This window comes from Callorhinchus milii, unplaced genomic scaffold (genome assembly GCF_018977255.1).
Source record: "Callorhinchus milii isolate IMCB2004 unplaced genomic scaffold, IMCB_Cmil_1.0 Scaffold15, whole genome shotgun sequence".
Taxonomy (NCBI): Eukaryota; Metazoa; Chordata; class Chondrichthyes; order Chimaeriformes; family Callorhinchidae; genus Callorhinchus; species Callorhinchus milii.
The window spans coordinates 8,927,177-8,999,265 of NW_024704756.1; the positions used below are offsets into that span (position 1 = coordinate 8,927,177).

At 37.7% G+C, this 72,089-nt stretch overlaps 1 protein-coding gene and 1 long non-coding RNA gene across 2 annotated transcripts; one reads left to right on the top strand and one right to left on the bottom strand.

Annotated features, from left to right (window-relative positions):
* Positions 1 to 4,605: 4,605 nt before the first annotated feature.
* On the bottom strand, positions 4,606 to 5,970 carry LOC103177757. Its single transcript, XR_487755.2, has 2 exons — positions 5,795 to 5,970; positions 4,606 to 5,532 (listed from the first exon to the last, which is right to left on the bottom strand). It is a non-coding gene; the product is annotated as an uncharacterized LOC103177757 (long non-coding RNA).
* A 423-nt stretch (positions 5,971 to 6,393) lies between these two features.
* Positions 6,394 to 42,573, top strand: brwd3 (bromodomain and WD repeat domain containing 3). Its single transcript, XM_042340660.1, has 40 exons — positions 6,394 to 6,560; positions 6,702 to 6,760; positions 6,915 to 6,944; positions 7,179 to 7,238; positions 10,581 to 10,731; positions 11,513 to 11,611; positions 12,464 to 12,624; positions 13,823 to 14,044; positions 14,466 to 14,566; positions 15,147 to 15,217; positions 15,914 to 16,014; positions 16,386 to 16,426; positions 17,040 to 17,144; positions 17,475 to 17,628; positions 18,161 to 18,295; positions 19,448 to 19,576; positions 20,809 to 21,034; positions 21,902 to 22,087; positions 23,249 to 23,432; positions 24,850 to 24,943; positions 25,450 to 25,587; positions 26,005 to 26,081; positions 26,497 to 26,668; positions 26,935 to 27,051; positions 27,539 to 27,646; positions 28,832 to 28,956; positions 29,662 to 29,744; positions 30,628 to 30,739; positions 31,489 to 31,550; positions 31,896 to 32,051; positions 32,225 to 32,345; positions 32,446 to 32,571; positions 32,698 to 32,776; positions 33,257 to 33,310; positions 33,842 to 33,991; positions 34,697 to 34,876; positions 35,260 to 35,537; positions 37,323 to 37,417; positions 37,573 to 37,731; positions 39,342 to 42,573. The coding sequence occupies exons 1-40, from the start codon at positions 6,512 to 6,514 to the stop codon at positions 39,935 to 39,937; spliced, it is 5,346 nt and encodes a 1,781-aa protein (XP_042196594.1). The 5' UTR covers positions 6,394 to 6,511; the 3' UTR covers positions 39,938 to 42,573.
* Positions 42,574 to 72,089: the final 29,516 nt, after the last annotated feature.

A 72,089-nucleotide genomic window follows, 5' to 3' on the forward strand; every position in this document is an offset into this window, starting at 1 on the left:
CTGGCTGAATCACAACCAGATAGCAATATGATACACATATGGTGCTTTGTAGTTTCATTATTTAGGAGAATTTTCTGAATACTGTTTGTACCAATTTGTTTATGCAAAAATGTATCAGTTCCAGCAGCTTGTTTACTTGAATTAGCATTGAGCACAATACAGTAAAAATATTTATTTAGCCTTTTTGGAGCTACTGCATTTCTCAATACATGGCAAAGCTCAATTTAGTGGAACATTCTGGTGCTTTTATGCCTCCTGCAGGAGGTTGTGTTCATCACATGCTGTAATTTGTTACTCTTCAGTCACTGCATAGGTAAATGCATCAGGATGCATTGTCACTCATTTTTAAAAAATGAGAAACATTAAGATGATTAGCCAACAAAAACACACATCATTTAATGACTTTTAAATCCAGTTAAGGGCATCACTGACCAAGTTGGGAACACAAGGAGGGGACAACTTACGTTGCCTTTTGGGGCATTTGATATGTTAGGTGGAGAGAAGGAATGTTGCTTTTTTTTAAAGTCATTGGGATTTAGCTACTGAGCATAATTGGTGCTCTGAAGATTGGATCAGATTTGTAACACAATAGGTTGTGTGATATGGAACAGTTAATGTTTGTGAACTTGCTGGCCTATCTTTGTGATACCTTTCTTGTACCAAATAACATAAATGATTCTTGGTACTCTATCCTCATCTATCAATGGCAGAACCTTCAGCGATTATACCCCTAACCTCTGTATTTAAATTGCGCGTCACCTATAAATTGCTTCAGACCCTAGCACCTCCATATCTTTGTTATCGTGTCGAACCCCACTCTTCTATTTGTTTCTCCGCTCAGCCAATTCAGGCCCGCTGCACATATTCCTCATCTATCAATGGCCGAACCTTCAGTTATATCCCTAACCTCTGGATTTAAATTCCACCTAGAAAAACTACTTGTTTAACTGCACCCCCTTCTCCATTTCTTGGCACACAACCCTATCCTTGTGAAGCACTCAGAGATGTTATTCTATTTGAAGAAACTATATAAAGGCAAGTTGTTATTGTCTCACAGTCCTTCACAAAGACTGAGCAGGAGCCTGAGTTGGGAGGGAGAAGACTACACTAAATAGGAAAGAAAGTGCTGATTTTAAAATCACTCAGAGCAGGATTTGCACTGCACCAGCCCCCATTCATACTGCAGGTTCTCTGTCAAACATCCAGGTTAAATCAGAATGAATCTTGAATCACATTTAAAACACAACATTTTGAGTTGATTGGTATCATTGGATTGCACTGCAAGAGAAAAGGCAATTTGGGCACCATATTGGTTCCTTAACATACTTTACCCATCCATTTAATCTTTGCAAGATCTCCTGTCCTCCAAAGAAAAAATAAATTTCTGAGCTAATTACATGAACATGGATTTCACATTATGCTTCTGGAGCAGCAGCTCCTTGGCATTCCATTTCCATAGCCTCAGTCATTATGTCCCACAACATTCAAATAGATCAACTCTTAAGGCCCTCAATCCATCCCTAACCAACATATTGAAAAGAGCTCGTTCTCTGAACATGTTGATCAACACAAGGTGAACGGCATTGTGTTGGATCCATTCCAAACATTCACAACTTTTCTATTGGTTTGTTTGTTTCCGAACTATTTTCAAGTTGCTGGTAACTCTCTCTACATCTGCTGTCCTTCATCTATTCTAAGTAATTTAAATCAACTAACTCATGCCATCTTTGCTCCGGGGCAATAACTTTCTCTTTGGAAAAATATCCAGGTTCAATTGCAACCCAGTTTTTCTCCGAACTTGGAATAATCTGAACTCTGACAGGAAGCAGGCATTAAATAAACTAGTGTTTGTGAAATTCACTGGGAAGACTGAATTATACAATAAATCTATGATTATGAAGATTCAGAAATGTAAATAGACCCAGGATTTTTATAAATTAGGAAATTTGAGAACAACTCAACATATTTAGGCACATACTCTCCTATTCTGCCGCCTAATGGTTTGTTGACCATTTTACCTCACAAAGGTCAAAATGTAATCATTATGCATTTTTTAAAAAATACATAATTAATTCTGGTCCTCGCCTTTGTCCACTTCACAGATATAGGTAAGATGGAGGATGTCATGTATTTGTCAATACCTGATCGGTTCAGAAAAAAGTCCATTCTGGGGAATGACTTGTCCTGGCAAATGTGACCTAGGTCAGCAGAGTTCATGCATAGGATTAGTTACCTGCTCAAGGTGCCTTATATTACCTGCAACTGTGTGTCACCATATCCAGTTTTATTCCTCTAACAGCCATATGCTTGCATTCTGGTGGCTTTAAAGACTGTTATTGTGCGCTCTCTAATGGACCTATCCAAAAGGTACATTGGAAGACTAAAATGGCATTGAAAACTCTTATTAACGATTCTGAATTCAATGGTATTCTGCACCATTTTTGCTAACCTGCTGTTTGCAAGTTCTCCCAGAACCTTGTCCATTTACATATATGCATAACCAGTGATTGTAAGCATAGATATAATTTTTGCAGAATTATTTTGTCTATTTTGACCTATTGCATGTTACCAAGTTCTAGTTAATTAACTGCCTGGGCTCTCACTTTTCATTTCTGAACATTATAACCTCTGAATAGCACGTTCCCATTGATATAACCTCAAAGTGAACAGTGATTTTACTGTACTGCGAGCATGTCACCTTTAATGTTTATCTGAGGAAGATCCTAGGCAAGGGCTTACTCTCAACATGTATGCCTCCCAATTGCTCATTCTTGAGTCAGAGGTATGTTTTCTTATGGTTTTATACAGTTAAAGATGCGATAACTCTTGTAAAATCATATATTCTTTTTTCTTAATCTTCTTATTAAGGTCAGCTTTTCATTACGCTCAGTAACATCAGTCTGATCCTCCAGGAGCTAATTTTGCAAAAAACGGCAGAAATGGACTTAAATTAGTTCCTGATCAAGGAATGAATTGTGATCCATCCTTGGTTATCCAGCTTAAAATGGAACATCCTTGCTAAATATCTACAGGGTCTTCTCACATTGATATGGCAAAATGCTAGTTTTCTGCAATGGTATTTGTAGGCAAACATAGCAGACAAATTGCAACATTATAGCCAGATGATGAATGACTAATTTACCTATAAGGTTGTTGGCCAGAAGATTATTGGCCAATTTCCTTCTCTTTTCAAACAAGTGAAATTAAAATTGAGTAAAGATTTAGAACATTCTGAAAACAAATAATTATGATCAAATTGTTTCTGTAGACCAGGGTGTATAGGATATTGCTTGAAGTAAATGGCAATTAAGAAAGAGGCAATCAGATGAAGAGTTGTATAAAAGGATATTGGAAGTAGGATCAAAGGACTGGGAGATTATGGTTGGAGAATTGTGAGCTGAGAATGAAGGATTTACTAATACAAGATGTGGCTAGAAAAACAGTGTCAGAAGTAAAAAAAAATCAAACTTGGATTGGAACAGCTATGAAATTAAGCACAGATAGACTAAATGAGTTTGGGAGCACAGAAATGGATGTGTAAATACTGCGACCATTGAAGTTAATAGGCAATTTAAGTCATAACTGGCAACAGTTCAAGCGAGATTTTTAAATATTTGCGATAGCCTCAACTTTGATGCAACAACCACAAATACAGCAGTCAGCTGTTTCTGAATGTAGCAGGTGAGGAAGCAAGAGTACTTTGCAACTTTGGAAAAGGATTTGAACATACCATTGGATGAGATAGTGATTATTATGCAGAAAAGATGCTCTGGACAAAACATCACCACAGACAGAAGTTTGGAACAAGAAAGCAAAGACCTACAGAATTGTTTCAATACTTTGTGATATTAAGATCAATAAGTAAAATATGTAATTGCAGAGCTGAACTGGCAGCAAGGTGATATTCTTGGCAATGGAATGTCATAATTGAGCCATCCCTCTGTGGTGGTCTCTGTAATGCGGTTCCTGAGGCGGGCGAGTCCACGATATTCCAGGGCACTGCTGATGACACCATAGCCAGCCCAGCTGATTGGCAGGACTCGGAAGGCACAGCAGTTACTGAGGTCAGGTATCCTTCCACTCAGCTCCTGTTAACCCTGCAAACTAAAGCTCTGACAAGTAGGGTAATCATAGCAGGACAAGCATCAGGAAAACTTACCACAATGCTATCAAGGGCGAGCTATGCTGTTTTAATTAGTTAAGACTCCTGCAGTACCCCAATGCACAGTCTGGGATCCCCAAGCCTTGGCTCTTGCCAACATGCACCTAATAGTTTCTGGAATTAAACAAAAAGGATGCATCTCTCCAGGGAGAGTGAGCACATGCCATTCTTACAATCTACTTCATATGTAGGTGAGATGCATGGAACTGTTTGGTTTCAATACTCTTAAGCACTCTGGTGGGTTTTCACATATGTCGGGTGCCTGGCTGATGCCAAAAAAAATCAGGACTGAATACCAGCAAGGAAGACCAACAAAAAAATCTTTGCTGCTTAGACCTTTAGTTATGCATATAATGTGCCAAAGGGTGCAAAATGGAAGAGAGAAGACAAAGGACCCACAGCCCCTATAAACAGTGAAAGAGAAAGAATGTTATAGGAATAACTGACTGTATAGCAAAATTCTTTAATAAAGCATACTGTACAATTTCAGGATAAATAAGACCACACAATACCTTTGGATTAAACTGAAAATGCAGCAGTATAATAAAGCAAAATTCCAGAACTAAAGAACAATCTATATTTATGGTCTGGATTGTACAAAAAGTTCAATGGCTTTCTCTGTAACCTATGTATACCGATAAGCAGAGTTGCACGATAGCAGGGAAGCAAAACAGAGGACTATGATAAACTCTGCAGAGGAACTTAAAATTATGACTTGAATTGCAAATGCTTATTCATAATCAAACTTATGCCACTTTTTTTTAAAAAAACGCTGGTTTCTTGCACATAACAGATTTCTGATCGTCTCACTGGCTCGAGTTGCATCTCAAACCCTTCTAATAAGACACTAAAATATGTTCTTTTCCCGACATCTACATCTTCAGATCCAGCTCCATATGCTTGGTGTGACACCGATCCTGGGATACCCAGTTCTGAAGAGAGTTTACGGATTGACATCTCAGGGGCAACTCTGAATGGACTCAGCAACCGTAGCACACCGTTCATGTCTTGTAGGTGGTCTGCCTGTCCGATCACCATCTCTCACACCTCCTGTAGAGTTTTTTTCTTCCACCTTAACAGAGGAATTTTTTTTTTTTGGGGGGGGGGGGGGGAAGAGTGTGCCAATTTTTTGGAACCGTTCCTTAAAATCACGACGCGCATTTTCCATCGCCTTTCCCGTCCGCGGTCGGTCGTTCGTGGAGACCCACGTACTCACCGCGACGACGCCGACGACAACAAAATTACACGTATAGAGAGCGCCTTTGCCCTTTCGCGTCGGGAGGACGTCCCAAGACGCTGAAGGAGGAACCACGGTTCCTCGACGACGGGTGTAGTGACTGGCGCCTGACGTCGTTATACACTCGACTGGTCTGCAACAGAAATGGGGGGGGGAGAGAGAAAAAAAAGTCAGAGAGAGAAAAAAAATCAGGGACGCCCTGTCACATACCGGGGCTTGACAAGAGTGGAATAAACTCCTGTCTGCACAGGGTGCTTTTTAAGGCCTCAAACACGGCAGCTGGAGGACGTTGAGGCCGGACAGCGATGGCCATTGACCCGAGGAACAGCTGCCAACACAACACCGAAAGCCCTTCTGTCTGAGCACCGACCCCAACACAGCGCACTCGTTCCTACCCCAACCTCGTGTAAGGAACGAGAGCCCTAACCCGCCCGGCTACGGGACGAGCGCCTCATTTCTCAGTCAAGCAAAGCGGGAAGACGTTTGGTGGCGGATATCGATCGGGAGAGACACGGGGACAATGCCGCGGCTCCAGTCGCTCTCGGGCCGCCATTACTCCGCGCTTCCCTGCCGCCGCACAACCTAACGTTAAAGAGCACGAGTCCCGCCCACCCTCTGCTCACCCATTGGCCCGAGTGCACCGGTCGACCCGTTTAAAACCCGCTGCTCCGCTCCCGATTGGCCAAGCGGCGCGTCAATCAAGCCCAGCTCCTCCACCAGCACGTTTGGTAGACTCCGGTAGAGAAGAAAGGCTGAAAACGAACGTATCCCTCCGCCAGCCCGGCGAATCGTAACAACGGGGCCGAATCCCCGACACCTATTTGGGCCTTTTAATCCCCTCGCGTGGGAGTTGAACACCGGCGGGGCGGGCGGTCAGAGCAGCGGGCGACCCCGCCAGAGCCGACCCAGAGCCGGGTGGCGGGGGATTACTTGGAGCCGGCGGAAGGACCCGGCGCCTGGTTGGCGTGGGGGCGGGGGAGGCCGTGCTGGCCTGGGCTGGGCCGGGCGGTGATGCGGCTGCTTCGCCCTGAATGGCGATTGATTGAAGCGCGTTGTGTGCGGCCCGGAGACAGACAGCAAACCGCCCCTCACCGCCGCTGACGACGAAGAACATGTCGGATAAGAGCGGAGACTCAGGGAAAGTCTCTCAACTCGAGTGCGGTGAGTAGCTTTTTTTTAAATATATAATTTTTTTTTAACCCTCCTACTCCCCCCCCCCGTCACCTCCAGTTCCTGACAGACAATCTTCCTCATTAATTTAAAGCCTTTACCAAACTGACTCCTCTCTCTCTCTCTGTTCAGAGCTGTACTACTTGATCGCTCGCTTTCTCCTATCCGGACCCTGTCAAAAGTCGGCGCAGGTGAGTCAATATATATATATATTATATATATATATGTGTGTGTGAATACCACCGCCGTTACCGTCACCGCCGCCTTTATTGAACCTCTCAACTCACTCGGTTAATATTTATACCTGTTTTCTTTTTGTTGTTGTTGTTGTTCATTGTCCTCCAGGTCCTGATCCAAGAGCTGGAGGAGCACCAGGTACTGACCACTCGACCCTATCCCCCCACCCCCTCACGTCTCTTGTTTCTCTCTCTCTCTCTCTCTTTCTCTCGAGAAAACGGGTTAATTTATCTGCGAAATGATTTCTGATGATCTACTTACGACCCCAAAAATATTATATGTATATATATATATATATGTGTGTGTGTATGTATATATTGTTCATCTCTTCCCCCTCCCTCCCTCCCTCCCACACCCACCCCATCGTTTCAGCTGATTCCGAAGCGGTTGGACTGGGAAGGGAAAGACCATCGCCGGAGCTTCGCTAACCTGGTGAGTTGGTATTATTTTTGTACACGTACATGTGTGTGTATTAGACACATATATACACATATTTATGTCTCGACGAGTCTTCCTCGAACTTTCTTTTCAGACGAATTGAATCTCCCGCAAAAATCGAGCCAAATTGCGGTCGCTTCTTTTCTTTTTGGAGAGAGAGAGAGGGGTGGATGGGTGGTGGGGGGGGGGAGGGAAGCCTTTGGTGTAAATCGCTCTTACTCGACCGTAGTCACAACAACACACAGAAAAATACATACGTACATACGTACAAACAGCTGCTTGTGGGTTACACAACCCGTGGCCTGAAAAGATTTGAGAGAAAATCGTTGCAGGGTGTGGGGGCTGTTTTGGAGAATTTTTTTTAAAGATAAAAGCTTTGCTGTGACAGTCACGGTCGGGGTGGGGGGGGGGTGGTTGGTGGTGATGGGGTGGGGGTGGGGGAGGGCAAGGTTACGTCGCAAAGGCAAGCGATGGCTCGCCTGGGCCGTCGGTCCTCCAATAGGAAGTCGCCTTCCACCTGCTGCCAGGCTGGAGAGCGATGTAACGTGTCACCGCATTGGCTGCCGGGGCGGCCAGCTGATGCAGGAAGCTGCCGTCTTGCACGTCTGCCCGTTCATTAGCATTGGCATCTCCTGCCGCACATAATGGGCAGCTGGAGAGGGGGAGAGAGAGGGAGAGGGAGGGAGAGACCGCTCGCTCTATTGTTTGTAGCTTTCAGGTGTTACTTTGCAATCTACATGTGAAAACAGTTGCTTTTGTCTGACCTTGCGCCTATTTTTTTTTTGCGCTGCTGCTTGTTGTCGCGCAGTTTTCCGAGCTATTGAGAACCTCCTGTTGTTTCAGTGGTTGAAAGAAAACTTAACCACCTCTCAATGCAGCGTTCCCCCCCCCCCCCCCCCCCCCCCCCAGTGGTCTCCCCAGTCGCAATCTGTTCGAATTGGCATTGTGTTCGGCGTTTTAGCCTTCTATTGCTATTTTGGACGTGAAATTAAAAATTTGTAAGCCACGGTGTTCATGAAAGTGTGCCCCCCCCACTGTAGCTCAGTGGTTAGAGCGCTCGCCTGGCAAGCGAGACACCCGGGTTCCATTCCCGTGGGGTGAAATCATGGGCAAGTTTCCCTGCTCCACACGCCTGATGATAATCCCTCAAGACAAAAAGCAATAATAAATTGGTCACTTTGATCCACGGCTGTTTGTGGCTGCCGCATTTCGCCCACAAATATACAGTCAATTCACTTTACAGTCTTTCTGTGAAGCGCTTTGAGACGTCTAGAAGACGTGAAAATCGCCAAATCAAATGCAAGGATTATTATTATACTTGACCAGCAATAGCTGTTTCTGAAACGATAACTTTGTGTGATCGCGAGTGAAATTGACGATTTCGCAAACATTGATTTTGTTTTAGATTTACAAGGCATCTATGTCTTACGTTTAACTAGCACACATCTTAACATCTGATCAACAAAATAAATAATATTTTAGCAAACTAAAGTCAGTTGTTTAATATTTCAAAAAATCAACATTGGTATTTTGAAAAAGTATAGTATAGTAATTGGGAATTAGGCTGCTATGGTGATAGTTTTGAAAAATTATACTTTCATAGGGTGGTAGGCGAGAGATGAATTCGTGAACATCTTAAATTTAATTCATTTTAATTGAGTCCTTTTTTAAGGAAAATTTACTTGGCTCAGAGGCAACATCATATGGCGAAATAGTCGAGAATGACTTGTACTTTCTAACAAATGTCAACAAATTTCCTAAAAAAAATTTTTAAGCTTCAGTCAAAATCTCCCAAGCAACGGTAAAGTGATAATGTTAGAAACATATGTTGGTAGTCTTTTATGAAATACAGTGGAGGATAGTTTTGTCAGGAAAATATACAATTTAAAGATTGATCTATTATTGCAGATAGATCCACCTTCTCCCAGGAATATGAGTTGGAATTTGAAGTTGGTAGCATCCGGTTGCATTTTCTTAATGTAACTGTAATAGGTGCTGTTTTAAGGGACTGGTTTTCTTACGTAAATCTGAAACAGGCTATCCTGGTACCTTTATTTGTTATTGTTCCTGTTAATATATTGTTTTTATTTGCTCTGGACCCTGTGCTTTTTGTTTTGTTAACAAAGCAATATGCGTAAGTGTAAGGGTTCTTCAAGTTAATTTTTAAGTTAGTAGTGTATAAGATCCAAACTGGTTGTGCGTTGGTCCACTGGGTTTGTATTGAGAAATCATGACCACTAAATGTGAGCAACAGTTATAAATTATATTACTTAAGAACAAAAGATGACCTACCTAATCACCAATAAGGATTTTGCACCTCATCATAGAATTATGTGGTTGATGAATACAATTACTCTCTGACATTGGAGATCATAACATATCTAGATCCTGCTGATTTAACACGTGGATTAAAATTTCTGTTACCCATTCAACCCTGATTAGGTTGTGAATGACTGCTATAGTTATAATTCTATGCTTAGTATATGATGAGGCCATGGGTTTACTCTGCTGCTGGGTCTGTGTTCCAGCTTGCTAATATACAACATGATTTTGAAAGAAATTGTTCAATTGTTTTTTATTTAAAAACATATTATTTTCCAGGTTTGGCATTTCCTATCTGATTTTTGTACATTTTAGCTGACACAAAATAAATTTGACCTTATTCCCATTCAGTTTGATATGTGCAATATTAATGGGAGGCACTTTTTAGCACAAGATTTTAGCACCATAATGAGATATAATCTGGTGTAGCACAAGACACTGGCATTATAAAACATTTCTGACATTATAAAGCAATCTGAAGGATTGTAAACATGATAACAATTAGAATATGGTATTAAGATACCTTGGGTAAGATACTTGAGAGAATCAGTATGTGTTTAATGAAAGCTTTGTATAATAATAATAATAATCCTTGCATTTGATATAGCGCTTTTCACATCGGGAGGACGTCCCAAAGCGCTTCACAGAACACACTGTAAAGTGAATTGACTGCATATTTGTGGGCGAACGCGGCAGCCAATTGCGCATAGCAATGTCCCACAAACAGTCGTAGATTGAAAATGACCAATTTATTATTGTTTTTGATTTTGGAGGGATTATTATTAGGCGTGTGGAGTAAGGAAACTTGCCCAAGGTTTCGCCCTGTGCCTGGAATTGAACTCGGGTCTCTCGCTTGCAAAGCGAGTGCTCTAACCACTGAGCTACAGGACTCCACTATGGTTTGAATCTAGCTGGATTCAATTGAAATGACTAAATGTTGCATTAAACTGAATTTTAAAAAATCTGCTTGCAGATACTTGCAAACTGACAACATAATTAATTTATTTTGTTTAGGTTTTAGCCAATAAACATGTGTCTTCAGATCACTTGCTGCGCGTCTGTCAGCGAATTGGGCCCCTTTTGGATAAAGAACTCCCACCAAGTGTTCCTGGAGTACAGACGTTGTTGGGAGTCGCACGACAGTCATTGTTACGAACAGCAAAAGGTAATTAAAGCACTGGCATTTTATGGAAATTCTTTACACTGAGAGATTGTGTACAGCCTAGTTTCTTTTCTGCAATTGTAAAGCATTCAAAACATGGTTTTCCTTATTGCTATTTTTTAGAAGAGACTTTGAAGCTGCACTAATACATTTATCAGATTATAAAGGATTTACAAAAAAAAATCTTAGAGAAGCTGAGTTATTGTAAATTGTCCTTCTTGTGCTTGGGATAAACCGGTATCTGTGCTATTTGTTGACCAATGTTTTTTTTTAGTGCTCTGGATTTTTAAAAAAATTAAATAAGGTTACATGGAGGTGGGAGTTTCTCCCAGAGTCCTGACCAACAATCCCTCAGGTACATTCATTTCATGGGACATTGCTGTGTAATTTATCTGATTTGGCCTTCAAAATATAGTCACTGTACTTTGCAGTAAATCCTGTGAAGCGTTTTGAGACGTCCTTGCAAGTACCTTGCAATGTGCTAGAACTAGACAGTTCAACAGCACCAATTTCCAGACATTTTTGTGAGCTATACATTATTTTGTCTGTCATCTTTTAAGCCACTTCTGTGCAGCGTGTTTGTCTTGGTTCTCAACGGCATGATTGTTTCAGTCTTCGTTTCACAGGTTTGTCAAACTGAAAGTATTAGTAGGCTTCTGACTTGATTCACCCTCTTTGTAGCTAAATAAAAACAATCCTGTATTTACAAACTTTTACTCTACCATTTTTCAGCAGATTTATAGCGCATGTTTAAATGCTTCACTATTAACTTTGCTCGTTGCAGATTGCAAGTATGTTGTGTGGAAAGGCTCTGCTTTTGCTGCCCTTCATCGAGGAAGACCACCAGAACCACCTATAAACTATGGGAAACCTCCAAATGTTGGTAAGTTGAATGCAGTGAAGTCACATTAATTTTAACAATATATTCTGTAGGCGCTTGGAGACGTCTCAAAGAAGTGATAAGGCGCTATATCGAATGCAAGAATTATTAACTGGACTTCTGAAAAAATCTGAAATTATGGCACCTGAATTAAGTCGTCAGTCTAATAAGGGTTGTAGTGTTGCAAAGTTCCTGTTGGTGGTGTTGCTGAGAATAGTCACTATCTGCACAGTGGTGCCACTAGTAGAGAAGGAAGTGAAACTTGTAAATTGTAGTTGTAAATTTCAGTTTCAAAATCTAAAAATAGGAAGAATTAAAGTACCTATGGTAATTTAAAGTATTCATCGAAGGAAACAGTTTGTGGTTATCCAATAAAGGGGAGGGAAGAGGAAATAGTACTACTTTTAAATGTGAAGCAAAGTTAGGGCTTCAATTTACATTTACAGATCAATTGTAATAGGATCTAATTCAGATGAGGAAAAATGATAGGTTAGTTTTACCCAATTTGGTTAATGTACCCTTGCAGTCAATCTTGAAACTAATTTTATTAACGACTGCAGTGTATGCCCGAGTCAGAAACAAATTTGTCATTTTTGCTTTGTTTTTGATTTCATGATAAGTCCCAAGCATGATAAAGAATCAGCTAAAACAGATTCAAAACACAAGCAAATTACCCAAATTTGACTGATTCTTTTTGAAGAATGACTCATTTTGTTGCTCTATTGCAGATTTTAGATAGCTCTTAATTGGAAATAAAATAACATAGTTGCAATGTGTTGCTTTTATTCAGGAAGATCAATATTTCCAAACACTGTTTAATGCATCATTGCAATTTGTAATTACCTGCTGTTTTAGTGAACATTACTGGTGCCAGGCAGCTGATGGGATGTGGACGGCTCAACCATGTTTTTCCTGTTGTCACATACCAGCACGTGAAAATGTACAGAAGAATACTTGGACATCTTTCCTCTGTGTACTGTATAGCTTTTGACCGTGCAGGGAGAAGAATTTTTACGGTGAGAAGAACATTTGTTGCGTGAGAAATAGATTAAAAGCGAACAAATATATATTTTATAGGTGTGAATGATATTTCATTGATCATTAATCTTTTGGTTCACTATAGTGATTTAACCTGTTCCAAAATCTAGTTTTAAAAAAGGGTCACTATGGAATGAATCACGAATATCTATATGCATTTATTCAGAGTAGATGCTAGTATATTGAAGTTGTTCCAATAGATGATTAAAACTCCAGTTGATAAACGGAAATGTGATTGGGAAGTTAGCTTATTTCCATTTGGTGTGTGACTTACCAGTTAACTTTCATTCCTGACTCTTAAAAAAATGAAAGCATAACTTTTCTCCATTTGCAAGTTTTTCATATTCTTTGAAGAATTACACATTACCTTTCCATTGTGTAGTGCGGCATTAACTTTTAAAATTCTTTCTTTTTTTGTTTATGCATGTAAATCAGAAGATATATTGCAACCTGACCCTTTACCTTTATTTAGTCCTATTAGTGCAGTATTTTAGTTTGGATGTTCTTTTGACCTATTGCTGTGACTGGTTATGGTTATAATGTAATAATGCTAAATATTGATTGAAGTATTCTGTCATGTCTTTTAAAACAACAACAAGATTACACTTGTATAGCGTCTTTCACGTCGGGAGGATGTCCCAAGGCGTTGGACAGTGTACAGCATTTCAGACCCGAGTAGGGGTCGGGGAGGAGAAGGGGGGTGGCTGATGGCATGGTCGAAGAGGAGGGTCTTGAGGCGGGGCTTGAAGAGGGCTAAGGAGGGGGCGAGGCGGAGTTATTAGGGGATGGAATTCCAAAGGTTGGGGGCAGAGTGGCTGAAGGCTTTCCCACCAATGGTGGGGCAGGTGGGTCGAAGTTGCCAGGTTACAAACTCTTTCCATAATTTAAGGTGTAAAGTGATGGCCCGTGGCTGAACTTCAGATTTGTATCTTGTGATCATCAAAGTATAGATTTGTGCGATTACAAACTGCTTTTGGTTGTGTGCAACCATTGTTGAATTTTATTAGTAGCCTCTATTCAAATAGACATTGTTGGTGAATAGGCAAATGGTTAATAGTTTATCATAACTATGCCTGTAAAATACTTGAATCGTTTGCTTCAAGTTAATCAATTACAAAACCATATTCTACTACTTTAAATATCTGTATCATTTGTACTGAATTTGCATGTTTCTAGGGTTCTGATGATTGCTTGGTGAAGATCTGGGCCACAGATGATGGTCGACTACTCTCTACTCTGCGTGGGCATTCAGCTGAAATTTCCGATATGGCTGTGAACTATGAGAACACACTGATTGCTGCAGGGAGTTGTGATAAAGTGATCCGTGTTTGGTGCTTACGGACATGTGCTCCTGTCGCTGTATTGCAAGGACATACAGGGTCTATAACTTCTTTATTGGTAATGGCTGATAATTTGAAATGTCATATCTTATATCTAGTGAATATTGCACTTCTAAATTTTTACTAAAAAGTAAAGAGTTTTAAATAGTCTTAAGTAATTGTTGTCTTCAAAGCTAGCAGCAACTTTATCATTGTTTGGCCAATTGCTTTAAAAATGGGATTTAGGATATGCAAGCAACTGAAGCAAAACCCACATTGGATCAACTTAGCTGGAAATAAATAAAACCTGAACTTTGTAACAAGAATTTGTGTGTTGGGAGCAATTTCCAAAATTGGTAACTTCAGGCCATGCCCAAGGATCTGTTGGTTCCTGATTGGGTCAACGTTTTGGAACTAAATTCACCAGTTTATTTGCATAAACGTTATTGCGAATGATGGTAGTTTTAGTGTCTTATACTATTCCATTTTATATAATTTAGTTCTGCCCAGGGACCAGAGGAACAACACGACATTTGACATCCACAGGAGCTGATGGGACAATCTGCTTTTGGCAATGGAGGACAGACACAACAAAATTTAAGTAGGTTTCTTCAGATAAATATCAAATTCAATTTTTTAAAATTTTCTGCTTATCTTACTGTGTTCATGCATACAATCAAAGCTAGCGCGCATAAAAATAATACTGGAAGTACTGTATTAAAACAAGAATGGTAGAGATTCCTGTCATTTGACATGGGAACTGGACTGGCATCAGTTCCCAATAGGCTGGCACCACAGAGGAATTTGGATGGGCTTCTTACTACTTTGTTTATGATGATGGCATCAGGAAGACAAAAGCATGATCAGATTCAAGTGCACCCAATTGTGTCACTAGGTTATGCCAGCTGGGGACTTGGCAATGAAAAAGTTGATTCTTGAACAGTGAAATAAAGCTTATAATTGCATATGTGGCACAGAATTAATTGAGGAAACATTTGTGTGCCCATTTCACAAAGCTGCTGCCATCCATTAGGGTGGGAAAGAATAGATAAGAGAACTCGATAAAGTTCTTCCTAAAGTTCAAACCTGCGCTATAGTACAACTGCAATACTATTCTATTTTGTATTGTAATGTTTTGATTGTTCTGTAATGATGGATCAAAATTGTTTCTTATTTTTTAGTGAGTGCCCAGTGAAATTTACAGAGCGATCTAGACCAGGCAGTCAGATTTCGTGTTGCTCTTTCAGTTCTGGTATGTTTGTCTAGAGATTTTTTTTCCCTTTACCCCTCCCACTGCAGTGAAGTAAATTTGTTACAATTTGCCTTTGTGCTTTTATCCAAGTAGTATTCTTTGAATGTTCTACCGTATTTTATAAAGTAGCATAAATAATCTTTGAAATTTTGGGGATATTTTGGTGCACTGTGACATGTGTAGGGAGATCAAAGTTTAAATTCCGGGCTCCTAGATTTGATACAGATGGCAAGGTGTCTCCCTGTTGATAGTTAGGTGAAGTACTGAATAGAGAATAAATCCTGTGAAGTGCTTTGGGACGTCCTACCAACATGAAAGGCGTTTTACCAAATGCAAGGATTATTATTATAGAGACCAGATTCTGCACCAAACAGACAAGAGAACTTCCCTTGTGTGCTTAAATCCCCAAATTAACTTGTCTTGGGTATCAATGAGGAAAGCATCCTCATTATCTGGTACTTCAGCACTATTCTATTTTGTATTTTAATGTTTTGATTGTTCTGTCATGATGGATCAAAATTGTTTCTTATTTTTTAGTGAGTGCCTTGTGATCCTCATTATGCCAGTCGTTTTTCGGAAGTGTGTCCCAATCCACCACCCTTTGAAAGTTCACCATATTCATTATAAACTAAAATGACTAGATCCTCCTTGCTTAATGAATTGCGCTTTGTTGAAACTTTTGAATTGAAATTGTAGGCGGAATGTTACTGGCAACTGGTAGCACGGATCACGTGATCAGGGTTTATTACTTGGGCTCTGGTTCCCCAGAGAAGATTTCTGAGCTGGAGTCGCACACGGTAAGATGTGAAACATTCTAATACATGTGTATCTCACCAGAAATTGCATTAGGAGCGCATTTAAATGAATCTTTTGCAATTTGTGAACCATTGGCAATGTTTTATCAAATTATTAAAGACTAATTTTTAATATTTGAAAGTAATTCCTGAGTATCTATGGGAAGTGTTCATTATATTTAAAAACAGCATTCTAGTTCCTGAGATGTACATGTCACAAAATAATGTATCTAACTGAATCTTTCAAAATAACAGGATATCTGTTCCTGATTAATCTGTGCATATCTAAAAATTGAATAAGATGAATGTGGCTAAAATATATCAGTTATGTATATTAAGTGGGAAAATAACTGATTTTGTTTTCTTCCTTTCAGGATAAAGTGGTTGCTATTCAGTTCTGCAACAACAATCATAGGTATCTTTGTTTTCCCTCAGTTATAAGGCTTTCTTAAACTACGTGACGGTAGATCATCTGTAGTTTGCCTTTGAGTGCTGCATAGACATTGCAGAACTCTCCTCTGGAGATTAAACAATATGTTCCATGAAGTTCAATAGCCTGTCATTATTTGCTGCATCGGTTTGAATTTCCCTGAGCGCTTACTTTGTTTCTAATTGTTCTAATTCAGTAAAGTGCTTTGAGAGATTTTTCTTTTATGTAAAGGGTGCTTTGTAAAAGTAAGTTATTGAATTTTGTTTGATCTAATTCCTGAGGTGTGGGAAATAGCTTGAAGTATCAAGGTTACTGTAAGTTACTGTTTTGAGTAAGGAAGTAAAGCTTTAGGATGCATATTAGAATCTATACTGATCACTAAAATAAAAAAATCTCATCATAAAGACATACTGAAAGTATTAATACTGCATTTTAGCAATCAGGCGAAGTTAACACCTATTATCTTGTATCTTGTTTGGTCGTGTTGTATACAGTTGTTTGCAATGGATTAACTGCCCTTCTGGATGTTGAGTCATTTCATTTGCTGATTTAAACAAAATCCTTTATCCCTTTCTTCCCCTGCCCCGGTCCTGGCTAGTTTAAGGTTCGTTAGTGGTAGTAGAGATGGGACGGCTAGAATCTGGCAGTACCAGCAGCAGGAATGGAAGAGCATTGTTCTTGATATGTTTACTAAATTACCGGGGTAAGTGCCAGCTGATCATATCAACTCTTATGAGTGCTCAGAATTCTTACGTCAACTTTTTAGGGAAAGTTATATTAAACAAAAACCTCCAAATACTTGTTTGAAACTTGCAAAAAAAAATCTAAAATTTAGAAATTTATCTAAATTACAATATTGTGTCTAATCAATAAGCTTAGATGACCACATAGTGGTTTCTCATTTCACTTCCACATCAGAGATAACTATAAGAAGGCAGGTCTTGCTGACTTATTCCCAGGGAGTAATGTAATGTGACCAGTTTATCTTCTACAGATAGTCCTTTGGTGACATGTGTAATTTTTCTTCTTGTAGGAACAACCCAGCTTCAGTGGAAGACAAAGTCACTAAGTTGAAAGTAACTATGGTAGCATGGGATCGATGTGACAGTGTAGTCATCACAGCAGTTAATAATTTTCACTTGAAAGTATGGAATTCCTGCACTGGACAGCTTCTTCATATCCTACCAGTAGGTGTCAATAACACTATGGTCACTACTTTTCTGAACTGAATATGCTAACTGCCAATCATTAGCAATTTGTTTGATCGAATCAGACTTTTTGGTCAACGGGGTGTTTGACATGTAGAAATCCATAACTTAAAATTATCCAAACAAGACTGAGAGTTCCACATGTCTATGTATGCTACATACACATGGAAATTTTACTGTGTCTGGAATGGAAAATGCACATGCTCTCCCTGGATGGATGTAGGTTGCCTACCTAATTCCAGAGAGTATTAATCACAGGTTGACAAGAGCCAAAGTTTGATAACTCACAGTATGTGGTGGGGTACTACTGAAGTTGTTTCTGTGGTCAGATATACCAACATGATCAGAGAATGTTTGTTTGAGTAGCAAGGATAAGGGTACCTTCTGTCAACCCACTGGGTCTCTGCTATATTTGACACAGTTAGATGTGCCTTGGGAGATACCGTGAGTTTATACCAATCATTGTACCTTGTATATGAATGTGTTGGCTTTTTCTCCTGTTCTCCCACAGGGTCATGATGATGAAGTGTTTGTTCTGGAAGCTCATCCGTTTGACTCCAGGATTATGTTGTCCGCGGGACATGATGGCAACATATTCATTTGGGACCTTTCAAAAGGTACCAAGATTCGCAACTATTTCAACATGGTAAGCTGTATTCTTTAGTTGTATATTTTTTTTCTGCTCTGTTAAAGAAACTGTATGCTGTTTTGTGTACAGTAATTGAAGACATTGCATAAAGTGGCTCCCAAACAATATTTTTGCTACAAAATTAGAATGATTGTTCATAGTAATAAAAAAAGTAGCAGTTAATGCAATGTGCCATTTCCCCAGTTTAACTGTATGACGATTCAGAGGAATTCTGAGGAGGGCGATTCTGGGACTTAGGCTCCAATTTGCATGGAGGCTTGTAAAATAGAACTCGTTTGCGGGCATATTGTAAATTTAAAAATATACATTACTGAGTAGTGGATTAAATATATGATAAGTTATTTAACTTCGACTGAGAATAGGATGAGGGGATGCAATTGGGAAATAAAATCTGGAGGGAGAGATTGTATCAAAGGAAGAATCCTTTGTTAATGATAAATTATACTTACTTGTAGGCATCGACCCTCCACACTTTAGCAATTGCTATTTCTCCTTTAACAAACTCAAATTTTGTTTGAGGCTTCTAACAATTTATTTTCCTCAAAGGAGTAGTTGCACCAAATGTACCCTCGACAAATGAGTGAATGCTATTTAACGAATGTCTTTAAAATATGAATAAATAGTTGGAACTAGGTTTGAGAGTTCTAATGATGAAAATCATGAAAAGCTCTATCAAACATGATTGTTCCTGAGTTTCTTGAGCTGTGAACTATGGCAAGCAAAGCACTGGCCAAGGATGAATTATAAAGTTACATAGTCTGGAGCTTTGCTTGATTTATCTTTGGGAGCAATATGAAGCTTTGCAGATTCTTTTGTTGTTAGATTAAACTGGTTTGGTTCGTTTTCCATTTCTCACATCATCTACTCCTGTGGTCTCAGAATGCCCATTCTAGCTGTGGTTTGTTTCTGTGCTGTTGCCTCAGGCCCACTAGAAACCAGGTTGAATCTGCACATTTCACTTGGTTTGTGTATAGTAAACTGATAGAGGAGTCTTTATTTTAATGTAACCATTTCACACAGTGACATCTTCTATTAGGATAACAATTTTGAGTAATTGGGCTGAGAATTATTAGTTATATTTTGTATTAAAAATGTAAAATTGCATCCAATCACCAAAGTCATTCAGAGATTTTTCTTTAATATCTACAGATTGAAGGTCAGGGTCATGGTGCTGTGTTTGATTGTAAGTTCTCTCCAGATGGACAGCATTTTGCATGCACCGACTCTCATGGACATCTACTTATATTCGGGTTTGGTTGCAATAAGCCATATGAAAAGGTAGGGTGTTATAAGGTGCATTGGACTCACCCCACTCTATCTCTGACCTCCTAACCCCCTACTAAACCGCCCGCAACGTCCGCTCATATGGCTCTGGCCTGCTCCACGTCCTCCGCACCACCATTGGTGGGAGAGCCTTCAGCCACTCTGCCCCCAACCTCTGAAATTCCATCCCCCAATCACTCCGCCTCGCTGCTTCCTTAGCCTCCATCAAGTCTCGACTCAAAATCATTCTCTTCGACCATGGCACCGTTCACCCCACCTCCCCTCCCTTCTTTTCTCCTCCCCCCCCCACTGAATCCACTGAATGTTGTACACTGTCCAGCACCTTGGGACGTCCTCCCGACGTGAAAGGCGCTATACAAATATAATCTTGTTATTTGCACACATTCTACAAAAGTTGCTCACTTTTTGAGCAACAAATCTGTTATTTTGAGTATTATCTTCTTTTATAATAAACAATTGACATTGATTCTGTATCATATTTACGGACTGATAAAATAGTTAGGTAAAGGCAGGATAGGTTTCCATTAATTATCTGGTTTAGTTTCTTAGCAACTAGCAAGATATTTCTAACTAGTAATATTAATCCTTGCAATCACGTCATTGAGATGTCTCAAAGCACTTCACAAGACATACTGTAAAATGAATAGACTTATTATTTTGTGGGCGAAAATAGCTGACTTTGACCTTTAAAGTAGGTTGAAAGTTGGGAGGAAATTAGGATTGTAGTGAATCCTTAGCCTATTGAAACCTGTATTGTCTTACAGTTGAATTTTAAAATTGTGTAAAATGATGTACGGTCATTTTGTCGTCTTGATGGTTCATCCAGTTTCTTCCGAAAAAGCTGATTTGTGCAGATGTGTAGATTTCGCATTTGATTCTCACGCTCTTGAGGTGCTGATCTCAGCATAATATGCAGCGACCATCCAGTAAAAGGAAAAGATGTATGCAACACTTTCAGGAGAGATGAAATGGAAAAAAAATTGGTGGGGAGAGGGAAAATTGATTTTATTGGCTTGGATCTGAATTTTATGCCACAAATGACTAACTGAAAATGGACTATAAAATATTGGCCTGGAAATTTAAATCCATTTTACTACTGGATGTGATTAACTTATTTATTGTACTAGTTTTTGTTTTAAGAATTAAAATGGGAACGTGTGCAAAGACGATGTAGAATTAAGACCTGCTGTAAACTTAGGTGCAAATAAAATAATTTTGTCTACCAGATTCCAGACCAAATGTTTTTCCACACCGATTACCGTCCTCTTATCCGTGATGTCAACAATTATGTGCTGGATGAGCAGACTCAGCAGGCGCCACATCTCATGCCTCCTCCATTTCTTGTTGATGTGGACGGAAACCCCCATCCAACGCGATACCAACGACTGGTGCCTGGTCGCGAAAATTGCATGGATGAGCAGCTCGTTCCACAATTGGGTTACATGGCAAATGGTGAGTTGTACCTGCCAGAAGGTTTTGAGAAAATTATATTGAAGTACTGAACAAGTGTGAGACATCCTGTAGTGATTTGTTTCTACATAGAAGTGTAACTATAAAGTTTTACACAACAACTTGCATTTATATAGCGCCCTTCACTCCAGACGGTGTCTCGGAGCGCTTGGAACACAGGAAGAATAGCAGTGTACTGTGGTATGTTGCTGATAAATGTAAACTTTTTTTGAGTCCTTTTGAAATTTAGACCGCTTGGGATTAAAGTTGCTACCTCAACATTTTGTATCTTTCAGTTATCAAAAGTAATGGACAATAGAATTAATTTTCTTAATGAAATGGGCTTGCAATATTTGCAATACACTTTTTCATTTCAATCTAGTGTAAGACATCCATTAATGGAGCTGTATTTCACTTCAACATTCGTACTTACAAAGCCAACATCTGTATTATAGCATTAATTCCTTAATTGCTTCGCATTTAATAATAATAATCCTTGCATTTGATATAACGCTTTTCACGTCGGGAGGACGTCCCAAAGCGCTTCACAGAACACACTGTAAAGTGAATTGACTGTATATTTGTGGGCGAATGCGGCAGCCAATTGCGCACAGCAATGTCCCACAAACAGTCGAGATTGAAAATGACCAATTTTTTATTATTGTTTTTGGTTTTGGAGGGATTATTATTAGGCGTGTGGAGTAAGGAAACTTGCCCAAGGTTTTGCCCTGCCTGGAATTGAACTCAGGTCTCTCGCTTGCAAAGCGAGTGCTCTAACCACTGAGCTACAGGACTCCACTTGGATGATGAGGGGATAGGATTTCTGAAATGGAACTGTCTGTCATTAAGTCAATTTGTGTCTTTTCCTAGGGGATGGTGAAGTTGTGGAACAAGTCATTAGCCAACAGACGGATGATCAGTACGAGAACGGACAGGAACCCAGTGTTCTTGATGACGTCATTAGGGAGCTCCAGCGAGAACATGACCTGAGGCAGGGAAATGACAGAGCGGCTCAACAGAATGCTCCATACAGCAGATCAAATTCAGGGAACAGTGGTGGGTAATTTTGTAGCCGCAAAAGTGGGGTGGGGGGGTGGGGGAGAGAATCAGCGCTCCTATTTTTAGCCAGTTTTTGGTGTAGTCAATGACCTTGTCTCAACGGTGCAGTTATACTGGTCCTTTCACAGAAAGGGAAGTTAATAAACCCATGTTTATAAAAAGTTAGTAAACTCATAATCTTGGATTGAGGACAGAAATAATGGTCTGTATTGATCTGCTTCAAAGATCTAAGAGAAGATTGTCTAATGCCTGATTTTGAAAACAGTTGTTTGAACTCGAATGCTTTCAAGATTGTAATGTTGCTGCATAATGGAGGCAGTACATCAGGAGAATGCCTAACCATAGACCTCGTGTATGACGCTGCAGGATATGAAAACCCACAGGAATTACTTAAGATTCAATGCTGAGGGTATCGAGCTCAGGATTAGTGTTAGCATCCTGTTTGCTTGAAAATGCTTGATTCTTTGTGTTTATTGTGAAGACTTTTTTTGGTAATCAAAAAATCAGAACATAACGCAATGCAGGAACTGCTTTCCACAGCTAATCAGTTCCAGATAACTGGACCTAACCTGTCAACTATAAATGCCTTGCATGACCATACACCTCAAAAGGTTAGATTTACATTCAAGCTCAACAATGCAAGAATGTCCCAGGTATTCATCCAGTGGTCTGGGTAGATGTGACTTAAATGAGACTGTTACTACAATAACAACAACTTGGACTTATACAGCGCCCTCCACACCAGATAGCATCTCAGAGTGCTTCAAAGTAACAGATCCTGGGGCCAAGACGGGGAGGGGGAGGAAGGTGACCAAAGGCGTGGTCGAAGAGAAAGGTCTTAAGCAGAGACCTGAAAATTGGAAGAGAGGGGGCAAGGTGAAGGGAGTGAGGAAGGGAATTTCAGATACAACCACATTTTCCTGCACAGCAAACCTTGTGTTGCCTTGGGTGCTTTCAGAACCGATGCTTTTGGTTAAAAGATCAGAGGAGTTATAATATCTTGAGGTATTTTAAATCCCCCCCCCCAAGATATTTTGCTTGATGATTAAATGTGAATTTTTGGCTGCTTCATTGTGATTTGCTTCTGTAGCTATATGTAGCTGATTTTGGTATAGTTTCTGAAACTATATTTAAAATAGAACTGTTCTACTTCTTTAGCCTTGCGGAATCCAAACTTAGATGTGCTTTCTCCACCAAATGTTGGGCTTCGACGGAGTGGACAGATTGAAGGTGTTCGACAAATGCATAATAATGCCCCTAGGAGTCAGATGGCTACAGAAAGGGATTTGATGGCTTGGAGCAGAAGGGTTGTGGTCATGGAACTTCCCTTAAGAATTAGCAGGTACGAATTGCTTATCAAGATTCATATAAGAGCATAAATAGCTTTCCGTTTAATTTTGTTTAGTGCAATTTATCAATGTGGTCTTGAACATCATTGCCATTGTACATTTTAGAAGTGATGTGCCCAACAAATGGACTAACCTTAAGTAGCAGTGATAATATAATAATACTTACATTTTATAGCGTCTTTTCACGTCGGGCGGAAGTCTTAAAGCGCCTCACAGGATATATTGTGTATTTTGTAGGCCAATTTAATTGCCAATTTGCGCATAGCAATGTCCCACAACAGCCATGAAGTGAATGACCAATTTTATTTGGGAGAATTGTTGGCCACGACACTGGGAGAAACTCCCTTCTCTTTTTGAATAGTGCCATGGGATCTTTAACATCCACCTGAACAGGCAGACGGGACCTCGGTTTAACGTCTCATCCGAAGGACGGCACGTCCAACGATGCAACAAACCCCCAGCACTGCACTGGAGTGTCAGCCTGAATTATGAATTCACAGTCCCAACATGGGGCTTGAACCCACAACCTTCTGACTCAGAGGCAAGAGTGCTATCAACTGAGCCAGGCTGACACCCAAAGTATGTGTACTTCAGTTTGGTTTAAGGCCTTTAGTTGCACACGTATTCTTTGTGGCAGTATGTGGTTTGCTTTTCAGTAAAGAGTTGTAAATGCCCAGAAAAGATTGTACACAGCTCCAAGAGGGAGAAATGGGACTGTTACAATAACATTCAAAATACCTGTCAATCAAGTAATTCTCCCCAAGTGTATCTTTCCGGTGTATTAACTGGGAAATAACTTCCCTATTTTGGAAGAAGATCCTAATAGGTGTATACAGTAGAATTCCAGGTGTATACTCTTATCATGTACTTCATTAGAATGTTTGTGGAAGTTAAATGTTTGTAGCAGTTGACCCCAACATTTACCTACCATAAAATCCGAAGTGTGTAGAAAGCTGGTTAGCTTACCTCAAAACACCAGCTGGCTTTTAGCACACTGTAATACATCTTGGTCATCAGGTCACTGCGGTGGAGATGATGTTGGAGGGTTTTGAAGATATTGGATGAAGGTAATTTCATTCTAGAATAATAATTTTGTAGGAATAGTTGTATTCAAATAAAAGCTTTATTCTCCTTTTCTCCATAATAAAGCTCATTCTTGTACAAATTGTAGATATTAAAGTATTCCTGAATAAAGATTTGATTATATGTTACCTGTTGCAATGATCCTAAACAGATGATGCATTAAAAAGTTCAAGAAGAGTATAATGTTTCTTTCAAATAAACATAAATTTCCTTAAAGAACTAGTTGAATAGTCTTTCCTTATCTCTTTGATCATTGTAGAAACAAATATGATTTGTAAATTCAACCTGCATAGTGCATAATAGTGACTAATAAAATTTTCCTCTCAGATTTCAGGAAGAGCTGCGATTTTCTAAAGGCGAGTCAGAAATTAATCTGTATACAACAGAAAAGAAACGCAAACCACAGCAACCAACACAGAAGGTAAAGAGAGGCTTGTGGTCAGCGGTGGCGTAAAAACTTGTTTTCTTCAAAGTTCTGACAACTTCAATGTCCACATGTCTCCGGCATCCTATGTTGCTTGTCTGGAGATATGAGGTTGGCTGAGTTTCTAGCTTTAAATGTTGATCTTTCTGAAATGGTCATAACAAAAGTTGTAATGTAATCCCAGTGCTGATAAATTGACTTACACTTTTACAAAAGAAAAAAAACGCAAATCTTTGTGGTCTTCTGTCAACCTGTTTTTATTCTTAATCTTCACTGTTGCTAAAGCACAGATCATGGGCAGTATGATTATTCTAGGATTTGTGCATTATAGTATTTTGATAGGAAACAAATGTGTATGTGACATTAAGATGATCAGATAATTGGGAATGACCAGACAAGGTAGCTGTGTTTGAGAACAGGCATGTATAGAACATAAGGAGTGTATCATTTATTTATATTGTTAGCAGGAGAAAATATAACCTTGAATATTGTCTCCTTTGCAGATCGATGGCCAGGATTATTTTCAACGCTCAGGGAGGCGGGCTCAACGCCGAAACCAACATTCGTACCAAACCAGATCAACTGTAGTACGGCGTCTTCGAATTACCCGGCGACTGGAAGAAACTAATAATTCTTCAGAGGTCAGTAGAATGAAGATTTTAACGTGACTGGTAAATTCTTTTATCCGATTTACATGTCTTACTGAGTATGATTCACCGCCAATTGTTTGCCGTTTCCTTACGTTTTAGCTCTAGTATCTGTAGTTTCACAAAAGTTCTTTGTAATACCAGTCTGATTCAGCCAGACTTAATGAGCTTCTGGGCATTTTTAAATTCCATTTTTCAGATGTGAATCACTTGGCAGCTCATCTGTTTTACGCAATGTTAAGGAAAGAAATCTGTTTAATTACAACAACTTGAAAAGACAAGTTGCTGCTTCAAATCAACATTTCTTTTTTATACTGTCACGTCATTTGTGCTTTTGTTTAAAACAAAACTAAACCTCAAACTATGGGCCAGTTTTGAAAATCAGAAGGTCTTTTGTTTTTATGCAAACAGGAAATTGAGACAGTAGATGGAAGTGATGGGTCCTCTGATGAGGCTGAAGAAGAGTGGCAGAGTGAAAGCACTTCAAGGTAAATATAACTTCAATAAGTAAAAATCTGAAATGTAACCATTTAGTTACATTTTATTTGTCATTTTTATTTACGCAAAGCCTAACTGACCTACACAGTTTTCTGGCTACGGTGTAGATTTGGGTTTAATTTTTTTTAATATAGAAATGTTCCCTACTCTTCTGAAATAAGATTGTTTTAAATATGGTTCATCAGAATTTGTTAACATTGGTTGGTTAAAATCCCAAAGTAGCTACTAAACGTAATCTGTTTCGTTCAAATAAAAACTATTTTAGTTTTGATAGGACATTTGGTGATCCAATACAAACATAATTTGCAAGGTATTGGATAACTAATTGCAAACTTCTGTTGGTTTTCTAAATGTTGATAGAATGTTTTAAACTAAAAATATTCCTTTTTTTTTGTTTACATACAGTGACTCTTCAAGTGAGTACTCGGATTGGACAACTGATGCTGGTATTAACCTCCAACCACCCAAGCGATTAGTGAGGCGAGCCGTACGGCACATCAGCAGCAGCTCGGAGGATGAGAAAATGGAAGGAAGATTACCTGTAAAACGCAAGAAGCCCAAACAATCAAAACAAAAGGTAAATAAAGATACTACTTGCATAAGTTTGGAGGAGTTCACTGATATACTTTTTGGTCATCAGATCTTTGTTTTTCCATGATTGACAGTGACTTGTCCATCTCAATTAAGCAGCTTGTGTTGAACATTTAATAGGAGCTTAAATTTTCTGTTTTGTACTGGAAATATTTAGATATATAGAAATGCATAACATTTCAAACAAAGACTAGCAGCTCAGCAACTAAGATATTACAGGTAAAATTTGATGTGAATTATGATCATCTGCAGAAGCCAAGTGAGCTCCGTGCAGTGGAGGGTGAGCCAGCTGAGGAGTGGATACCCCCAGCTTGGATCCGAGATGCAGTACCCCGTAGGTCTCCGTTTGTCCCTCAGATGGGGGATGAGGTGAGTTTTTCTTTTGAGGCACATAATTCCAGATGTTTGCTTTTAGAATTGAGAGTTCTTGCAGGAGTTTCCTGAAATACTATTCTTCAGAATTGTCCCATCAGAAGAAATGTTTTCTTCTATGCAACCAAATTACTGTGTTGACTTGCTGAGTCAAGCTCTGCAGGCACTTACCATTAGGACTTTAGCAATTTTATTTGAATCCAGACGATTATGGAGAGTCTTTGGGTGCAGTCCTGTGCCTACTTCTATTTTTTATTATTATTATTGATCTATTATTTTGCCCCAAAATTTAGCTGAGACCTTTGGGTTTATATAGCTCAATGGAGTAGTTTTTTTTTTAATCAACTGAACCATTGAGGGAAGCTAAACACATATCTGAGTTTTCACCACAGTTCACAACAAAATGTTTTTGATCAATATGACAGTTGGATAGAAAATGGCTTCCTTTACAAGACATTAACTGAAAATTATCTATTGTTTGTAGGCTGTGTATTTTCGTCAAGGGCATGAAGCATATATTAAAGCAGTTAAAAAAGCAAAAATTTACAGTGTACACCTTCAGAAGCAACCATGGAACAAAATGGAACTCAGGGTATGTATGGTTGTTTATAGGGCAAGCCCATTCTTCTACATGTTCCTTGGTCCTACATATATTGTATATTGGTGACTCCTTTACATCTTGTTACTCTGCTTTATGTCTTAGAACAGTTGGTAAGAGGTCACGTCAGACCAGATATTTTATGTTCAACTTCTCCAGTTGCAACCATTGACATCAATAGGAATGTTGGTAATGGGTAGAATTCTTTTTTTTTAGAGCTTTAAAACTGAACCGTGTATGGCTAACAAAATAGAACTGTTCTACTTCTTTAGCCTTGCGGAATCCAAACATAATGTTTAAAATTATGGGTTAGTTTGCTTGATTTTTAGAAGTTTAGGGTTAGGTAGAAGTGTATTTTTCGTGCTAAGAAAAGTACATTTCACAACAAATATCTATCACAATTTTTGCCAAACCAATCCTTGACTCCGTTTCATGAAAATAATGCACTTAAACTTTAAAGTGCAGAGCACTATTACTTATCAAATGTTTTGGGTGAAAGTGTAGCGTTTTGAGTAAATTATTAAATTATCATCTACACATACAAAATGAAATTTAAGTATTCATATATTCCAGATACCATTACCTACATGTTTCACCTTCCCAACCACCTTCTCTTATGCCAACACAACTTGTTCGTTGGCAGGAATGTGGGAAATCTATCGTTTCTGATTGACTGAGTGGAGCACACATGCCAGTTTTGATATGGGCTTCAAATGTTAGTATAAGTTTGACTCTAAAGGTTGCAGTAACTACTCATTTAAAAAGAAGTATTTGGGAAGTTTTGATTGATTGTTGTGGTAAGTTATTTTAGGAGAGTATTCCATTTAATTCCCACCAAACTAGTAATCTAGCGCTCCACAGTCGTATATAGTACAGAACTTATGTTGAGCAAGTTACAATTATAGGTGTAATATACCAACTCTCAGGCAGCAGAAAGCAGTACATTGTGTCAAACGTACAGCCTGTGATATTTGGATTCAAGTTCCCTGAACTATTGAATACTAAAATACAACAGAAAGCTTAAAATAAATTAGAAGTTTTGATAATATAACGACCACATTACAATTTCTGCCATGTTTTACGTTGAAAATTATAAACCTTGTATCCATTTTTAATGCTGCAATCAAATGTTACATTTTCACGTCTGAATACTTTTTTACTTTCTATTCCTAAAAATAGGAGCAGGAATTTGTGAAAGTTATTGGAATCAAGTATGAAATTGGGCCACCTACATTATGCTGTCTGAAGCTTTCTCTTTTAGACCCCATCACTGGCAAAATGAGTGGAGAATCTTTCTCTATTAAGTAAGTAATTTTCTAATAATTTCACCATAGCTCAAAAGTGCACATTTGTCCTGGTGAAGTGAGAATGCTAAACTTCAATTGTTTACTTGTAAACAGAACCTTTAGCTTTGTTTATTTTAGCAGCATACCTGGTTCAGAAGTAAAGAGTTTGTGGAATTATCATTTTATGTAAATTGGTATCCATAATTGTTTTTGAGAGAGAAGCTGGAGGGGCGGGCCAGAGAAGGTTCAATAGCATTGAGTCACAGAGTGAAACGTTCATACTCTTATGTTCCTAATCTCAAACATGGGGATATATTGATTGGAGGTAGAAATAAGGTACAAAAAAAAGGCTGTTTCAACACGATAAAGCGGCATACAACCAGCCACTGAAGAGTTTGTTTGGAAGTAATCGCATGCAACTCAGAATTTAAACTTCTTTTAATAGGATAGCTAATTTGTTTTTGACTAAATAATCTAAAACACATTATTACATGTGTTTTATTTAGTACTCTTGCAGAATTATACATTTGTTTAGCACTTGTTGCATAAAATTGCTGTTCTGGTACAGGTGTTTCAACTTGTTTCCCCAGAGACCCAACTTAAAACTTAGTTTGATTTTTAATCTTTAAAACTTCTTTTTTAAACTGAATATGTGAATGCTCAAACCTTGTAATGGTGATACTTGCCAGTGCCACTGTACCTAATATTTTCTTCATTTCTCAGGTATCATGATATGCCAGATGTCATCGATTTCTTAGTGTTGCGTCAGTTTTACGATGAAGCAAAAAACAGAAATTGGCAAGTTGGTGAGTTTTGCTTGGTACCTATGTTTTTCTTAATTTAAGATTGTATGGCTATCTATACGAGGATCCATGTGTGGATTGGGTTATTGCTGTTGTCACTGAATTTGCCAGCCAAAAATAGCTGAAATGTCATGTTTTGCTATATAACCTTTATCACCTGTCTCAAACGTGCTAGTAGCTGCAGGAATCTTTTTGGTTTTTAAGATTTCAGTTTACTCAGATTGTTGTCGTTACATTTTGATGAATTTTCTTCTTAATATTTCTTTTTAGGAGGAGAATTATATTACTTAAGATCAAACCTTAGTTTCTAATGGGAATAATTAAACTTAGTATAATGGGATCTGAGACAAATGTTCACTTTGAGTTTCAAACACTTTGCACATAATCTGTCTCCCAATATCATAGTTAAAGCTCTGCTACAGAGTGGTGAAATTGAAACAAAAGAACTATACATAAGGCAGTAACCAAGCTTCAAACTTGGAAAATTGCTGAACATTCATGGGAAACATAAGCCTAATTTTTATTATTGCTTCTTAATTTTTGCTGAACTATTTTGAATTCCTTATTGTGATCATCTCAAATGCAAGGATTCTTATCTTCTGCTTTTCCTGCATGCAAATAAACCTGCGCTGCTTCATTTTGTTCCCCTCAGAATGATTGTAAATCAAGTAATGCATTCACTACAGACTTGTCTCGATACATAAGTATAATTCTGTCTGAGCACGGCACCAGTTTGTTAGATTCTTACTAAATCTTTTGAGTTCTCCTTGACAAAGAACTTCTTTGTCCTATCACAGAGATGCGCATTCAGGTGAACATTAGATTGCAATCATTATTAAGTATTCCTTAGGAGTAGAATATTTCAACTTGACTGTTACCTTACCAGGGGACAGATTCCGCAGTATAATAGACGATGCCTGGTGGTTTGGTTCAGTGGAGACCCAGCATCCCTTTCAGCCCGAATATCCTGACAGTTTATTCCAGTGTTACAATGTCTGGTAAGACACTTATTTTCTTTCTGTTATCTATAATACCACTATTAAGAATTCTTTGATTTAAACAGAGTACGGAATGTGGTGAAATGAGATGGGTTCAGAACATTCACACCATAAACCAAGGAATCATTTTAATTCGACGTCCACTCAGTACTGCAGAGAAAGAAAAATGCAGTTTTCTCTTGGTCTAAAAGACACTGGATTCTCTCTCTCGTCTCTATATGTGTTAGTTTCTGAGATAAATGATTGTGATTCAGAGCAACTGTATCTATTGGAACTCATGGTCTCAGCAGTGGGCAGGTGATATGATGCTAGGCAATTAAAAGGGGATCTGGAAGAAATATATACACAATAGTAATAATGTAGCATTATTTTTGTCCTTTGTTCTTGAAGAGTATGGATGTACAGTGAACCTGTGGTGTACCAGAGGTGTGGTTGACTTATGTGCCTTCATACCAGAAGCTCTTGGTGTGCCAGCAACTGTTTTTAAGTAGCAATGGAGTCCCTCTTGTTTCATTTACTAAAAGTGGGAGAAAGCATCAGGTGAAGATTTGGGAACACCATACTTGAAAAATGCATTGGACACATTTAGAGTTTGATTTAAAATGAATACTTGCTTGCCTGATAATAGACTGCTATTTGGAGTGCCTTTAGCCAATAACTGCAAATTTCACTCTTTGTGTCTTATGCTTTTTGACAGATCTTTGTATCTCTTATCCTTTTTAAAGCTAAATTTGATATGTTCTTTCTAGCTGGGACAATAGTGAGTTGGAAAAGATGAGTCCCTGGGACATGGAACCAATTCCTGACAATGGTAAGATGGCTTTAATTTTTTTAAAACTCGTCAGTAATTTCCAATAGTTCAGTATTAGAAATAGTAATTCCTCTGCATACATTTAGTATCCCTATACATACAATAACTAAATTGTTCAAAGATTACTGTGTGACATCAATCAATACAAATTTGTTCAAATGTTAATGGAGAGACCCATGGTTGTGGAAGTTTGCTAATAAGTACAACCTTGCTTTAGAGGTGGCAGTGTTTCTTAACCTGATTTTTAATTGATTTGTCTTTTGCTTTTTTTTAAAACGAAGTATGTGCTTAGTACAACATTTAGTACAGGTTCTCTGATTCAACTTGGTGTGTGGTCATTTGCAGCTACCTACCCTGATGAAGTTGGTTCTAGTGTTCCGGTTGATCCAGAGGAAGTTAAAAACTTGTTATATAAACCTCAGGATGGTGAATGGGGTTCCTGCAGTATGGATGAAGAATGTGAACGTATTATTCAGGGAGTCAATCAACTACTTACACTTGGTATGATCCAGCGCCTTCAGAGTTGCTTTAGAACATTGCAGCTTTTCTTTAGTTTGAAAAAGATCAAATATACTGTTTCTGCGATTGTTTACTTCAAATATTTTATAAATAGTACCATTCTTGGTTTATGCAATAATGTATGCATTATTAGGCACCATTGATTTGTTTTACAGAAATAGCTGCACCATTTTCTGCACCAGTGGATCTTTGTGCCTACCCATTGTATTGCACTGTGGTTTCATATATGACTGATTTCAACACCATCCTCAAGAAATTAGAAAACCGTTTTTATAGGTGGGCATCGTATTGCTTAAAATCTGTTGGCACTTCAGTGATGATAAACATTGTGTTAGATTTGAATGAAGTATGAATTTAACTTTTATCTGAATTCTAGGAGAATCTCTGCACTGATATGGGAAGTGAGATACATTGAACACAATGCTAGGACTTTCAATGAGGTTGGCAGTCCTATTGTGAAGTCAGCCAAGATGTGTACTGATGTGTTACTTCTGTTTATTGGGTGAGTTGGTGATCTCACTATGCCAAATAATTGCAACAAACATTGACACTCACAATGTATTCATACTGTAGTTGGTTTAATTTTTCTAATTTATACTGCGGTTGGTTTAACCTTTTTCCTGTTTAGTGACCAAAGCTGCACTAATATACTGGAGCTGTATGATAAAATTAAGACTGAGGAACATAGCAGTGATGAAGATGATGAGGTAAAATATATTCCCAAGAGTTTGGATAATTAACTTCTTTGCATTATTTGTCAAATTATGTCATTTTGTATTCTTTAATCCATGCTGTCATTTCAGCCAAGGAACTTGTTCTGAAAGTTTGTGTGGTGGGCTGGACTTGAGTTTTAAGACCTTAAATTGAAAATGAAAGTTGTAACTGCAAGAAAAGGGGAAAATAACTTGCTGCCTCGTATGTAAAATAGAATATATCTGCAATCTGCATTTAATTATTAGCTAAATGTCTTATTGTACTAAGAAACTAATTGAATGCTTAACATGAACCCAAAGCCATACACGTTCAATGAGGTCAGCAGCATTTTTTGTGGTATACATAGAATTTCGAAACTGAAATATGCATTAACATACAGAAAATGTGTGTAAATGTTATTTGTCAACAAAGATGCATTTCTTAAAAGATCACATGGGTGTAAATGATGTTTATAATTAACTATTTTTAATTAGGAAGCTGGAACAGATTTGGATTCTGATGCTCCTGGAACTTCTTCAGACAGAATGGTGAGAATATAAATGCTTCTTATAAAATTCCTTCCAAGTATTTGTCATTTTTTTAAAAAAAGGAGGGTTAGCTAAGATATTGGGGATGTTTTGTTAAACTTCTGAACTAGTAAAAGCATTGCAGTAATCACAGATTGGTTATTACAAATCTGTTAGACATTTGCTGATCCAGATACTAATATACAGTTTGACATGGAATGTATATTTATATACATTTTATATAAAAACTGAATATTCTTAAATGTTCCAGCATATTTCTTATCTGATCTTTTCCCTCTTCATTCAATGTCATGCCTCAGAATGAAGAGTCCACATCAGAAACCTCTTCATGATGTATCTTTGTCTTCACACCACAAGCACTTCAGTGGTGTTGGAAGGGATTTGCTTTATTTTTATTTTTCCCTCCCAAATGTTTCTGTGTTGGTCGGTCTTTGGGAAAAATAATAAAATTTAAAACTGCTTTGTAGTTATGGTAGAAATTAGTATTATACATTAGACTTTAGTTTAATTTCTTGGTTTATTTTATCTTAGCATCGGCTTCCAAGACAACTGAACAAGAGACCAGCAATGTGTGTTGATGTGAACGCTTGGAAAGAACAATGCAGAGAATTTCTGAATTTCCTCATTCAGTGTGAAGACTCTGAACCCTTTCGGCAACCAGTGGACCTCTTTGCATATCCTGTATGACTTTATTTTGGGAATTATTTTAGAATGCAGGATAATTATAATATAGTGTTTGCTAATAAAAAGGTACTGTAGGCGAGTTGAACAGTGAGCCATAGGCAGATGGGAATCATGCTTATGAACAAGACAAAGATGTTTAATAAGTGGTCACTCAGTTTGCATTGAGAAAGTATCATGAGCAGCAAATACATTGTTCTGCATTAGAGGTGATGTATGTAAATTGATTTAAATGTTTGAGTCCTCTGGAAGTGGAGTAAAAAGAAATTAAAAGCTTGATGCTGCATCTGCTACAGTTAGCAGTGATGGTAGACTGCAGTGCCATTGTAGACCTTACAAACTCCTAACCCAGTGCAGATTTTTAGCTTCCAGTTCAAACCAAGTAATTGGAGCTTTGCAAGGTGATTGAAGCAGTACGTTACTATGATTCATTAAATTGCTGATGAAATAATTTACTTTTTATTTTCAGTATTGAGGATGAATGCATTCATCAATTAATCTTTTCTGTGTTGCTATGTTGATAAGAGCAGGTGTTTGTCGCCTGATCATCAGTTATCAGTTACTAGTGTATAATTGGATGGATCATTGTACTGCAGATTTCACTCGAAATTACTTAACTAGACCAGAAATTACAGCACTCGTCTTTTAGAAAAAATAACGTCTTATTATCAAATATTGAATTTCTTACGCCAATTCCCTCCACAGGACTACAGGGATATAATAGATACTCCAATGGACTTCGGCACTGTGAAAGAAACCATTGAAGAGGGAAATTACAAAACTCCTATGGAATTCTGCAAAGATGTTCAATTAATTTTCAGCAACTCCAAAGCCTACACGCCCAACAAGAAATTAAGGGTAAAGCGAATATTTTCTTTTGGAAAGGTTTGTAAGATGTTTACTGCTAATCTTTCCACACTGGGAGATTAATTTATGAAAAGCATCCACATCGTTGTTTAGTTATTTTTCTGATTCATTTATTTTATGAGCTTCTTGTTCGTAAATTATAAGATCTGTTTATATTGTTCCGAAATAATTTTAGTGATCTTGGGAGTATTTTTTGATGGTGTTCTATTTGCAGTGGATAATGTATTAATCACAAGAAATAAACAAAAATGTACTTATGAAAATACTGCTGGCTTATATTAACACTATCTGGATCTAAACATTTTTGACTGCTTGTATCCTGAAGATTGGAAATCCTGTGTTTTTTTGCTGTAATGTAAGTTGTAGATATTTATTTGCTGCGATTTTCTTTTCTCTTACAGATATACAGCATGACACTCAGGTTATCAGCCTTATTTGAATCGCAAATGAAAAACATCATCTCTGATTATAAGTCAGCCTTGAAGTGCCAAAATAAGAATAAACCGAAGCGAAAGTACAGGAAACGATTTAGGAGCAGCAGCAGTGGTAGCAGTAATAGTAGTAGTGATAGCAGCAGCAGCAGCAGTAGCAGCGACAGCAGCAAAAGCAGTAACAGCAGCAAGAGCAGTTCTCGGTCCAACTGTAAGAGCTGCTCACACTGTAGCAGCAGAGCATCCAGGTAAGAAAAAAAAGTTTAAATATTCTGTGTGCCTCGCTAGCATATGCATTTCTACAAATAAATAATAATAATCCTTGCATTTGATATACTGCCTTATGTCTTCAAGATGTCTCAAGTGCTTTACAGAATATACTGTGAAGTGAATTGACCATATATTTTGTTGGGGAAACGCGGCAGCCAATTGCACACACCAGTGTCCCACAAACAGGCATGGATTTTTTTTTTTTTGAAAGAACTATACCCCCCAGAAAAGCGATCCGCCAATCGACCAACAACTGGGTTCCTACTTACTGCTAGGTAAATAGAGGTATGTGGAGTAAGGAAACTTGCCCAACATTTTGCCCTGCCAGGAATCAAGCCCAGGTCTCTCGCTTGCGAGGCGAGTGTTTTAACCACTGAGCTACAGGACTTTTATAATGAATAAAAATAACCAGGGACACTTACAACACAAATGCTATGACTGGTGCATATAAGTTCAATCTGCTGTGCGTGTTCTGAAACACTGCAGTGTTCAGCACTCCCATTTTCTGTTTTTAATTAATAATTCAGCTACTTTTGGGAAAAGGTTTTGCCTTGCATGTCATGAGTTTGAATTCAACCATTTCCATTTACTGGGAATATGAAATGTGTTAATTTTACATCAAAATGCAAATACTCTTAAGATGCAATGTTTTTATTTCTGCAGGGCTAATTGATTAGTATGTTTCTTTGGTGACTCTCTTCCTGCTTCTGATACAATGGCAAAATCATTTTTTTTAAACATATGATGGGCTTTAACAAAAACTCACCTTTTGCATGAAGGGCACTATATTTTTATGTTCTATATAATATATATGTGGAGTCCTGGGTTTGATTCCCGGCAGGGTGAAACCTTGGGCAAGTTTCCTCACTGCACACACCTGATAATAATCCCTCAAAAAAAAATAATGAATTGGTCATTTAAATCTACGACTGTTTGTAGGACACTGTTGTGCGCAATTGGCTGCCGCATTTCGCCCACAGATATACAGTCGATTCATTTTTCAATCTATTCTGCAAAGCGCTTTGAGAAGTCCAGAAGACGTGAAAAACGCTATATCAAATGCAAGGATTATTATATATGTGTGTATATGTGCGTGTGGTGTGTGTGTGTGTATACATATACATATACACACACGTATGCAAGCTGTTGTTGTCCTTTACATGCAGTGTATCAAATATCCAGATACTTAAACCTACAGTGGGTTGATGTCAATAATAGCTGGGGTAGTGAGTGCTGCTGGAATTCACCTGGACAGCAGAGTTAGGGTGCTTAATTACGCTTTCATTTCTCATCAATCAATTCTTGGGAGTGTGAAAGTGAGGAGGGGGAAGGGAAGAGAAACAAAATCAGAAACCAGTGATCAGAATCATTTTAAATGTGATGTTTCCCCCAATGATCCCACAAGGTAGTACCAAGAAAAACAAACTGGAATTTAACAATGGCATAATTTTCACGTTCGAAAACTGGCAGTTTTGAAAGCTACTTCACATCACTGTGTCAGAGTGTGAAAGGTTTTGCATTAGTTCGAACAACCAAAATTATACTTTTCAGAATAATATTTTTATTTGCAGAGGTTTCAGAAAATTACAAAAAAGATGAGATTAAGATCTTGAAATGGCTATAGAAACCACCCACCGAACTGTGGCAGAACCTCAATTTATCTAAATGGAGGGAGAGTGTCCCTTTATTATGGATAATAGAGGTTCTTGGGAAGTTTTTTTTATACCTGAAATATAATTTGAACAATTTTTTTTGTCCTCCAGCCTAGAGAACAAGCCAGCAAAGACTTCACCTAAAACAGAACTGAATACCTCACCGTCCTGTTCAGCTCGAGCCACCCCATCAAGATCATCTCAAGGTGAGAATCCAAATTCTAGTCAAAGTTAGCTTTCAGTCAATTGACTCAACTCAACGAAAGATTATTAATTTGTGCGCATTTCTAAAGCCCAGGTGCGTCAGTCCCACTGGTTGCTATTTGTAATTGCAAGTTCACTAACTGATTTTGATTTTCAGCTTCAGAAACCGATGATCCCTCAGGTTTACTCATTGATGAGGTTCAGACTCAGCAGCTGTTGCCACTCCCTCAGTGGGATGCACAGAGCCAGTGTGGAAGTGACTCAGAGCCTGGGAGCACCAGAGTAACCAGGAGCACAGCTACACCAGTGAAGCAAGGTGACAAAGCAAATTTTTATTTTGTAATTGATACGCCCACAAAATCTACTGTCAATTCACTTTACAGTATATTCTGTGTAGCACTTTGAGATTTCACAACGATGTGAAGGTGCTATATCAAATGCAAGGATTATTTTTATTGTATATTTTTATTGTGGAGTCCTGTAGCTCAGTGGTTAGAGCACTTGCTTTGCAAGCGAGAGACCTGAGTTCAATTCCAGGCAGATCAGGGCGAAACCTTGGGCAAGTTTCCTTGCTCCACACGCCTAATAATAATCCCTCCAAAAACAATAATAAAATTGGTCATTTTCAATCCATGACTGTTTGTGGGACATTGCTGTGCGCAATTGGCTGCCGCGTTCGCCTGCAAATATACAGTCAATTCACTTTACAGTGTTCTGTGAAGCGCTTTGGGACATCCTCCCGATGTGGAAAGCGCTATATCAAATGCAAGGATTATTATTATTAAAAGTTTGATTATGTTAGTCCAGTTGACTGGTGACAATTGCAACAAATTAGAAGCTGGCAGTATTACTAATAGCCCTGAGTGGGTTGTGCTAGTTGCACGTACTTGCAAGCTAGGTTGTTAGTTTGCAAAGAATATATCTTTGACAATGCCCTTGAATAATATTGCTGACTAAGTTGCTCAACACAAAATGGGTAATGAAGTGCAGTACAAATTCATATTGTATAGCCTTCACCATTTCACATACTTCAGCTCAAACTTCAGTGTCCACCTAGGTGATTTGGGTGACATTTTATTGTATTTTTGAAAGGCTGGATTTGCATTATAATGCAAATTTACATTTATGCAAGCACCTTTCATGGTGGGAGGATGTCTTAAAGCGCTTAGCAGAACAGGCTGGGCACCCAAGCAAGGGCTGGGGGCTGGGGAGGGGAAAGATGACCAAAAAGAAAGCACAGTCAAAGAGGTAGGTGTGGGTTTGTTCTGAAATTCAGAAAGAGTTTGTAAAAAATGAATACAACATTGAAGCATTTTACTGCAAACACGTCATAAACTTAAATCCATTGAACTTTCATCAAATCTTTAAACATTTTGATTTCAGTGTTTATTTCTGAAGTTTGCAGTGTGTTGCAAACAGTATTGAACAGAATGCACATTGCACAGAAGTTTCTAATTTAGTCTTTGGATAAAATGTTGTGACCGGTTTAATATTAAAAATGATATTAGAGGCTTGTAAGGGGCCATTTTTAATAATCCTTGCATTTGATATAGCTACAGTGCTGCGTAGTGACTGTATATGTAGACGAACCCAACGGCCAATTTGCACGCAATAGTGGCACTATTCAAAAAGAGAAGTCTTTCCCCCAATGTCCTTGAGATTGAACAATCAATCCTGGGATTGAAAAAAAAGTCAATTACCATTTTTTTCAATTTCAGGATTGATTGTTCAATCTTAAGGACATTGGGGGAAAGACTCTTCTCTTTTTGAATAGTGCCATGGAATCTCTAAAGTCCATCTGAAGGCTCTTCACTGTTTTATTCTAAAATTGGGAGTAATTCAATCAAAAGTTTACTCCCTCTGACCATTAGCTTCCCTTTAAAGGTAAAATAAGTATTTTGTATGTTTTGCTTTTTTCCTTCTCAGATGAATCCTCTAATGGTCCTCTCGTCAATGGTCATGGAGAGCAAACGTCTGCAAAGAGAAAGTTTATAAGTGACTCAGAGGAAAGTAGTTCAGACAATAGAAACAGTGGGGAGATGGAAGATATTCCACACTTGAACAGCAAAACGACAAGACCTGGTACAAGTTCTGAAAGTGGGTCAGAATTGGGTTCTGGTTCCAATAAAGACTGCATTGAAGGAGATCATGATTATAGTAAGATAGTAAGAAGAAAAGGGAAAGGAAATATAAAAATAAGCACAGGTGTAGGCAGAGGAAGAGGAAGAAGGAGAAAAGGCTTCAAAGGTTTCAAGACCATCAACAGAAATAAACGGGCAAGATTGTTGGACAATGATTATGGGTTTGAGGATGAGTTTTGTGCTGATCGGTTTGATAAACGGTCTACCATAACAACCAGAAACCAAGGTAGAAGGACAGTTTTATACAATGATGACTCTGATGATGATGATGGTTTCCTACCAGCTCATGAACCTCTAAACCTTGGTATGTCAAGATCAGGCAGGGTGCGACGGATGACCGAAAAAGCCAAGGCTAGTCACTTAATGGGATGGAGTCATTAATTGTTAAAGCAAAGAACTTTTTTTTTAAAAAAACTAAAGTGATTACATTTATACTGCAGGGATTATATATGCACATTATTTTTTACTAATTTATGTGGGGGAAGGGGATCTTCAGTTTTTTTTTTTTTTTTTGCAGTGGTGCTTATCCCAGTCACCCAGTGCACTTCAGTTTTCAGAACCAACTGCTGAGGCAAACCTCAAATGAAAGTGTAGCCTTAATGCAGTAAAAACTCAGCATCAGAATTAAATCTCTTATAATATGGAGTACCACGTGTATCAGAAACTTTGAAATCCATGGGTGGTTGTACACCATATAGCAGAAGCTTTTTAGTTTACCTTGGTCATTTTCAGCATATTTGGACAGAGTTCCTTATCTCAATTCAAACCGAACACTTGCAGAAATTATTCAGATTTTATGCCATAACTTCTTGCTATACAATAATAAGTCTGTCATGGTTTTGCACAATTCTTCCAGTATCAATGGCAGCTATTAAAGTTTACAGCATGAATATCCTTTCCACTAATTAAGGTTATGACTTATTTGCTCTGCACTGGCCATTTTTTGTTAAATTTAGAATTGAATTGTAATATATACAACATGTCCTAGCTTGTTTTTGTTTTAAAGATGGATTTAAAATTCACTAATAGATTTTGTTTTCCATTGATGGAGGTAATGAGCAAATACTGGTTGGTGCCTTTTGTAAATGTTGTTTGAGTTTTAAGTGTGTGAGTGAATGGTGTTTCACAAATGTTTGCATTCTGTATAAATTGAAAATGAAATTCAAAGCAAGCGGTGCCAATTGTTCCAATGTTTACACCCATCAGATACATGTAGAATTTAAATGTATATATCATTATAACTTTTTTTAAAAAACAGCTCTACTCGGTGCTTTCTACTTGCCACTACAGTATCCTTCAGCCAGCAATATGAGCTGTTGTGGATCACAGCCCGTTTGTTGCTCTGGTGGTACTGCCAGACCTTGATCATCCCAATAAAAGCGTAATTTGCAGAATGAGATTAAACCGGTTTTAAATCTCTTATAATATGGAGTACCTTACAGTAACTAGACACCCCATCTGGTACTTCAGCAAAACGTAGCTAATACGGATTGATTCAGGGATATGGTTTCAGCTTTGTTTAGCCACTGGTGATTTTTTTTCTCTCCCAGCATTTTACATTGCTTTCCATATTGATAGTCAATATACAGTACAGTTTTTTGCATTATATACTGCAGAAGCATCCAATGATATAGTGTGATATCTGTAGTTCTGAGGATTCACACTGACTCCAGAGCATTGATCCAGCTTTAAAAAAAATCCCAAATCTCACAATATTTGATTTGGCTTCACACCATCTGAATAAGAAGTTGGATTTGGAAATGTTCATTCCTAGCAACTGAGCACATGCATGTGTTAGAACTTGATTCCAAATACACGTATCTCCTGAAGAGAATCCTTCATTACAAGAAATGCCAGGAACCCCTTTAAAATATTTTATAAAGTATTTGAGCACATTAAGTATTATAAAAAAAATTATGGGCCCGTGTCCAATTTCAGCATTTTTTTAACGTGTGTTCAAGAACTGAGAGATTCATGTTAACACAGTCAACTGGTTTATTTATTTTATAATAATTTATAATAATCTTTGCATTTGATAGAGCATCTTATCACGTTGTTGAGACGTCTCAAAGTGCATTACAGAATATATTGTAAAGTGGATTGACTGTGCTTTATAACACGGTTAACACAAAGTGGATTAACACTTTTTAAAAAGGGATGCAACCATAAAGCTTTATAGACTAGCATTCTGGAGAAAAACTTTGAATACTGTAGGATTTTCTGAGAACCTGGATATACTGCACTGTATCTGCTAATTATCTGCAAATTATGCTAAGTTACATTTTCTTGCAGTTTGCATTTTCCATTGAATAAGATGGTATTTGCACCAGAGTAACATTTTTAAAATGATTTTTTAAAATCTAAAGTGCTTCACTAAAGTTGCTTGAAAAATTACAACCTACAGAGTTGTACAGAAATAATCTGTACTTGTCTATTTTTCTATAGATTCTGCACAGAGCACGAGTCCATATTTTATAGATAATGAGTCTTTGTAAACTCCTTTCTTTTTCTAAATATCCGAATCATGTCTGCACAATCAAAACACATTTTAAAAGGTTACTTGTTCAGAAGAGCTGTTGAGTGACAGCTCTAGTGAAACGCCTTATTGAATTCTTCACAGAATACGTTTTATGGTAGTAAATGCTTTCACCCCATCCCCTTATCATGCAGCACATTTTTCTAATTTATGAAAAATGCAATGTATTTTTAATTTCTCAGTCCTTGATGTAAATTTCAACCAAAATCTCCAGGTACATGGTACAAAATGGACCACATGCATTAAGTCAAATTTTCGAGGGACGTCTATTCACCAAATCCTTAATCTTGGTGTTCTCAGAAAGTCCCCTTTTATATACATATATATATTTTAAAAAGTTAGCATTTCAGGGATATTTTCTTGCCACACTGGCAGACCAAATGTAATATTCATATGCAATGAAATAATGTGAGTTTTAGTTGACAATTTTTCTACTGTAAAAAGTGTACATATGTAATCTGCTTTTGTTTATAAAATAGTTCCCACATTTGTGTTGAAAATGGTGTGAGTTCTTGTTTCTCCTTCTGAAATACTTTTTTTTAACATACTGATTTGTCTTCAAAAAACGTTTTTTTTTATGGCTCATTTCGGGTGGAGAATGGATTCAAAAATAATGTTCAGTGGATGAATGGCAAATGTCCTCAATTGTCTTAATACACTATTACAAAATGTTGATCCAACATTTAAATTCCTTCTCTTTCTCTCCCCTCCCACTGGCCTCAATTTACTGGCACAAAGTTATTACTATTTTCTTGTCTCACTCCTAGAAAACTGTTGGGAGTTGAAGGCCCTTTTTTTTTTATTTCATCCTTATGTGATGTCCTCCTTACAGGGTTTCATTGCTTGTCACAGTTTTGCCATTTATCTTCCAAAAATAGCATAGCACAAAAGACTGGGTCATCCTGTTCACGAGGTTGAGTCTCTCCAAGGATAGACATGGATCTCTCATGAAAATAAAAGTACAGATTTTTTTAAAAGCACATTTTTCAGGCTGATCTAAACGATAACTGCTGGTTCATGCATTGTCACAATTTTTTTATTGTACTTGAGGACATGGGCACATGCAATTCAGTTTCCTGCCAATTTCTGTCCTATCCATGGAAATCATTCTGACCAAGTGCTAGGTTTTAGTTACTGTGCAGGACTTGATTTAACAAACAGCAAAATGGCTTGATGGAAAAAGGCAAAGTGGGTATTCTGGAGAAATATGGTCAAATGAGCTGAAGGGTCTTCAATTGAACCTCAATTGTGAGTTGAGGAAATCTGATTTTGAATTTTTTTTAAAAAAAACGAGCATGAAAGGAGTTATGTTTCAAATTTCTGACTTGCAGTTGCTGTTCACCATTTGCGCTGATATAATCTTAAATTACTTGTTCTTATAGATGTGGTGAATTAGATATATAAGCATATATCCAATTGTCATTGACTAATGAACATATCCTTAAAAAAATAACCAATTGTAAAGTCCTTTCCTCTTTTTTGACACAAGATGGCAGCACTCTACTTCATAAATCACCAATGTTTAAAACTACTCCCTTGTTTAAACTCATCACAGTTCAAATGTGGAACACAATTTATATTACTTATGGTTTTTTTATGGCTTAGTGTCCAACTGTGTGTCAAGATATTTCAGAGCACTGCCTTTACAATCCAAAATTCACCTAATTTTATTCTGTGTCTGACTCCACTCCCTGGCATGTTCTGTTCTGCATTCAGAGAAGCAGCTAGGGCTGGTTAACAGTTGACCATAACCATCCACATTATACCTTGTGTTACACAAGTTTTAACAAAGTCACTACAACTGGTTATTGTGCTGTCCTTACAGTGACCAGTGATGTTTCAGATATAGTTACTGGGTGTATTACTTTGCACTCAGTAAATTTAGCAGTGGTTGTTGGCAATGTGACAGGATAAGGAATATAAAATAGGATGACATGAGTTGGATGTGAGGTATTACAATGACAACTGAATTTCGTACAGTGTGAAAGGATAGAATGAACTTCTTTCATGCATTCTATAATTAGTCTCCAGAATCCTAAAACTTCTATGGTCTCATTTTCTTGCTCATCTCTATCTTTTGTCATGAGGACTCTTAATCACTTCTAATGATGGAGCGAAATGCTCTTGATGCTGATTGTTGCAGCTTTGGTCATAGATGGTGCACTTCTTGCTGACTGCACTCAGCTAATAAGCAATTTATAGTCAGTAGAGGTTTGCTTAAGGTCACTCAATCCACGGCTGTTTGTTGGACATTGCCGTGTGCAATTGGCTGCCACGTTTTGCCCACAAAATATACGGTCAGTTCACTTTACAGTATATTCTGTGAAGCGCTTTGAGACATCTCGAAGACGTGAAATGGCTCTATAGCAAACGCAAGGATTATTATGTTGAGGGTGACCAACAACGTTGTCAAGATAATTCACATTAGAAATCAGCATAAATATTCATTTTACATTCTGCATTTGTTTCTCTGCTTTCTCTTAATTGCCCTTGTATCTTGTACTAAAACGCACATTTTCAAAAATCTAACACTTGTCACCATCTGTAAGAAACACACATCCAAGGAAAAAAAAGTCATATTTATAAATATATAATTGCATTGAAATTTATGTATCTTGGACATATCTGATATATCTGATTCCGTTTATTTCCTTACATTTTAAGTTTCATTCCTGTTTACTTTCATTCTTATCTAGTTTCCAATGCACCAATTTTTAAAAAATACTTGTTGAATAATAGTTGCATCTCCTTGTCTCTTGATATTTTGAACCAGTCAATGGAGGGGTGGGGGGGTGTCCCATAAGATCATGTAAACTGCTGGTCGTGTGGCTCAAACAATGACAAGCTTACTCAGAGAGGTCATGAGTTGGCGGGTGTGGAGAATGGAAAATGTCACAATAGGGGGTGCAGTGTGAACTGAGTCTGATGCACATGATTGGAACTGTACTCTGCCGCTGACAGAGAGCCGTTGATACTGTTGCTGACAATGGGAAAGTGTTCTTTTGTTCAGCACAAAGATCCCTCACCGATGTAAGTACAAAATTCATGGGGGTGGACGGGAAGTAACTAAAGAAGGTAATTTCATTCTGTTCAGCCTGATGATTTGGAAAAGCTATACCACAGAGAGCACCGGACAGACCGGATCAACACTTGGATGTGTGGTACCATATCTATAATGGGAAGAATATAAAACGGGTTTCACTGCACAAATTAAGATCTTATGGTAATTGCTTCAGTTCCATTTCAACGGCTAAATCTAAGTTTTGTAAATTTTATCTTTTGTTAATTTTGTCTTTTTCTTTAGTGGATGCCGCATAACATTGAAGCAGAGAAGAGAATTTTTCCTGGTTTCTTGGTTCAATAGCGCCTTAAATCAGTGTTGTCTGATAGAAATCATTGACTAGCCACAGGTGTGGCTACTGCGACACCATTTATCCACATGCACTAATTTTAGTAGAAAACATCTTACATACACACACACACACTGCAGGCAAATGTACTTCACATGTATGTTTACTTATCAAACAGGTACCACCATTCAGTGTGAAACGTTGCAGTTTTCTCTTCATTTTTCTTTTCCAGGCCTGTTCCTGCTCTCCATCCAGAATTAATGGCTGCTGCTTGCCCTTTCTATGACGTGCCCTGATGGAGCTGTTGGTTATTGGCTGAGTTTGCTTTCAACTGCTGGCCTGGAGAGGTTATTCTGATTAGTCAAGCTGACCACGACAGCTCCCTCCTCTGTACAATATTGCTGGTGTTTTCATGGTGCTGAAAGTTTGGCAGATAACCAATTGTGAAATGTTTGTTAAAGCAACTTGGGATCTTAAACTTGAAAAAAAAATTTTTATGGTGACTCACCTTTATCCCTCAATATCCCCCAATTCCTCAAGTGTATTTGGAGAAATTCAAGTTGTTCTCTGTTAATTGTTTGTTATGGCCCTATTGCTAATATGACTGATTTTATTTGTGTAGTTGCTCCACTGCTCAGCTTTTATATTAAAACTGCTTCACGTTTAAAGGTTAGGTGCTCAACTTACACTGGTTGACTTTTCAGGTAATGTTTTTATTCCTTGCAGGAGATGCTTGCTCTCTGAAGTGACGTAGATGAAGTGACTCATCCACTGAGCAACTGGTTTTCTATTTCATCTGCAGTTCACCCTATTTTTATATATTTATGTGCTGAAGATGACAACAGCCTTTGGAGAAGCTGCACATTTTGTTCAGTTGTTTTATTTCTCTTGGTGATATCGAATTGTAATCTGGGCAATTCATTTCAAATGACATTACCGGGAGAATATCTAAATTGGGTATATTTTAAAAGAGACTGTTGAAATAGTTTATTATATAGTTTATATACAAACTGTCGAGGAGGAAATTACATTTCTAATCTTTTCTCAATGAACCAAGTTTTGTTTTCTTTTTCAAATAATGCTAGATCACAAATTGGCAAAGTGAAGGCAAAAGTGGAGTGCCACTTGTCCCCTCTTTTCCTTCTTCCCCTCACAGTTGAAAACAACCCTCCAGCTATTTTGCACTCATCTCTGATCCCACAAATTTTAAGCACTCTGAGATGCTACCCTGGGTCAATGCTTATTGTTGTTGTTATCTCTTAAATACAATTTAGCATCATAGTGTTTAAACAAAGTAAGCAGCCATAAAAAAATCAAAATAATAATAATAATAATAATCCTTGCATTTGATATAGCGCTTTTCACGTCGGGAGGACGTCCCAAAGCGCTTCACAGAATACACTGTAAAGTGAATTGACTGTATATTTGTGGGCGAACGCGGCAGCCAATTGCGCACAGCAATGTCCCACAAACAGTCGTAGATTGAAAATGACCAATTTATTATTGTTTTTTGTTTTTGGAGGGATTATTATTAGGCGTGTGGAGTAAGGAAACTCGCCCAAGGTTTCGCCCTGCCTGGAATTGAACTCAGGTCTCTCGCTTGCAAAGCGAGCGCTCTAACCACTGAGCTACAGGACTCCACGATGGCAAATGTTCTGCTATACAAAAATTAAAAATATAAATTGCATGATTTTTAAAAGGCTTTTATACAAGAATTCATCAGTTTGTTTGGATATATTCTAATTCTTGTCACTGACTCCCTCCAATTTCTTTTTATTGGTTGGTGTTACGGCTATTGAAAGCTGATAGCTGGAAAATTTCCATCACCTCAAATTTTAATTCTGTACTGCAATTTGATAATTCCATTTGCACAGACAAAGCTAAACAGCTGCAAGTTGGAATTAAATTGCTCAGTACAACAGATCAACACAATTCAGATTGAATCTTACTCAAAGGTCATCCTTCCCATTTGGTTTCACTTCAGTATCACCAAATTATTCTCTTTGGGAAATAGAAAGTGTCTCAAGTAATTGTACTGAAATGTAATAGTGACTGCCAGTTACCAGCAGCAAGGTCCCTTAAGCAACCAGGAGGTTATTGATCATTTTGGAGTTTTGTTGGCCACGATCTTGAACAGTGCCTCACAATTCTATTCACACTCTTTTTTTGTTTTTAATCACTCCATTTTACTCTTCAGATATTTAATTCTCAAATCATGATTTCCCATAGCTTCTATTTGTTTAAATACCTCTTAACATTTAGCTGGGATTGCCAGCATAGCAGCAATTATTACTCTGTTACATTATTTTGATTAGAATCATTTCTGCCCAAATTAATTCTAGCATTTATCTTTGTTATATCTGCTCATTCATAGCGGTTGCTTAATTTCTTACTGTTAGTGTGATTCCTCTGCCTGTCTAATTGGTTTATCTTAGTTAAAGAATTCTGCCCTCTTATCTTGGTTTCTTATTCATCTTTTACTTGTAACTATAGTTCCATAATGGAAATGTCGTCAGTATTATCACTAGTTGCATGTACCTCCGAATTCCAAAACTTAGTCCTATTGCTCCTTGCTTCAGTAAAAAGTAATTAAGCTTATCGTTCAATACCAGTTTATCCTTATTTCAACTTTCGATTGTGTTTCTTTATATCCCAAACAAAGTTATTTCCATCTACTTCATCAGGTCTGAACCTTTTCCACTTTATATTTAGTAGCATCTTCATGCCTTCCAAATGTAATTCAAATGAATCCCAATTATTTTCATGTTTTGCACCAACTGAACATGCTGAAATTTCCAATTTGCCCATCGATACTGGAGTAAAGGGGTTTGGATGGTATATGTGGTTTTAAAAAAAATTGTTCCATAGCCTTAATTCAGGCAAATTGTTCCGATTAGTCGCTGGAAACGTTGAACCACTGCTGTCTATTAGGAACAATCAGGGCTCTGAGACCCGATTAACCTTCTCACCAAACTAGTAATCACCTCCTGGATGGGTCTGCTGTTTGTGTATGTGTGTGGCCAATCGGTATTGTCAAAAACAAAATTGACCTTTCCTGTATTTAATGCAACTCACAATTGATTGCATAGAGTTCCTTTTGAAAATAACCTTTTGGTAAAACATGAGATTGTGCCACTAATGACCAGACATTGGGAATGGGATTCCTTTTGTGCCAATATGTGGTACGCTAGCTATGTAAATTGGGTTTTCGCTTCAAGACTTTGACTGTGCTTTTGATAATTTTTCCCCTCTGCAGTCCAACTTAAAAACAGCTTGCTGCTGTGATGGAAAGATGGGAAGGGTGTGTGTTTTGAAGGATGAAATCAAATGGGTCAAAGGGCTTTCTTTGAACAAACTGATCTTATAATAACATATATTACAAGTTGTGCGTAACCACAATTTATTTCTGATTTCATTAAATATATTTCTCACAGCCAAATAAAGCAAAACAGAAAACTTTTTTTACACACATAATGGCATGATGTTTTAGGAAGAACAAATCTCACTCCTGCTTTTCAACTCATAGTTTTCTTTGTGTAATACTTAAATTGTTGAATGAATAAAATCCCAACAATTGTTTATGAAGAGTTTCAAAGAGTCTTTAGGCTCTGACCTGGATCTGACCCAAACACTGGTATTTCATTAACAGGAAATATTTTTCAGGCTGAAGTGGATGAAGTGTCAGCACAAATAGAATGTAATTTAAATGGCAACTACTTTGTTGGTTAATCATGTGTAAGGCATACGATATGTTTAACATTTCTAATTTATTCTGGAAATCTGCAATTCAAGTAAAACAGTGCCACTGCGCACAATATTTTAGAATATATATTTCTAAATCAAACAGCTGGGGGTCAGGAAAGTTAAAATGAATTAATATTAAAGGACTGAACTGGTAACCTGAATTATCATGAACATTTCATACATGGATTCCCAAACATTTAACTCTCTGATATTCTTTCTACGTTAGTCAATAATAGAGAATACTTTAATGATGCATTTACTCCTGCTCACCCTTCATAATATGTTTTTTGTACAACGCCCAAATATAAATTCATGAAATAGATCTGCTGCATTATTAGGTTAAAATAAATTGCTGTAACTCATCAGTATTGAGGGTAAGATAAAGGATGATTATTCAGGTTACTAGTTCAGTCTTTTAATACTAATTCATCTGAACTTTCCTGACCCCTAGCTATTTAATATAAAAATTATGTATTCTAAAATATTGTGTGCGGTGGCACTGTTTACTGCACAGTACTAGCACACAACGATGATCAGTGGTGATTCTTCTCAAACAGCTTCCTTTGTGTGTTTGATTGCTTTTTAGTTTAGTATGACCATGAGAGAACATGCAGAATCATTGCTGGTTATTGCAGCTACTCAGCTCTATGGAAATGCTTAAAACCCCCTGCCCAAGAGATTTGTTTCAACAGAGCAAAATATGTAATTGCACCAGTGTTTGCATGTCAGAGTAGAATTATTGCTGTAAATGTCAGCACAATTTTCTTTATGTAATTCTGAACTATTTGCCAACATGGCTTTAAAACAACAGTCTCCAATTCCCTTTAGTTAATCAAATATAGTAACGTAAATCTTGTTTTCTTTGTTTAATGCTGTCACAGATTGCAGGCTGCTGTGATCATGAATCCTGTGAAACCAGCCATGATCATATAATAACAAGCAGTTCCAAATGGAAATAAATATACTGAACTGTGTATGACCAAATCTAGGTAATTAAATGGAAGGCTGAATTTTGGTTATTAAGTGCTTTGCGATTAAAGAAGATTGGAAACTCATGTGGCTTTAAATTACAGTGGGATTTTTTTACAATGGAGATGTTTATGTACACCACATATGGTTAAAGAATGGTGCTTTTATTTCTTATATTTTATTGGTTTCAGATGATGACCATAGCAGATTTGCGATCACATTTAAACAGCACAGAGCACAGAGAAAGGAGACCGAGGGGATATTAATTTAAGATTTGGACATGTTTCCCCATCTCATAAGAAAAGAAAATAGTTATCTTAGATTTAGCGAGACATGAAAGCAAATCAAAGAGAGTCAGGTCATGGAAAGGATGAAGATGTCCTTAATAATGCACTGTCCACTGGCAAAGAACTTTGACAGTAGAGTACTACTGAGAAAGAAGTGAGGGAGAAGAGATTATTGGGTTATGGGAGGATTCTAGAGCGAAGAGATCAGGATGGGAGTATGTGAAGTACAAACATCAGCATGACTAAATTGGATTAAATGGCATGTTCCAGTGCTGTACAGTCTTGTGCAATTCTATTCAAGAACAAATATAATTTGAGTGGCCAAAGTCCTGATCCAAATGGTGAATTAATTATTATAGAAGATGTTATCGAAATACCAATGAGGATATTATTATGCAGTCCTTATTGAAGAACACTGAAGTCATTTAGTAATATCTTTAATTAATTAAAGTACTTTGGTTTTGTTTAATAATTAGCAGCATAAAGAATATAAGATATTTTCCACTGATGTATTAGCTCAGATATAGGATTACTGAAGCTTGGTCTATAAAAGCAATCTCTAACTGGTGATCTGTACATGGATTGTTTTTATTTTAAATTATTAATTCAAAAGAAAATATTTGTTTTAATCTAATTTATAAGAGGGAAAAATGTTGCTTGTGGAGAATGCAGGCCAGTGGGAGAGAAAGTCATGATTGATTAATTGATTGATGGCTAGAAAAAAACACATTTCTATTAAGATACTTTGGTCCAGCTTCCAGTGACTCAGCTGGCAAGAAAACTGCCCAGTGTGAAAATGAGTCATGAAGGCAAGGAAGTTATAGGGAGAATGATGGCGAAGGACAAATCTAGAGTTTGTGGTTGATCACCTTAGCGGTTCAGGAGATATTTTCAAAACTTTCCCCTTCAGTTTCCTCCCTTTATTTCCAGACAACATTGACTCATTCATGCTGATGTTGTTTTATGAGCTCTGATTTCCCTCCACCACCTTGGCCAAGTGATTGCTTTTCATTGTGTCAAACTGAAGAATGCGTCTCAGGCTGTGGGAAACATAAAATTGAGCCCAACCTTCACACATGTGCCATATCCTGCAGGACTTGATTGGAACGAGGACCCTCTGAGCTCAAAGGTACGGACACCAGAAATGACTCTCCTGTTGCTTCTGCTCCAGCTGAGATCAGTTAGCCCTACAAAGTCAAGGGATCAAAGGTGAGACCTCCTGGAATGGATGGCTTATTTTCACACTGAGCAGGCTCACTGAGACTGAATGAACCATCAAGTGCTGGATCTGAACAATCTAATAGGCTGAAAGAACTTCTTCATCTGAACTTTCCTTGAGATTTCCTTAATTGAAATAGTGCGATTTCTTGGGACCATAAATGAAGACCTCACTCTTCTTCAGAACATCAATTCTTATCATAAGAAATTCCATGGCCCAAATTTTATAGCATGGAGTAGGAATTGTTTCTGTGAAATGTTCTCCTTCAGGTTTTGTTAATTAGATATTAACTACTAAATTTACCAAAACCCAGCTGATCAATAATGTACATTTCCATATGAAGCTATAAAGGAAAGCAATTGCTTTACAGTATCAATGAATTAACAGTAAGTATCTCGGAAACAATTATCAATCAGTTCTTAGTCCAAGAGAGAGCAGGTGCACAATTCCAACCAATTGCTTAAATTAGACACTTTGTCATAAAGATAGCGCAGATCATGAAAAATAAAATGATATAACCCCACAATTACAGCTAATCAAACACAAACCACAGCCAGTAATTGAAACACGTGGGTGTCGCCCACCAGTGATTTCAGTGTTTGAGTTTGTAGAAAGAGGAGCAGACAGACACCAGAGAGGCTTCAGAATGGATTAATTGACATAGAGGGTAAGGTAGGTTTCTATGGTACTGGACTATTCTCAAGTGACACAAATATCGCAAGGTATATTGAAATTCTGTGTATCAATGTTGTAGTACTGATCATGCACTACTTTGAGTGGTGGTAGAGTAGTAAGTCTTTCATAGTAACTTTCTAGGAGCTTACAGAAACAGTCCTCTGGTAGTAGATGCTGTATTCAGTTTAAGAACAGCTGCGTAAGCATTTCCCTGTCTAAAATTCTACAGTGGTTAGTGGGAAAAAAAATGCATTTTTAAAAATTAAACCAGAAAAAAAATGCTTGTTTCATGTTTTGGGGTTCCATTGAACAACTGGGTGTGTGAATGACTATTGTTTGAAACATTGAGACGTACTCCTGGCAAGAGAGAAAAAGAAAGGGAAATCCAGAGGAGAAAAGAAGTGGGGGCAAGGAAAATAACCCCTATCAGGAGCTGGTTGGCTTCATTGATTCTATTCACTGGGTCTCAGTGAGCACTATGACCAGTGAATTTGTAGAGAATTAATGTGGGTTAGCAAATTAAGTAAAATGAGGAAAGTACATTAAGCATAAATACGTTTTTAATTGATCAAAAGATATATTAGCAATAATTACGTTTTCAGCTTCTGCAGCAATGCAGGCAAATGTCTGTATTAATTTGCCTTGTGCAGAACCCAATGTTTTTTTTAATGGAAAATATCAGTAATGTGGAAAAGCAAATTCTCACTGCAGGTAATGGCTGTCAGTCAATGAGTCATAAAGGTCTAATACAAATACTCCAGTATTTTCTGTGCTGAAATGGGAAATAGAAAGCTGATTTAAAAAAAATCCTGAGTGCTTAAATCATTTTGAGATCCCCCAAGCTGAAGCCTTTCATTATCTTATAGCAGATGTCAACCATAATATGCATTAATAACTATTTCTCACCAAACAAATTGCTCATGTTACTCAATTTGCTAACGCACATTAATTTTGTATAAATCCACTGGTCGCAGTGCCCACTGATGAGACCAAGGGAATAGAATCAATGAAGCCAACCACCTCCTGATATGTGTTATTTTCCGTGTTCCCACCCACCCCAAGCTCAGGGAGATGCTTATCTAAATATTGAGCTGCAAAGATGTGTTGGAAAAAGATTTCTCCTCAGACTGTCTTCATTAAGCAAATTGCCTAATTTTACAGGTGTTGCAAATTGCTCAGTATCATTACTGATGTAAAATATGCTCAGCAGTTTGCGAATGGATTTACCACGGTTACTAACCAGCTAATGCCAATTTTATTGCATTACAACCCACATACTGCAATACCATTGCACTTTGCATCATGTAACATTGCTAAATTATTGCATTGACACTCCTGCTATTCACTTATTATCTATCTATGTATAATAATAATCCTTACATTTGATGTAGTGTTTTATCACATCTTCGAGACGTTTCAAAGCGCGTCACAGAATATACTGCAATTGACTGAACTTTTGTGGGCGAAACACGGCAGTCAATTGCGCACAGCAGTGTCCCACAAACAGTCGTGGGTTGAGTGACCAATTTATTATTATTATTTTTTTTGCAGGAATTATTAACCCTGGAAAGCGATCCACTAATCGACTAACAACCAGGTTCCTACTTACTGCTGGGTAAAAGAGGCACGTGGAGCAAGGAAACTTGCCCAATGTTTCGCTCTGCTAGGAATCAAACCCAATATTTCGCTTGCGAGGCGAGTGCTCAACCACTGAGCTACAGGACTCCAGTATATGTTGTGCATGTGTGCATATATCCACAGACGCCTAGCTGAGGAAGTGTTTTGAGATTTGATTCCTATTGTGAATTTTTCAGTGGTAATTGATTACATTATGGTGGGAAACTAACATTGTTTCATTGAAATCTGAGAGTGCAATAAACATATAACAGCATCTGCAGATATAGGTGGTGTCTGGAATAAGGGGTACCCAGTAACCTCAATGTTTTAATACATAATTACCCACAAAAGAGGCTTCAAGCTAGATATTCACAATGACATTAATACAATTAATTCATTGTCATTTAGATTTTGCAGGTGGTGGAAAACATTTTTTTGTATTTAGAATGAAAGCAAAATATACTTTGTGCCAACAGAAGCTTTGCCAGTTCCAGGAATGCAAGAATAATATTGCACCTTATTATGTGTGAAACAAAATACGCTTGATAGTGGAAAGGACAAGACCTAAAAATAATTAATCCTGAGGGCGTTAATATCTCTGACTGGTCAAAAATGCTGGAGTTCGGCGGCCTCTGAACCTCCTAAGACTTTGTTCCCTTATTTAAAGCTGGCAATCATTCATGCAGACAGTAGTATCTGTCTGAGTGACAGCTGAAAATACATCTAATCACTTCACAGCTGGCACCATGCCCAGAGATGGGATTGGCTGCCTCAGCAACTGATGAGCGTGGGAGGCCATCTGCTTTGATTTTTCTCCAAGTCCTGAGGAAAGTGTTTGAAACAATGACAATGTAGAATGTGTAAAATGCAGAGAGAGAAATATATACTGCTGTGTTAGGAAGGCAATGTTTGCTTCTCAGCCTCCAGGCAATAGAAGGTATTAAATGAGGAAAAAAAGACATTCAGCTCTTTAAGCATGCTTCTTCCAACACACTGCATATAATTTGTCACAGATTTTAATCAGATTTCCCGATGCGGGTTAACACAAAGAAACAACAACAGTAAAATGTGTGGGTGTGGGGAGGTACAGGGGAAATAAAGCCCTATGAAATTGCTCCCTGATCACCAGGCAATTGAATAAAACTTTCAATGATATTAGTTTAATTTTACAATTCACATTTATTTATCCATGACTGATAGCGTATTTATGGGATCAATCGCATTCGAGCCATGATGTCCCATTGGGTATTTACTCATTTTGTTCACTAAAACGTAAAGGCCATGTTTTTGGAACATCTTCTGAATCTTAGTGGGTTTCGGGAAGACAATTTCTTCATGATGTGGATTGGGCTAGGCAGGGATAAAAGCATAGTTAACCAGTCTGCCAGTACTCACCGTCTGTGAACACACAGGAAACATCATCTTTTGGATGAAATCCTGGAGGGCTGGTGATCACGGGATGGTATCTTAGCGGGAGTGGCTACCTTCAGGAGAAGATGGGTTAAAAACAATGAGGGAAATTGAGGAGCAGGAAAAGGGGAGAAGAAGCATTTTACATTTATTAAACTGTTCAATTTGCATTATTGCAGCTAAAGTCCAATGGATATTATAATTCCCTTTATTTATAGACATCATCAATCAAGTGCGATGTTGCTAAGACGGTATGCACAATAATTGCTCCATATTTATCTTCCCAAATAGTGTCTTGCACTACACAGTGCAATCGATCATAGTACCAATTTACCACTCCTGTATCAGATCATGACAGCTTAAGCAATTATCAACTTAAAATGAAACAATATGTTATCGTCAACTACTTGGTAACTATGAAGCCATCACCAGAGACTGGACTTCAAATAACACACTCTGTAATCTCCTATTTAGAGAACTCTTTGCTCGGAAACCTTCGGGATGAAAATCAGATCTTTTGCTGAAAGCTTTTTGGCAGCGAGAGCAAACCTGTGATTTTTGGAGTTCTTTCAGATCAATTTTGACCTCAAACCATTTGATCATACTGGATCCTGAGATAATTTAATGAGGTAGGCAACCGAAAGATAGTTATGAGAAACCAGAACAAAGCTCGATGGCAACTTTGATGATTGTGTGTCTAGGGATGTGTTTTAGATTGAAGATGAGCAAGGCTGATGGGAAATCTAACCATTAACTGGTGCGTAGAACGCCTGACAGGCTTGTAGCATTTCCCTGAATTAGCCGTAAAATATCAAATAAAACAGACGTCTGTTGTAAGATTATTGTTGTAACAGTCAATACTAAATGATTTCTGTGTTGGCTAAATGGCACCGGTGCTGTTAATGTAAACCAATTGCTCCTGTAGGTGTTGCACAGTGTTCTTAAAGATTTCAATTATTGAAAAGAACTTAGTAGTGTATAGTAGCATAGAAATGCGGTTGCCAATTCTATTGTCATACAAATAAGGAATGTTGACAAAACCTATGTAATCATCCTGTACTTTCCTTTGCTTAGGTTATTTAGCATGAAAAGCAAATAATCCTTGCAATTGATTTTTGATATAGCGCCTTATCATGTTGTCGAGACGTCTCAAAGCGCTTCACAGGACGTCTCAAAACGCTATACTATAAAGTGGAGTGACTGTGTATTTTCGGGGGGGGGGGCGGAATATAGTCCAATATTTCTGAACTGTGTTTCACTTTTTATTTGTATTATATTTTACTACCCTTTTGTATGTTTAAGTCCACATCTTTTCTTCATTGGTGTAATTGTTTGATTAACAATTATTTTCAGGTTCCTCATCTACATAAATGTTTATTATAATAATCCTTACCTTTGGTACAGCGCCTTTCACATCGGGAGGACATCCCAAGTGCTTCACAGGATTTACTGTGAAGTGGAGTGATTGTGTGTGTGTATATCTGTATTTGTGGGTGAAAGCAGCAACCAATTTGTGCAAAGCAGTGTCCCCCAAACAGCCATGGAGTGAATGATTATTTTTGAGAAATTGTTGACCTGGACACCGGGAGAAACTCCTTCCTCTTTTTGGGATCTTTAACATCCACCTCAATAGGAAGACAGGACCTCAGTTCAACATCTCATCTGAAAGTGGTTGTTGAATACTTGGCACCATCTAAATATTAACGCTGCTTAATGATGCGCTTCGTCAGAACTCTTAAAAAGTTGGAGGAAATTGAATTAAGTGCCAAGATATTCTCTGTGTGCATTCTGCTGGTAGCATAATTGGGTTTGGGGCTAAATTTCTGCCATTCCACTTAATGGACATTTCATTGTGCTTTATATGGTGGATAACAGTGGGCAGAATGGTTGGTTTGTGTGGCATGTCAAAAGGAATGAAGCCACTTCATCACGCAGTTTTTAAAAAGCAAAAGGATAAGGGAAGAAGGGAAATTAAAGTAAATAAATGTCCATTTTTGAACGATTGTTCATCAGGAGCATGTACAAAACATTCCCATTTGGGGTTTTCAAATGTTTGTTTTATACACACACACACACACACACAGAAGTGGACTACCACATAGCTTAGTGGTCACCACTGTATGACCTGCCTTCTCAGTAATATTGATTGGATTGGGGCTCTTAAGTAATGCAATAAAAATGTGGTCAAGTTCAAACTGCAAGGAACAAAGTTCATTCCAGAGGGAAAGCAAATAAGCAGTGATGAGAAAAAGACACCATAAATTAAATGCAAGAAGTTCTTTTAAATTTAAAATAAAAACAAACTATAAAAAATCAAGACTGACAGAAAACAGATGTTTTTGCAACTTTAAATGATCTTTTCTAATGTTTTGCATGTGTCAACAAAAATGTGCTTCATTGGTTTAAAGAGAAGATTTTGGGGGGGGGCTTCATTTTATCATGAGGATGTTGTGATTAACAATTAAAACATTTATTTTGAGTAGCAAAGTGCTTTGAGCTAGTAAAGAAGTCTAAAAACAAGTTGCATGCATCAAAAATACTGTAACGTGTAACTAGCATATTTCTATCCAGTTGTTTCTGAAAATGTTAACAATACTTATACATTTGACCTATACTAAACCATAAAAATATTGAACTAATTAATACTATGAGCTATACATACTCATTTCTCTGGCCTTTTGTAACTTATCCAATTATAATACTGTTCTACATCTTACAACCCTCCAGGATATATCCCAGAACTGTCGCTCAATCTAGATTTATAATTAAAAGTCTATAATGTAGTTGCATTATGAAAGCCAGTTTGCAAGCAATCCTTGTAGAGTGGCTTTACTAATCATTATTCATTGCCTCACAGTCACATTAGTCCTCTATGTATCCAGTTTCACAACCCTTTGTGCAAAGATATGTTTTCTAGATTTCACATTTAAAGGGCCTACCTCTAATCAGACAATATCCTCTTGTTTGGAGCCAATAATTCCATAATTTTAGTAAGAATGATGTGGTGTTTCAGCTGGTCTACTGCACTAGGTGGAAACCTAGCATCAGGATAAGGGCTGTTCATTTTCCTCACTGCTATATGTGGGTTCCTCTGAGATGTCTGCTCGACCCCATTTTGTTTCTGATCTTACTCAAAGGCCTGGTGGATATCATCCCATTTGTGAAGACGGCATCTCATATGAAAGATTATTTCCCAGCAACAGGGAAGTGCTCACGAGATCACACTAGTCAAAGTCAGGTATTGAGTGGACAAATGTTCCTATGACAACAACAAATTGCATTTATATAGCGTCTTTCAGGGACGTCAGGAGGACATCCTAAATGTACAGAATGTTATTGGTAACTTTCATTAAGGCTGTCTTTGTGCTGTGGGCAGCACAGAAACCAGATTGGAGAGCTTCATAAGGGGAGTGGTTGGAGAAGACAGAAGCTGGGAAACAATGACTCCTTTCAGGTCAATGGAAAGAAAGGAAAGGTTGGAGTTGGGATGGTAGTTTAGGATGTTGTGAAAAACAAGTCCAAGAATTTTGAATGATTTTGGTGTTGCCCATATGCCTCTAAAGGTTGTAATAGCTCTTGCAATACCAATAAGAGGCTTGGTAATTATAACTGCTGGCCAACGACTTATGAATGTGTATGGCAAAGCCACGAGAAGAGTAGCAATTCTCACAAAATCTTGTCAGGCTCCGCCATTGGTAAGCACTCTGAGATACTACCTGCATGGAGGGAGCTATAAACGTGCATGTTGTTGTTGTTGTCTCTGAAAGGCAACATAGGCAACAACAACAACAACAAGATTCCATTTATTGAGCGCCTTTCACGTCGGGAGAACATCCCAAGGCGCTGTACAGTTGGGTCAGGACCCGAGCAAGGGGGAAATGGTCAGGGTAAGGGGAGGGAAGGGAGGGAGCGAGGAGGGGGTAGAGAGTCGAGAGGGGAGCTGAAGGCTCGGTCAAAGAGAAAGGTCTTGAGACCGGCCTTGAAGGAGGAAAGGGAGGAGGCAAGGCGAAGGCACTGGGGTATAGAGTTCCAGAGCCTAGGGGCTGAGAGGCTGAAGGCCCGGCCACCGATGGTAGGGCGGTTGGGGCGGGGGATGTGGAGCAGACCGGAGCCAGAGGAACGGAGGGTACGGGCAGGTAGGTAGGGGGATAGTAGGTCGGAGAGGTAGGGGGGAGCAAGGCCGTGAATGGCCTTGTAGGTGAGGGTGAGGATCTTGAATTCGATCCTCTGGGGGATGGGGAGCCAGTGGAGGCGAGCGAGGGTTGGTGTGATGTGGTCCCGAAGCCTGGTGCGGGACAGTACACGAGCTGCAGAGTTCTGAATGACCTGCAGCTTGTGGAGGGAGGTGCCGGGAAGGCCGGCGAGGAGAGAGTTCCCATAGTCCAGCCTTGAGGTGATAAAGGCGTGGACCAGTATTTCAGCAGCGTGAGGGGTGAGGTAGTGCCGTAGTCTGGCGACATTCCGGAGGTGATGGAAGGCGGTGCCAGTTGTGGCGCGGATATGAGGGAGAAAGGACAGCTCAGGGTCGAACAGAACCCCGAGGTTCCTGATGGCTTTGAGAGGTGGAGAGTGAAGCCTTGGATGCTGATGTTGTCAGCACCTAAGGTGCGGAGGCGCTAACGCGAGCCAATCAGGAGGGCCTCAGTTTTGCGCACGTTGAGCTGGAGAAAGTTATCTCTCGTCCAGGACTCAACGTCGGACAGGCAAGCTGGCAAGACAGGCAGTTTCAATATTCCTCAAAGCCTCTAATTGTCCAACAATATCATACTCCAACTCTGTTTGCCAGGATGCAGAAAAAACGTATCTTATTCCTGGACTTAATACAGTCTAAAACCTTTCAGGTCAGAACAGAAGCTGAATTTGTATGCATTGAAAGTAGTCAAGGCAATGCAGGAAACAAGGGATTTTTAAGTTAATTGGTTAGCATAGTAATTGTCGCTTTCAGTAATTTAACTCTGTAAACCAGTAATTCATTACACTGCTTTATTGTCAACATCAGAACAGTTGCAATGCAATATATTCATACTCAATCACAGTTTGTTAGTGTAAAATCTGGTTGTACAGCCTTCAGATTTTTATTAAGTAAAACAGCATGATTCATGCAGCACTGGAAAATATTAATTTATTACTAATGAATTTAGTGCTGACAATTTTCAATTTTAGAAGTTTTGTTAAATGAAACTGAAATCAAGTACCTTGTTTATACTGAGTCACATTTTGAATAGATTTATTTCACAAAATACACAGCCACTTAACTTTACAATAAAATCCTGTGAAGCCTTTTGAGACATTTTCCTGAAATGAAAGGCACTATATCAAATGTAAAGATTAGTATTTGCATTTTACCCACTATTTGTGTGTCGGCCCTGTTAAATGACAATTAAAAGATTGGCTTTTATGCTCTAACTTTGTGGAGCAGCTTCAACTACTGACCATTTCGGTTCCATACCTCATTCCTGTGTAATCTCTCCATTTCTGTTTAGGACCCAAATGATTATCTGTAGCAAGACACACAATGTGAATGTAATAACAACAAAGGAGAATAATGATCAATAAACAAAAAACTGCATGTGATGCCCCAATCGGTCACGGTATTTTGTAATGTTTTCACAGATGCTTTGAACCAATTTTGGAAGAATGTAAATGCATGTTCATTCACCTACAAATAATGTTAGAGTGATGGCAATTTCTAGGTTTACATTACTATCTTGTGTATGTTTGGCTGCAGAAATTGGGGAAATTACACACTACAATTGTTCCTTTGTGCATACTAATTGTTGTAATAAATTGCCTCCATTGTCTGTAGATTTTGAAGCTTTCACAGCTATTAACGTAGCAAATGCAATAAGAGGGCATTCATTAAAATATGTATTACTCATCGCTAAATATAACTTGCAGCTCTTTGTCTGCGAAGTTTATGATCTGTTCAGCATATGTCAAACCATGCTGCAAACAATTACCAATGAACAAATGTAAGTAGGTAAAAAGAGACTGTAAAAAAAATTAGTCAATACAATTAAAAGTTATTGCAACGATCTGAACCTTGTAAATAAAAATGTTTTTAACTTGTTAGTCCATCTTGGAAATAGTAGAATGTTTAAGTACCTCAGTTGTAATTTTTAGGTGCCTTTTTAGGTAGCATTGGTATTGGCTAAGCAGGCCAATATACATTTTGTCTGAAACCAGAGAATTATCTCTTGGATACTGAATTTAATTTTTTTAACAAACACTTAAGTCTTAGCTACCTGGTATCTAGGCTCTTTTTACCCATATTTTCATTCCTGCACATTTTAGCGACATGCTAATAAACTATCATGCACATCTGCTAACATATCTCTAATGATGCTGTCATTTGTGCACATCATATGCACATCATATGCAATCTTTTCAAAGCTAATTGAGGGAAGAACCCACTTAAAGCAGTTAATAAATAAAGAAAATTGAGCATATTATTATGATTTTCCTGTAGACTCAGTGAACAATATTGGCTCTTTATCCTTTAAACCAGTTGCTATGATTGTATGTTCACTGGCTGAAATTAAAAAGTGATTGATCCTTTTATGTACCCTGACAGAACTTCATATTAGTAGAAAGTTATTTGAGGTGCCAATGGCAGAGCTCCATTTTGATGTACTTCCTGAATTCTATTCCAGAATTTAAAGGCACTTTCTATATGACAGGTTGATGTTTCTTCAAAGGTTCTGCATTATTTAGTCTCCTTCAGAGGACAGTGAGTCATCAGCAGGACAAAGTGCTGCTGCCTGGGCTGCAGAGATAGCATGACATGGAGACAAATGATGTGTCTTGCTTAAATGATGAATTCTTTAAGGGCACCATGAACTTATCAAACCGGGAGCATGGCACTTATCCCATCTTTTGGGATACCTGTAGCATATTGGTTAGAGCAATCACCTCGCAAGCGAGAGGACATGTGTTCAATTCCCAGGCAGGGGGAAATGTTAAGCAAGTTTCCTTGATCCATGTGCTTCGGTTTACCTAGCAGTAAGTAGGAACACAGTTGTTGGTCGATTGCAGATTGCTTTTCCAGGGGTAATAATCGCTCAAAAATAAATAATAATTTGGTCACTCAATCCACGACTATTTGTGGGACACTGCTGTGCGCAATTGGCTGCCACCTCTCGCCCACCAAATACAGTCAATTCACTTTACAATATATTTTGTGAAGCGCTTTTAGATATTTCAAAGATGTGATATGGTGATAGGCCTGGGTTTTTCAGAGAAAGTTTCCCATGTTACTGCTGCATGGCACAAAGCTCAAATTGTACCCAGACTGTTGTACTGTCGCTTGTAATAAATTAGATACTGAGATACTTTTAGTGATGTTAAAGGCAGTTCTTTGAATTCAATGGAAACTCATTTATCTTCATAAATCGAACCAAAGGGCTGAGGAGTATTTCCATCTGAATCTATTCTCTGCGGCATGAGAGATATGAAGCAGATTTTAATGAAAGGAGGCACTTCTTTAGCACACAAAGAAGCTGTATAACCACCTGAGAATTCAGGTCATTTGTGGGAATTGCATGCACAGATTAGATGCTGCATTTATCTCTATAAGAGTTACTAAGTTTCAAAGTGATTCTGTGTAAAGAACTTTGAGATGCTTTGATGTAAGGCATGATATAAAATGTAACTGTTATTGATTTTATTACTTGTTTTCCGAATATTGGATTTTATGCAGAAGGAAACATTATAGAAGAAAAGAGCCAATTTCATTACAATTACAATCACTGTGGTTCTAGAGCCTGAGTGGTTGTAAACATTTTCAAAGAACATTTCTTTAGTCCTACTCATACCAAGCACTTTTCATCTCATAACTATTAGGCAGATTATCTACAATTATAACAAAGCCGTTAAATGTGTTTGAAGCACATCCATCTGTTGCGCTTGCAACATCATTTAGAATCTTTACACAGACACTAAGGACGATTGGATTAATACAACAAATTACATTTGTATAGTGCCTTTAACAATGTGAAACATTCCCCAAAACATTAAAAGGGGCTAACAGCTGTAGGCCACGAGGAAGATACTTTGATGACCTGCACTCAAAAAGCACTGTCCAGACTGAGGTTTGTAACCATCGCATTCCTACTGCACTTTGAATCTTAAATTTCGCTCATTATCTCCTTTGCTGTCCCAAAGGGAAGGAACTTGGGGCCGTGTGGGTGCAGCAGCCTTTGCCAGATATATCGAGTGCAAGTTTTGGGAGCGCAGAGGGCAAGGAAGATGTCATTCTCGTTCAGGATATCAGACCAGCTTCCATCACACTTTTCCATCTGGAAATCTGCCTGACAGCTGATCAATCTCATTCAATCTTGACAAGTGAATCTCAAGTGACGGAGAGCCCTGGCACTTGAACCTATGAACTGATTGTAAGCTGCGTACTCAATTGCTTGATTTGAGTTGCATTACCTCATTGAACCACAATCAGCGAAGGTTACTTAGAATCCATAATTTTGTGTTATTTTATTTAGTTAAGACGAGCTATAAAGCTATCATGCGCTGCTATGAAAAGAAGTAATTTTGAAGTAGTGGTATTTTTTATCCAACAATTTACATGACGATTGTTCTGGTAAATTTTCATTTTTTTCAAAATCAGCATCCACTGATCTGTGTGCACACAGACTGATTTAGATACACAACTGTCAAGACACTGTGATGAAACTGCAATGAAAGATCAGTGAATCGTCATCATTTCAGTTGTTGCAGTTTGTAGAAGTCTCAGAAGGCTTGGCTATGTGGAGGCTACACCATTCTCCTGATTTTTTGCTTTGTTTTAAACCTCTGCCACATCTGGCAATGACAAGCAGGACAACATCTGCCAGGATTATGATGGACTATGTATTATTCTGTCGTGATTTGCAAACATTTGCCATTTGCATGACATCTGTAAATGGGAGTTGCTACTTAGCAAAAGCAAACCCCAAATTAGCACAGTTTATGGTTGGTTTTCCGTTTGCATTCTTATTTACTGTTAATTTATACCTATTGCTGCAAATAAGAACAGGTATTGCAGTCCATACAGTATGTAAGAATACACATTTAAACAGCAATATTGCAATCAACTGCATTATATAAACTATTGGGAATATGAATAAAAGGAATTCTAAATTGAAATTATACAAATGCCAGAGAAAATTTCAGGTTTTTTTNATACAATATAACATGATGAAAACATTGTTTTTGGACTTGCACTGAATGAAGCTTCGATCTGCCTGTGTACACAAAGCCAACACTGTTTGAAGAGCAAATGATGAGGAGCATGCAAGATTTAGCAACATCTGGTTTGAAACTTACAAAAAGCCAGGGAGAATTATAATGTTTTTGGGATTTGGGGATCACAATTGATGTATTCGCAAAGTCCAGTTCCCAATTCCAATTGGCTGGATGTGAATACCTAATTTAGGGAATTTAACTTATTGTTGGCCTTGACTGCGAGGATGAATATTGTGTTCATTTGTCTCCAAACCATCATGGGTTGGATGTGACCTCTGCCCCCCAACCCCCCCCAAAAATAAACAATCGGCCCAACAATAGGTTTAGAGATAGGACGACCCAATGCCTACTATCTGGACAAGGAGTGGGAAGCTTGCCAGTGCTTTGCCACACAGGTTTAGATGATGTAACTCAAACACGATGCCAATACATACCTGTGGTCCCCAAACCTTGGGTCTTGCCCGTCTGCACCTAAATGCAGGATTAGATAAGGACGGGGGGGGCGGAAAGAAGAGTGAAAATACTCCATACCTGATGATTGGAAACTATACTTAACTGCTGTGAGCAGTTTATATTCACCCAGTTAGAGCAAGTTAGTGCTGCAAAGTGAAATACATCTCGGAGAGAGTTTGAAAGTACAATTGCAGTAACTGTAGTGGAAGCTGATGTTCAGTTTGCTGATAATAAAATAAAACGTGATATTCAATCTGTTGGTGTACTGTGAATGCATTTATTTCAATATAACTGGTAAAATGACTTAATGCAAAGATAGGCAATAAAGTTTTTTCTTTTTAATTGGGTTTGTGTATGTCAAATATAATAATCCTTGCATTTCTGTCTGACCAAAAAAAATCTATCACAGCAATACATTTATTTTAATAATGATAATCCTTGCATTTGATATAGCACCTGATCACGTCTTCAAGACATCTCAAAGCCCTTGACAGAATAAAGTGAAGTGACTGCGTGTTTTGTGGGTGAAACACAGCAGCCAATTGCCCACAGCAATGTCCCACAAACAGTCATGGATTGAGTGATCAAATTATTATTTTTTAAATAGATAATAATTTGTGCCCATTTTCTTGTCTACATATTCAAACCTTCATAAAAAAGGGACTGTAAGATAATCATATTCTTAAATGCAGGTACTAATTGAATTCCAAAAGCAGTTGTTGAATTATAGTTCATTGGAATTGAAATTTCAGCATAAAAGTTAAAACATTTCTAAAATGCTAATGCATGTCTTGCCACCCCCTGCAGCACCAAGACATCAAATAATAAGATTTTATTTGGAATTCATTAACCTTCAGAGCAATTTTTACGTTTCGTGCTCCAGCCAGTTGACGTTATCCGCAATATCATGTAGTGCTACACATACATTTATAATCGGATTTATCTGTAGCACTTTTATTCCAAAGATGATCTAACTCTACAATTTTTGTTAACTAAATTCTCATTTTGCCATCGTATCAGCCAACAAATTGTTGCTTCACTTGCTGGGATTCCGATAGCAGAGAACTGTCACTAGTTACATTTATCTCTCATTTTGGAATACATTGTGCATTATCACTTTGAATAGATTTGTGCTGTTCGTGTTGTCACAATTTCATTCTGGAACTGATTTTGATCATATATTCACTAAAGCCAATTTCCAAACAGCTTCTGATATCACAAAAACCTGTGTCAATTTGTTTTTAAACTGAAGATGTAAACGATTGTTATTCACCCAGTTAGAGCAAGTTAGTGCTTCAAAGTGAAATACATCTCGGAGAGAGTTTGAAAGTACAATTACAGTAACTGTAGTGGAAGCTGATGTTCAGTTTGCTGATAATAAAATAAAACGTGATATTCAATCTGTTGGTGTACTGTGAATGCATTTATTTCAATATAACTGGTAAAATGACTTAATGCAAAGATAGGCAATAAAGTTTTTTCTTTTTTTGAAAGTGAAAAGCATTTTGCTTCTGTACACTGAAATGATTTTAAAGTGAATGTTTCAATGCTTTAATACTGTAATCCTATTACACAATAATTATTTCATGAACCATCAGAAGGGGATTTAATCTGAAACTGGGGATTTGCTATTGGTATTTCCTATAAAATCTATTTGATATTTCTAATGCTAAGTTACATATTTATTCTTTATGCCCCTAATTGCAAGACAAAGGCAGGAATTGATACAATTATCTTGTTCTAGACTGTTCCTTGAATTAATTAACTTTCTGTGGAACAATTCTGCATTGTATTAGAGGTCATCCATTTAGTATTCTATATATTTGCTGCATATCAACTCTTGTACAATCCTGGTTTATTGAAACAATTTGAGAGTACTGTTTTATTGAAACAGTACTGCTTGAGAAATAGTTTGAAGGTCTTCAAGTACATAGCTGTTTTATAACTTCAGAAGCTTGCTAATTTGCAAACAGATACATTTACTTATGAATCATTTTTAAAAAAAAAAAATTCTTACCCTGTTGGTGCATTTTAGTGATCTCTTTCTGAAAATGAAGAATGCCTTATTTGTATAAAAAGCTTCATAATCATAAATCTTAAATCCCACTCTCAATATTTCATGGGTTTTAGTAACTATTTTTGTAACTGGTTTCATCAGAAAATGAGGATTGAAGTGAAAGGATGTGGATTATTTTTTTCTTTAGTTATTATCCAGTAAAAAAAGCTGTACCTTTATCATTGTGCTTCAAATGATGTGCTTTTCTATGGTTTTATTAATGGTTGCCATTGACGACTGAAATATTCCTTTTCTTAACCAGTAATTGATTGAATCATAAATGTACAGACTCTCACTGTAGCTTTTCGAGTTTGCTATTCATAAATTCAGTTACTACGTCAAACTAAACAGGCGTCTTGCAGAAATTCAGCAAAGCAGCTTATGACCATTATTTAAATACTGTATTTGGAGAAAAGCAGGACAAGTGGGATTTTTTCACAAGTTCAAACTCACAAATATCTGTTATTATTGCAATACCTCTCCATGGTCATATGATGCATTAAACTGTTTACTAAATATTTACAGCATTTTTGTAATTAAAGCAAATTTTATTTTGTTAATTCTCATTTCTGCAAACTCCTTCTATAATGTGCTTTTGTTACAGTACATGAAATATTTGTCATGAGTTTCTAACTGTATCTTGCTGTTACGTACAGCTGAAGCAGAATATGAATGTTCAGCTTTGAATTTGCTGATATAAAAGATTTAAATGGTTATGCTACACAATGCCTTTTTTGGTGTTGACAGAAATGTTTGTATTTACATTCACTTTAGTACTGCAACATTGAAATTGGTGAAAAACAATGGGCCATCTGTCCTACCAAATAAATCAGTGATGTGTACAAACATGCAGTGCCTGTTTTCGGTCTGATTATTGTAATATTTATTCTGCACTTATGAACACTCCATTCGGGAGGAAAACTGAAGACAGCAACAATTCAGTTGGAAAAGCACATTATAAGTTAAGAGCATAATGCTTCAATAAGTGAGTTATATGTTCGGTAAATATTTTCAAGCTATGAGCAAATGGATAGTACTGAAAACATCTGAGTTAGGTGAGATTTCAAAAGCAGATGATTATGTTAGTGAGATATTGGTTGTGGTTTCAGTCAGAGCATAACAATTGCACAATAGTAAGGAAGACTTGTGGCCTTACAAGCAAATAATAATAATACAATAATCCTTGTATTTGATATAGCGCTTTTCACGTCTTCTAGACAGACCGTGGATTTGTGGGCGAAACCGGCAGTGTCCCACAAACAGTTGTGGATTGAAAATGACCGATTTATTATTGTTTTGGAGGGATTATTAAATGCATTAATTCTCTCTACAAAGCATCGTTTTTTTTTAAAAAAAGCAATTCTGCAGTCATCTTTGCCCCTATCACCTTGTTTCAATATGTATGAAATTTGTGAAACTTATTTTTTGTATATAATAATCTGTATTTGATTTTCTGAATTGTGTTTAAGGGCATTGTTTGTAGATTGGAAGTCTGAGCCTGCGATTGTACTTATTACAGTTGAGCTGCAGATAGGATTTTTTAATTTAGTGCTGGAATTTAAATTGACTTTTAGTTAGATTTTCACTCATTGAATTGGATATCAACCAGAGTCCATCTTAAAGGGCTTAATTTTTTGATAAAACTATTGAAAGACCTGAGATCCAACACAAAGCATGTTCTTAGCTGTGATCTTCTAAACAGCAAAGAATAAAATGAATCAACTTCCCGAGCAACCTAACGAAGAGACAAGTTTAAAGAGTTTTAAGAGGTTTTTTGGAGATTGGAATTCTGATCCTTTGATTGTACTTATTACAGTTGAGCTGCAAATAGGATTTTTCAGGCTGCCTTTCCAATCTAAGATCTGGGACAGATAATATTTTCAGACATTAGTGAGTTATCTCTGTTTCTAAAGATTGGAATAATACTGTTCTAGTGACACAAGGTGATGGTCCTAAAGGAAAGGATGTATTGGGAGTGCAGGTCCCAACATCTCTCATGGACTGAGTGTGTGCTGTACAAAAGGAATATTAAAGTAATAATAATAATAATAGCAATAAATTGGTCACTCAGCCAAAAACTGTTTGTGGGACACTGCTGTGCGCAATTGGCTGCCGCTTTTCGCCCACAAAATGTACAGTCAATTCACTTTACAGTATATTCTGTGAAGCGCTTTGAGACGTTTGAAGACGTGATAAGGTGCTATATCAAATGCAAGGATTATTATTAATATCTCACCATTCCTTGAATGATTGGTGGAAAAGATAGGGGATCCATGTTTTCAAAGGTTTCTTGGGTTACCTGCGCTTCAGTTGTCACTGTCCAAAGGAAGTGGGGGAAAAAAATTGCACAAACATTTGCATTCATCATGCAGTCAGGATTCAGTCGGGACCTGAGAAGATCCATAGGATCAATCAGTTTAAATAGCATTAATGAGATGAGTGAAAAGAGAATCCATTTGGTGGCACAGAATTGCTAAAGTGGTTGGCCTCATCTCACTGTAATGCAACAGGCTATCAAGGCTAATGTTATGCATGTCAGAATTTGATATTAGGGAGAGTAATGTACACGTGTATATGCTGATATGTTCAGGATATGAATGTTAATTCTGCTGACACTTTATACTATTGTGTAACAACAACTTGCATTTATATAGTACCCTTCACGCAGGGTTGCCTCCCAGAGCACTTACCAATGTGTAGAAACTGGACCACAGAATACTGAAGGGTATAATCCTAGTTGATTCACGGAGAGCCAAAGTCAGAGCTGGCGCCCATCCGTGTTCTGTAATCGTGTTTACAGTATATAAGAATTAGAAAGGCTGGAGCCAAATCACATTACCTTGTCAATAGCAAAACCTTGAATAGAAACAGTACAATAAAGTAATGATGTACTGAACCTGTCTGTATCTGAACCTTTCTTGTGGCTTTGTGATACTCTCAAGTTTAATAAATCTGCCAAATTACATTTCCCACCAGACAGGACAATCATTTAACCATGTAGCAGTAACATTTAAGAATGAATCTCCAGATAAGCAACCAGCAACTTTAAATAGTGAGCTATTGCTTTACACAAAACCCACAAAGTTAAATTCAAAACAAGTCATTTGAAAAGATCAGTAAATACATCATAATGATAAATAATCTGTGTATTAAATTAAAACTTTATATTAAGATATAAATAATCATGAATCCATCAGATCTGTGGACGTGACCTGTTTCCTAGGCCGTTGACCTTGGTAGATCACATTATCACACTCACTCCAATACCCTTTCTCATTCATTGTTTTCATCTCAATATCAAGCAGAAGCTGATCTCCTGTGGCAACTTTCTTGATGATTTCAATCGGTTTTATCAGTTCATTAACCTGGCTGATGGATATTAGTTTTCCATTAGTACAGGCAATGGGTTTAACATGGTATCTATTTCTGGTAGCCAGGGTATCATTCAATTCACCTATTACATCTTTTTATAGTAGCAAGAGAATATTTATTTTTTTCCCTCTGATCAATTTGCAAGTTAGGTTCTAAATAATGATGGGTAATTGTGCAGTATCAATATGAATCTCCTGCTTATTGATCCATGGCTTTTGGAGCCATGAATGGATTTATGAACCATTTTCGTTGCTATTAAAAAGGTTGAAAAGTGACTAACTGCTAAAAAAAAGGGAATAAATGAAAACAATACAGTGTATAGAATATATTTCAGCTTCTTGTTGCAATCTTTCTTCTACCAAAGTTCAGAAAATTTGCAAATACTTTTTCAGCATTGCGTACCTTATAATTTTCCAGGTCCATAAAATTGTTTTATTTAACCTGATTTACAAAATAACTTCAATAGAACACCTACAAAAGTATATTTTGAATGACATTAAACTTATAAAATATAGGTACATATGTTTTTAAGTCCTTTGCTGTCTAACAATATACTGTAAATACTTCCCAGAGAGACCAAAGTGTAAAGCCAACAGCAAAATGCTAACAAAACATTTTCAGATGACAATCTAAAGTCTGGATAAAAGATTCAATGTTGAACAGGGCATTTTGGGAAAAGAAGTGAATGATGCAGAATTCCAGATGTTCTGGGAAGAACATCTTGTTAAACAAGTCATGAAATTGGACATGACTGACTTGTGAGGATGCAGTCCATTGTGAAGAAGCTTTTTTGCCTTAACCAGAAGCACAATACCCAGTGGAATATGTCTTTTGTCTTTTCAATGGATTCAATTGGAAAATACCTCTGGTAAATAGATCAATAACTACTGTTTGGTTAAACAGCTGGTGGATTGTTACAGAGAATAGGTCTGTTCAGAACATGATCCGCAACAAGTATAGGTTTACAACATTTTTGGATGAGAATATGGATAAATACCATTTTAGGATTTTCACGTTGCGTATTGGATCAAAATAATAATTTGGTGACCCAATCCATGACTGTTTGTGGGACACTGCTGCACACAATTGGCTGCTGCATTTCACCCACAAAATATACAGTCAGTTCACTTTACAGTATATTCTGTGAAATGCTTTGAGAGGCACTATATCAAATAGCAAGAATTACTATTATTATTTGTCCTCTTTATTTTTTTCCTTATGCTAATAATCTTTACATTCATTCCAGGCAGGGCGAAACCTTGGGCAAGTTTCCTTACTCCACACGCCTAATAATAATCCCTCCAAAAAAAACAATAATAAATTGGTCATTTTCAATCTACGACTGTTTGTGGGACATTGCTGTGCGCAATTGGCTGCCGCGTTCGCCCACAAATATACAGTCAATTCACTTTGCAGTGTGTTCTGTGAAGCGCTTTGGGACGTCCTCCCGACGTGAAAAGCGCTATATCAAATGCAAGGATTATTATTATTATTATTATTATTCATAGAATACCCACCTAAAGGAAAGATAAAGGAAAAAGTCGCCTCATTTTAAGAACATGTAAAAAAGTTAATTTATTAAAATGTGAATTACTTAAAATGAGAGAA

Coding starts and splice junctions, on each gene's coding strand:
- brwd3 (XM_042340660.1), top strand. CDS start 6,512: ATGTCGGATAAGAGCGGAGACTCAGGGAAAGTCTCTCAACTCGAGTGC. Junction 25,588..26,004: donor AAACTAATAATTCTTCAGAG/GTCAGTAGAATG, acceptor TTATGCAAACAG/GAAATTGAGACAGTAGATGG. Junction 29,745..30,627: donor AAACAGAAATTGGCAAGTTG/GTGAGTTTTGCT, acceptor TTACCTTACCAG/GGGACAGATTCCGCAGTATA.